The sequence below is a fragment of the Haemaphysalis longicornis genome, unplaced genomic scaffold (assembly GCF_048455015.1).
Source record: "Haemaphysalis longicornis isolate Haplotype H1 unplaced genomic scaffold, Haemaphysalis longicornis Haplotype H1 scaffold_10, whole genome shotgun sequence".
Lineage (NCBI taxonomy): Eukaryota > Metazoa > Arthropoda > Arachnida > Ixodida > Ixodidae > Haemaphysalis > Haemaphysalis longicornis.
The window spans coordinates 37,574,238-37,646,326 of record NW_027526204.1 but is presented as its reverse complement, the minus strand read 5'-3'; the positions used below and the strand labels follow the sequence as shown (position 1 = coordinate 37,646,326).

General features: G+C 47.2%; 1 protein-coding gene across 2 annotated transcripts; it reads right to left on the bottom strand.

Annotated features, from left to right (window-relative positions):
- Positions 1-38,241: 38,241 nt before the first annotated feature.
- Positions 38,242-44,893, bottom strand: LOC144158381 (zinc finger protein ZIPIC-like). 2 transcript variants are annotated; one of them, XM_077689247.1, is made up of 2 exons: positions 44,458-44,893; positions 38,242-38,980 (listed from the first exon to the last, which is right to left on the bottom strand). In XM_077689247.1, exon 2 carries the CDS (start codon positions 38,946-38,948, stop codon positions 38,658-38,660), a length of 291 nt encoding a protein of 96 aa, XP_077545373.1. In that variant the 5' UTR covers positions 38,949-38,980; positions 44,458-44,893; the 3' UTR covers positions 38,242-38,657. The 2 variants fall into 2 exon arrangements, with proteins under 2 accessions (XP_077545373.1, XP_077545374.1); XM_077689248.1 differs by having other exon boundaries at positions 44,632-44,893.
- Between the last annotated feature and the right edge of the window lie 27,196 nt (positions 44,894-72,089).

The following is a 72,089-nucleotide window of genomic DNA, read 5'->3' as shown; positions in this document are numbered from 1 at the left end:
CGTCTCCGCAAATCAGTTCTCTTCAAAACACACACATGTTTAGCATGTGTGTGTTTGTGTGTGTATAGCTATTGTATCTTTGTACAAGGTTTCTACCTACTGTATAATGATGATCTGATAATTATTTTACCTTTGCTATTGCATAAACTTTTCAATGCTGTTTCTTTAAAAGTCATGATTTGTAACTGCTCACCGAGGGTCCCGTGGCAGTCATGGGACTTTGGGACCCTCGTCTGTATATTTTAAGAATTGTACCTCTCTTGAACGGCAAATAAACTCTCTCTCTCTCTCTCTCTCAAAATACTAGGCATGATTTTCCAAGCAGATTGCGCAAACACCACGATGTTAAGGAATTTGGAAAGCAATAGTCGCGAGATTGCTCACACGTTTCGTCGGATCACGGTCAGAGGAAGAGGGATAAAGAAGACACACCTAGGATTATCCAGGCATTCGTCATGTAAAGGTTCTGCTATGTGACGCCCTATGCTTTACTAACTAAGACTGAGAAGAAGTTAATACGCTCTTGCCAAAGGTGTACAAAGAAGCGCTGGGTTTGCCATCCTACACCTCCAACGACTGTTTCGTCAAGCTTGGGCTTCACAACACTGGACGAGCTGATTGAGGGCCACCTTCTTAGTAAGCGCTGCGGACTATAAGGGATGGATGCGGACAGCGCCCTTCTACTGAAACTGGGCATGGACATGCATAATCGCCTTCTAGAATCCACAGAAAATATCCCCGGTGAACTACGCCGAAACATCATAGTGCCCCCTTGCCAAAAAAATGTGAGGCGCTAGTTCGAGCCCTGGATGAAAAAATATGGCTCCAACGAAAAAGTTTATTACACGACGCCGCAGATTATGCAAGACGAGGAGTAACAGTGGGGGCTGTATTGAAGATAGACAGCCACGTCACCAGCCTCACTCTCATGAAAGTACTGACTCCACAGGCCGAAGAGGTAGCTATAGCACTGGTGATAACGCAAACTCTTGCGGAAGTAATCATCGCGGATTCTCAGTCAGCGGGCAGGAGCTCTCTCTGAGGCTGCATCTCACACACCGCAATAAAAATCTTGTGCCAGAACCCTCCAAAGAAAAGGGTATCGGTTGTCTGGATACCGGCTCACACTTCTTTCTGTGGCAATGTCTTTGCCCATGAGACTGCTCGAAGTGTAACCACCCGAGCGCTGCGAGAGAGTTGGCTAGAAACGGCCATCCCCTTGACGTCATTCCAGCAGGTGACGCAACACTATAGGCTAGCCCGGCTTTCGTTTCCCCCTGCAAATGCCTCTCTCAGCAAGAAAGAGGAGCGCTACTGACGTATCCTCCAAACGAAATCATTTCAGCAAGCTGCACTTCATCTGGCCTACGCAAAGCGACCCATAGTGTCGATTCCTCAGAGCGCCCTGCACTCTATACCACATGGTGTCGGAGTGCAGCTCAACCCTTGACTTTCCGCGATTTCAAACTCCTCGATCAAAATGTGTGAGCTCGAGCGCCGAAACCAGCTCGAGCAGCTCGAGCGCCGCAGAACAGCTTCGGCAGATTCACCGGGCTCAGACCGCTGGACGCTACAACGGGGTCCTGGACTGAGGAAACCGACCACTTGGCTCTTTTGTCTTCAATAAACATTACTCTCTCATTCTATCTTTCAATTTCTCTCTCTCTGTCTCTCCATTCTTTGCCATTAAAGTTCCTTATTTCTTTCCTTTATCGAGTTGTTGGCCTTCCTCTCCCTCTAGACGCGTCTCTGGGGAACCATCCCGTTACCGTGGTAGTACAGCGGGTGTCAGGTCGTATCACAATAATTAATTGAGATTTTGAGCGCTGTCTTCTATGCTCCATGACGGTGTTGTTTAGTTGATTTTTAAAGCAAAGCTTTCTACTTCTACCCTCCAAGCGTTCTTTCGCGGCCGCTGGTATCAATAGAAAACTCCCGCGTACAAATATTAAACAAATTTACTGGCACCACCAGGAATCGAAGATGGAACTAATAGAGTAACAAAGCCAGAGCACGCTGTCTTACCGATTTAGCTACAAGCCCACACGGAGACGGGGAAGACAAGTGGTGCAGTCACCATGCACATCTGCGGGTTTAACCACTGCATTCTCGCTGAATGCCACGCGATATTAATTAAGGAACGCTCCCACCGACACATGGAATCTGACTTCTATTACGCCAATGTGCTAAAGCCTGTGACTTCCAGTGTCCATGTAAAAAACCTCAGCTCGTTGTCGTCCGCCCTCACGCCAAACGGCATCTTTAAGAGCACATTCAAATGCTCCTTGATGGTCAGGCCATCACTCCAAGCCCCAGCATGAAAATCCTGGGCCTACATCTTCACGCCAACACCAGGAGTGACGCGTCCATGCAGCGCCTTAAACACAGCATCAATAACATTATACACACGATTAGGCGAATTGTCACCAAGAAGCGAGGCCTCGAGGAAATCGATACCTTTCGATTAGTTCAAGCTTTTGTCCTCTCGAGAGACACTTACGTCCATCCCCTGTCTTCTCGGCAAGGACGACATAAAGATGCTTTATATAATGATTAGAAAGGCAGTTGAGCTAGCCATTGGTCTTCCAATGAATGCTTCCACAGAGAGGCTGCTCAGCACGGGGCTCTACAACACGGTGCAAGAGCTGATAGAGGGCCATCTTTCTATCCAGAAGCTCTGAATGAGCAGAACTGCGGCGGGTAGCCGCATCCTTAACCACATTGGCTGGGCAGCAGAGAATTTCACTCCGCTTGATTTACTTTTGTACTTTCGACAACAAGAATTAAAGATATTATCTTTGCTTAGAAATATGAACCCCTTCCACGACAATGTCACCAACAAACGCGGGCTCAAGCGCTCAACACCACCCTCGGTGAGGTTCATGCAGTTATCTACACAGACGCCTCCCAACATCGAGGGCAGCAGTACGCCATAATAGTGGCTATTTTCGGAACCAACCTCCTTCCCTGTGTCTCACTCAAGACTGAAATCATGACGGCAGCAGAAGAGGCAGCCATCGCCTTGGCTCTCACTCAATCAGGGGTTCGTAAGGTAGTCACCGATTCCCAAGAAGCCTACCAGAATTACCAGTGGGGTTTGGTGTCCCGACCGGCACTGCGTGTGCCAAAAAACTACTCCACAAATGGTTCCCTCCAGCTCATCTGGAAACCCGCACACGCTTCTATAGAGAGCAATGAATACGCCCACCAAGCCTGCACTTTTACCTCCCGTGCTATGGAGCTGCACCAGGACAGTCACCTGCTTTTCTCGTTCAGGGGCGCAACCCAGCATTATCGCCTTTTGAGACAGACCCTACCTTCGCCTTACCCTGAACTACCCATCGAACAACAAACTACTCTACCGCTCATACACTCCGGCTACTTCACACACCCGACGCGTCTTCACTTAAAGCACCCGCATCGCTACTACGCGGAATGTTAATTTGGCTTATAAGTAGGCACACTTTTCCACATAATCGGGGTGTGCGACTTTAGCCCTGAGCACCCTCCTCTCTCTCCGTCAACTACCGAACAAGAGCCATAGGAGATACTGGTGTTCAGCCTCTGTCTGCCTACCCAGCTTCAGCTGGTGGACAAAGAACAGGTGGCGCGGACTGAATATGGACTAGAGTGAAGAAGGAACCACTCCCCTGGGCCACACTCTGGGCCGTTCAGAAATCTGAATAGCGGTGTTTTCTCCTCATTCTCCATCTCCTCCTGCTTTTCCCACCGTCTCTGCAGCCGATTTCGTCGCCCCAGAACGCGACAGCAGAGACGAAGTGAGATCGCATAATACCGTGTTTGAGCTCTAGTTGTACGAAAAAAGAGTTTGCACTCATGTGCTACACCAACACAACTCAACCAACCACAGTTCATGCATCATGCATTAATTTACCCTTACCAAGAATATCTGTTTGAAGTATTAGAGGTTGTGGTTAAGTACATTTCGCTTCTCTCTGGTTTCACTATTTGTAGAGCGACGTGAGGGAATTTGTGACGTCGCATGGGCAATCGTTGCGGGTGCCGCTTACAGCTTTGCTTTCCCTCTGTATTCGCAGGGTGGATTGGCGCTAATTTTTTTAGTATATCTCGTGGCGTTATCCGTCATGTGCCCAACAGAGTTAGCGTAGGAGAGAAAAGCTCGGGAATTTTGCAACGTGTTTTGAAAATTCCTGGTATGAACATATACTCCGCTTTCTTTTATTTCATTTCTGCCGTTAGTCGGCCTTCCTTGGTTTTTAGGACACTGGCGCAAATTATTTGTCCCCTGTTTTAGTTAGCTGACCCTATGGCATCACTTCTGGTGGAAACCTTGCCGCGGTACCTGAATAAGTAAGGTGGTCATCTGCTGACCCAAGGACGCAGGTTCGATTTCCGGCCGCAGCGGCAGTTTTCATGACGACGAGGAAAGCAAAAGCACCCGTGTATCAAAATTACGACGCATGTTGAAGTTACCCAGGGGGTAGAAACAATCTGGACCGCTCCACTACTGCGCTCGTCATAGCCCATATGTGGTCCCGGCACGTAAATTACCGAGAATTTGAAATTTTAACTTCCGGTGCACGCGCGCTTTAGTATGGTAAAGACAGTTGCGGGAACGGCTGGTGAGCGTGTCTTCCGAACATAATAACACCGACAGAGTGTAGAACACGCTTCATTGCGGAGGTTCGGCCCCCGCTTAAAATGCTCGTCGTTTCTACGTCTCCGCTTTAGTATGATTGCCATGCTATGATCAGACTAACGATGTAACACCCATATTGCGAGCTAAGGACGTAAAAACACGGCGTGTCACGCAGTTCGGTTGCCTGGGACATGAACTGACGTCGTTCTCTAGAGATTACGACAGCTGCGGCAACAGTATGAACCCGGACTCATTCTGACCACACTTTAGTTACCGCGTCGCGTTATTCCAGATTCAGTCGACCCCTCACATCTGGCTGCCTCAGTTGTAGTTTCCGTGTTCAAGTGATGACGTGTTTGTGCGGACGCTTATTCAGCCCGGATTCGCCGAGGTGGCTCAGTGGCTATGGCGTTCTGCTGCTGAGCCCAAGGGACGCGGGTTAAATTCCCAGCCGCTTTTCCGGTGGAGGCGAAAAGCAAACATGCCCTTGTGTTCGAGATTTCGGTGGACGTTAAAGATCTCCAGGTGGTCAAAATTAATCCGGAGCCTTCACTACGGCGCGCCTCATCGCCTCATCGGGTTAAAACGCGCTTCTCAGCAGTACTTGTCCGCTTTAATTTGTACAAGTTGGTAATCAGGCACAATTTCCCTCTACTCACCTTTCACCGGGAGTCTGCCGCCACAAATACAGTGGAATCGCGATAATTGACACCCGTAGATTTTGTTTGAATTATCAGAAGCTGTCATTAATATATTGGGGGGAATATACCAACTTGTGTAGCAATGAAACAATCACATATATTTAATAATGCTACATCATTCACACCCGATAATGAAGTGCTATTCACACTTTAACGAACTAATCACCAATAGATGACTGCTTTGTTTTAGCGTGAGGCTTCAAAGCACAGTTTTCGATGCCGCCAAGGGGAGCCAGTTGCAGTGCGTGTGAGCAATTGGCTTTTTTGTGACTGTTGGCAATGTAAAGATTTAAAGGGGCAGCTAGTAGCGGCAAATGCGGCCGATACTTTCCCGCAGACTATCAAAAAGTAGGATTTAGGCGAATTTTCGCAATTTAGCAGTTTGAACTGAGCGGCTTTAAAAAAATTGAAAACACAGCGGGGCCAGCCAAATTTTTGAATTTTTTTAATTGCTCGAAAGTTTAAATTATCCCAGTTTCAATTATCGAGGATGTACTGTACAGGGACAGAAGAAACAGCGTGACTACACGTTTACTTATTTTTGCGTCAGACGCCCGAGTTCTAGAAGCGAGAAAAAGTTAGCATCCTGCAATATTGTCTCGTCCCAAACATAGTCACAGGTTAAAAGGTTTGTTTGGCTGTATACTAGGCGGCGCAAAACCATTTTTCGCAGACCAATCTGTCAAATAAGTTTGTTGCAGTGTGTTTCTTTTTATTTAAAATAACCTTCATCACGACTTGGTGAATTATCGTATTTAAAATTATGCTCTCGATTTCTGTCCATTTTTTGCTGTTTGTCAGTTGGGCGGTTTTTATTGCTTACAAAAAAATAACTGGCTTAGCTGAAGGAACAATTCACACCGAAAAGTTCTCACCGTCATTTGTAGGAAAATGTCCCACGTTTTTTAGGGTATTGGAGCATTCATTTATAAATTATGGGCGCGGGGGTATGGCTGAATACTAAGCCTCTTAAAATGCTCTGGGTGATCCGTTCATTCAATGGCTTTCACAGTCAATGCCTGCAGCTGCGGCACCACAGCCTATGAGCTTGCTGAACGGCAGAGGTACGAGGCTTCCGCCTCCGTCATGCAGCTATGAACTTCACGTAAAGTTACTCAGTAGTGGTGTCTTTCTTCCGTTCACTAGTGTGGTGTCTTTCTGAGTAGTGGTACATTTCTCAGCCGTTCTTCCTTCTGAACAGAGTGGATATATTCTTCCAGTCAGGAACCTTTTCCCCGCAATTTCAGATGCAGGAATCTCCCCCAAAGTGGAAGAAGGTAGCCACGATCTTTGTGCCAATCTGCGTACTGGCCGCGTGCCTGTACTACGCCTGTGGTGAATTGAGCCTCACTTCTCACGGAAGTCGGGTGGACCGAAGCAAAGCCTGGCCCCCGCCCAACAGGCCCAAGGTGGGAAGTTCAGGAAGACCAGATGGACCTAGAGTGCTCTTGTGGTACCTATCGTATGGCCAATTTGTCTTGGGGTTTTCAAAAAATGTAACAACACAGCGTCTGACTTGCCCTCAGCAGTGCTTTGTGAGCTACAATCGCAGCACGCTGATGTCAAGCGACGGGGTCGTCTTTCACGCCAGGGACATACGCTTTAACGATATGCCCAAGTGGAGAGCCTCGCGACAGAAGTGGGTTTTCTGGAACCGGGAGTCTCCGCCACACACCTATTCCCTCCAGAAGCTAAAGGGAATTTTCAACTGGACGATGACTTACCGGTGAGTGGGTATTGCTTTCGTAGGAACCCTCTGTCAGCAATGTCCGTATTACTCACTGGAGCACTTATACATTTAAACGAGAAAGGGCACAGGTTCCCTCATCAATAATAATGAGACTCATACGGCTGCTCTATTATCACAACAGCTGAACACAGCCGTGGAAGCAAAAAATGAAATCGCTGAATGCACATTGGCAATCGCGTCTGACCTGCCGCAAAGAGCTGGAAGTGAATAAAATGATCCCTTAGCTGCAGCCTCGAGGGGGCGGGTTACGTTGGACAAACATCGCCACGCACTCGACGCGGTGGCGGAGTGGCTCAGGCGTGGGGTTGCTGAGTCAAAGGACGCGGCTTGGATACCGGCCCCGCTGGCTGCTTTTTTGATGGAGATGAAAAGCGAATGCGCCGGCTGGTCAATATTTCGGATTAGTCCGGAGCCATTACCTACAGCGCCCTCACAGCCCAGGCGCACCTTTCACAAGTAAAGCTCAGCAATCTACCTGCCTGCCTGTCTGCCTGCCTACCTACCTACCTTAGTACCTGCCTTATTCAATGTATGCGTGAGTCGGTCAGTCAGCTAGCCAATCAATCAATCAATCAATCAATCAATCAATCAATCAATAAATAAATAAATAAATAAATAAACCAAGTCAATCAATCAGTAAATCTGGCAATCAATCAAGAAAGCAAACGAGCCAACTCAGCGAGGTGCTCGGCAATCCTCTCGCGGTGCTGGGTTATTTTTTTCACAACGTTTGTGCTCAATTCAACCCGCTTGCCTCAGTGAACCTACGTTTCAAGCTTAGCGAAAATTCAGTAGAGCGCATTTCCAAAATAAATGAGTACAATTTATGCTGTACCAACGCATTGTCGTTCACACGAACTTAGGGCTCATTTTCTTACCCCATGCGTGTCTATTATACCGATGGCCATTTCGCTAATTCCTGGCGGACCACATGTGCAAAAATTTCGTAGGACGCTTTGCCAAAGAAACTGAGCACACTTTACGCCCTACCAACGCATTTTCTTTCACCCAAACTTAGGGCTCGTTTTCTTAACGCATGCATGCCTATTTTCTGCATAGTCAGTTCGATAATTTCTGGCACACCACATTTCGGCGAGAGCAATCCCAATTTAGAGAAATTATTTCGTATTGCTTGCAATAACAGATCCCTTGCATTTAAGAAACCTTGGCAGAACTTCTGTAAAAAAGGCTATAATGGTTTCGCGGAATTTGGCAGTGCAGAAAACTTTATCTTGGTACAGGATTTCAATCCGGAACCATCGCCTGTCACTGGGACCACTGCCTTAGATAGGCATTGAACCCGGCTGGTTAACATCCTGGACCAGGACAAATTTTGTTCGCCAGCGAAAGTTTCGCGGAATCATTATAATTTTCGTTCGTAGCCGTACTGCTGAAATAAAGGTTGATGTTAAATATCACTGCGCAGTAACTCACTCAACCTTGGTGATTTCCTTAAATCTGACAGATTAGTGGCTATACTCGGGAACAAGTTAAGAACGACAATAGCTCATGCATGATAACACTCCGCCAAAGCAACGCACCCGGAAGTCAACAGGCGCACGTGTTTGAAAGGAGATTGCTATGAATGCGTGATGTCACCTGCCTTTGCTAACGTAGTTTACTTGTCGTCGCTGCAGCAGTTTATAAGAATATTAAGTCGACAAAATAGCGAAAACGGCTCATGCCATGTTCCAAATATTCCCAGTAACGCACTATTGGTGTAGCGCGGAGTAACATCCGGCTGCGGTGATGAGGCACAGCAAGGGCTTCCGTGGCCGTTTTTAAGTTGTAACCGAATATAAGACATGCAAATAATTCGGCACGCTGTCCGCCTGCAGTATTTATTTATTTAAAAATACCTTACAGGCCCTTGTTGCAGGGCATTGTGTAAGGGGGGTAACAAAGGGTGAGTGTCGTGACAGAACTGTAAGGGAACATCAAACTTTGAATGAACTTTGAAAGAACGGAACAGCAAATAACAGGATATATGTCACTAAAGAGAAAAAGAATCTACAAAAAAAAGTCACTTGAAGTGACACATACATGGGAACATTGCAGGTGGGAAGGAATGCAAATATCGCAATACAACTTAGTAAAAAACACCTACTACACACGTAGTTAAAAATATTCTATAACAACGCGCAGAAAGCAACTTGTTCTTGTTTCGAAAACACAGGATAACAGAGTTTTACTTGCGTGTATAAGGACATTATAAACCACAAAAATGTAGCGGTCACAAAGTGTGAAGCGGTAAGAAAAAAGAAAGAAAAAGAAGAGCGCGATGCTGTTTTACCGAACACAAGGCCTTAATCTGTAAGCGGGAGGAACCGGAGTAAAAACGAATGGATATAATTACACTGGAGCGAAACAGTAGTTCCGTAAGTGGCGAGTTCTGTGACAAAACATTACATGGTCATAGAACGACTTGTCCTAGAACAGCACTGATAACAGCTTGTGAACGTGTGAGACCCCATTTGCCAAATGTTGCAACAAAAAAAAAAACACCCAGGTGGCCGGTGCACTTTTCGTTGTTGATGTTAACCAGTGCGACTTGTGAAGAATAAAATGAGTGATTCAGTAGAAGAGTGTGATTTGCCAGGTTTTGGTCAAGTGACCTTGAAGGTAAAAAAGGAAGACGGAATGAACTCGAAGTGCCGTATTGTTAGGGGAAGGCAATGACAGAGCATTGGGGGTAACTATAAGGCATTTTTGTTTTGATCGCCATTTTTCCAACGCCACGCGCAAGTTCTGCACAAAACAAAGTACACCGAGCAACTGAGGGGATAAAACGTCTTAGGGCGACCTAATGTTGCTTGCATGGTTTGAAGGGAAAAAACTGGTGATAATTTGCCAGGATTCTTTAAGAGGATCCCCTCTATTCACCTCTCTCTCTTGTCTTTCTCTTCTTCATAATGTCGCCCGCATTCGGCAGTCGCCACATCACGCCACAGCTTTTCCGGGAGCTGTGCTCTCCACTGCTGGGGTTCGCCTCTTCTATTAAAGTGTCCGCGTGTTCATCTGTTACGCGATATTATGTAGGTGACTTACGCTCTACGGCGAGCCGTGTTCCGCAGCTGGCAACATTCCGAGCTAGAGCGGTAGTAGCACATTGTGACCCTACCTTACTCCGGAGACCAGGGTTCGGTTTCCATACAAACGAAAACGAGTCTTTTTATTTATTCCTTGCCACAGAGGCGAATTTCTGCACTGAACAGCTACATTGCCGGAACAGTAAAGACCTTAAGGCTTTCGGCTTTAAAAAGTTTGATATTGCTACGGTGTCTTAGCTGAATAGGCTAAGCAGAGGAAGAGTTTGTGCATAGCCTATGTACCACATTGGGGCATGTGCCGGGTACTATCCGAAAGAAGATGGCGGTAGCGCACTCGGACATGGAAAACAAGCTAGACGTAGAAGTGAAAGAGGATCTTGCGCCTTGCCTGCGCTGTGCCCTCGGAATTGCAAATACGCGGTGTGGATACCTTTTGTACCGCTTGGCTACACGTCTTCCTTCACGCCACCGTAACATCTTGGTGGAGGTTGCCAGACACCCCCCCCCCCTCTCGTCTCAGCTATCCGATCCTAAAGGCGTCGTGATCCTTCACCACGCATCTCCGGAGAGGGCTTCATATTCCTCCTGACACATAGCTCCGCCGAGCGAGTCGTCGCCTGTACTGGTCGTCGTTTCGCAGCCCCGAGTAGCCGGCTTCTTCAGTGGCACTGACGATGGTGACGTCGAAGATTGAATGAAGCGCTACGAGCGCGTCAGCTCCTACACCCGTTGGTACCCTACGTTCACGTTTGCCAATCTTCTTTTGTGCTTGAGAGGTGCGGCACTCACGTGTTATAAAACCAATGAAGCCAGGTTAACCATTTGGGGCTTCTGTAAAGCCGAACTTTTGAGAATATTCGGCAATCCCATCCAACGTCAGTTACGCGCAAAAATCGAACTTGCATCTTGTGCCCAGACATCGGCCGGACCGTACGTTTCATATATTCACGACGTCCTGGCTCTCTGCCCTAAAGTCGACAAGAAGATGACTGAGCAGGACAAAGTTGCGCATGTGCTTAAGGGAATAGCTGACGACGCTTTTCACTTGCTCATGTGTAAAGGCTGCACTACAGTCGATGGCATCTTAAACGAATGCCGACTGTTCGAGCAAGCGAAGAGCCGCCCCATCACGCAGCAAATGCAACGGTTGCCCAACACCGCGGCGACTTCTTCCTGCGAGCCACCATCCCCCCAGCCGTTATCGTCCGCATCTTCTCACCCCGACTCCCTTGAACACACTGTCCAAAGGATAGTGCGCCGCGAAATGGAAGCCACTGCTTCTCCGTTACTCTGCCCCATGCGGTTGACATCTCTGTTGCTGCCAGTTCGCTGATTAAAGCTGTCGTTCGAGCCGAAATTAGCAACATGGGTCTCCAGCAAGTATTCTCCTTGAGTACTCTTGCCGCCCGCCACAGTTATGCTCCCCCAGGACCTCGCAATGTGTCCGACCCTCCATGCTACCGAAATCTCGCTGACTGGAGAACCGCAGACGATTAGCCGATCTGTTTGACCTGTAGCCGTGTTCGCCATGTTGCTCGGTACTGTCAGAACAATTGGCGTCGAGTTTCCAGGAACAACGTCTCGGCAAACCGTTACTCGACTGACGTGCCCTGCCGTTTTCCGCGTCGCACGTGGCCAGAATCCGTCGCTAATGCCACTAGCTCTGCCTCCCGATTTTGACGCTCGCCCCCACGGCCACGCCACCAGTCACGTTCGCCGCAGCGCGGACACCTTTCACTGTCGGCACCTCCTTGCCGCTTCTCACCGAAAAACTGATGGATGCAGCGCGCAGAGATGACGCTACAGTCCGACCCCAGCCCGAAAATCCTCGTGTGAAGTTGCCGACTACAGGTAACTTAATCGACGTTGAAGTAGACAGCGTTTTGATCGCCGCTCTTATAGGCACTGGCGCACATATCTCGATAATGAGTGCTCTCCTTCACCTCAAAAGATAAACCAGTAAGCGTTTGCAAGCTGAAACTCCGGTTGGCATTCTTCCACCTCTCAAGCCCTTTTCATGTTCCGGCGAGGTATTCGCCAATAAACTGTATGCAAATGCACGCATACACCAAACATTGTGCATAAGTCGTCAGCCCCGGCAGGCTCTCAATTGCACCGATGCCCCCAGTGCAAAAGTGATGCCATACCAAATCTCTTTCTCTTAATTTGGCTCTGTCGTATCTTCGCCCGTAACCGCCTTCAACTGCTAACTGTAGGTCCTGCACGTACGAATGAACTGGAGCCCGTTAGTCGTGTCCGTGACCACGCTGCAACTCTTGAAATAGTTACCCAGAACGTGCTTGAAAACTGTCTGCACAAATTGGTTTAGCGGTCTTACAGAATGTTCCGGACTGGACATACCCATACACGACCAATGTCAACAGTGCAAACTGTGCATTTTGGTGCCACTGACAGAGAGAACTTTGCATCTTGTGAATAGGACCTGAAAACTAGAACTGTGTACAGTGTGAATTTTGATGAATTGTGACTCCTCCCTTTCTGCTCCCCCTCTGCCATCCTCACTTCTTGTTGTCGTTTGTGGTTATTAGAGAGGAAAGGGAGTGGGGAAAAACCCGGAAACTGTCTCTCAGAGAGGACACCTTAACTGGGTTTTGGTTAGGTGGGGGGAGGCGAGGGAGTGTAGGGGATGGAAGGAGGTATAGGGAGGGCTGGTAGGGTTGAGCATAGAGGATTTCAGAGAGGCCGGAGGCTTCGACGAATTTGACGATGAGGGATGCTACTTTGAGGCGGGTGGATTCCGGTCTATTTGGGAGGAGCACATCTGAAGTGTGGAGTGTGGTAGTCTGAGTCTTCTCAGTGCATTGATGATAGAGTTGCGAGGGGGTCAAGGTGAGGGCATTTGCAGAGGAGGTGTTGAATTGTCTCATTTGCGGCTCGGCATAGGTGGCACAAGGGGGAACCTGTCTTTTGTAGACAATGTCTGCGGTCGGCGGTCCAGAAGTAGCCTGTCTTCAGCCGGAGGAGAGAGCGGTCCTTTCGGGAGGGGCCGTGGGCTGGGAGGGGGCGCGGAGAACTTGTGTGGGAGAGTCGGGAGTCGGGGTGGGATGCACTTAGGTGTCGTTTAATAATGTTGCGGGCCTCGTCGATTTGGAAGACGTTGAAGGACTGTTGGTGAGAGTTGTAAGCAGCACGGGCCAGGGCCTGGGATACATTGGAAGTGGACCTTGCACCCTTCTTTCTTCTTCAAGTTGGTGAATCTTCCCAATTAGGCTGTGAATGCATGGGGCAGCACGGTTGGGGTAGAGGATTTTTTGCAATGCAGCCTTTGAGTCAGAGAAGGTGGTTATGGTGTCAAGTGGGAAGTGGTCTTTTGCCATGGTACAGGCCAGATGTAGGGCTGCGATTTCTGATGTCGTGGAGCTAACAGTAAAGTTCAGATGGCAGGTACGATTGTCGTCTAGGGATGAGAGAATACAAGCAGCTGCTCCTGTTCCGGTGCTTTGGAGGATGGATCCTTTCGTGTAAAGGTGTGTGCTGTTACCGAAGGTTTCGTGTATACGTGCCATTGCCTCTTGGTACAGGGCGCATGTGGGGGTGGTACGTTTTGACGTGGTGCCTGGTAAGGTGGTGCTGATGCGCAGTGGTGGTCTTTTAATATGGGGAAGGACAGGTTTTCAGGTTTAGTGGTGTTTATGTTTGGAGGGGAAGATTGTTTGGTATAATTTCGCCAGTGCTCTCATGTGTGAGTGAGGTCTTAACTGGAGGCGGTTCAAGAGTGCCATTCCGTGTTGTGTTTTACGCAGTCGGGGGATGTGTTGGAGACCTCTTTGTTTGGCTTGCAAGGAGAAGGGCCGTGACTGAGTTCAAAGGGTGTCTTCGCTACTTGAGAGCTCCGCGGAAGTCCTAGACATTAACGAATTGTTGTGCGTTGGTGGGCATCGAGGCGCTGTCATTGAATGGCAGTGAGGTTGATGAGGGGTAGTGCATAGAGGATCCGGGAACCTGTAAGGGTTTCGTAGATGCGGAGTGCCAAGGTCTGTGAACAGCACGTGCTGTGGGCAAGAGTTTGCGAACGATTTTTTTGGCAGCGTTAGCGTGTTTTTTGAGGGCATTGAGGGCAGGTCTCCAGATGAGTTTGGGGTCGACGAGAAGTCCTAAGTATCATAGCATTGGTGCCCATTGTAATTTTTGGCTTCTTTCAATTGTGAGGTGTCGTGGTTTCTTGGCTCCTCGGGGACAGAGGAACAGGGCTTCTGTTTTATTTGGCGAGGCTTGGAGGCCGAGGATTGAAAGCGTGTTGATAACACTGTCCCCAAGTTTTCTTGGGGACAAGTTCGGATGAGATTTGTGTCAGTTCGAGGTCCGCGGACAAAGAGGGCACTTCTTAACAGGGCTTCATGGCCTCTCGTCCTTAATAAAGTGTTTCACTCACTCCCCCTATAAATTGCAAAAATTTGTATACTTGGGGTTTTTCATGGCGGAGCATCAACTGGGCGACACAGATAATATCGCTGTATACCATAGAACAAAAACTAACAAAACATATAAAGCAAAACAGAGGCTTGTGCACCAAAAAGTAAGATGTCACAAGAAACGTTCGACGTGTTAGTCACACTGGCGAACACCTGGTCAATCGCCTATCCAGTCTGTCGGGGACAGCGATGAGTAGGGAAGTTAGTAGCTTAGAAGACACATGTCGTGCCCATCTTCACTGAAGGTTGGTAACCACCGATTGGCTGTTTTTTCTTCTCTTCCTTCGGTATATTTCGCAGCCCACGGAATAAACTCCCTCTTGCTAGTGAGCGCCCTTTGTTGTCGTTTGGGGTCCAGTTAGGATATTACACAGGGTTGACGTCAGTGTGATCGACCAGATGTTATCGAACTAGCTACATAAGGTTTCCCAGGTTTTGGTATAGGTGCAACTTCCGTGTGCTTCAGTGTGAGAAGAATGACACCTCAGACCAAAGCAGCGTCCCTTCAATTACTAACTACTGTATACTGAGACCTTCGATGTTATTCAACAGCTCGTAGGTTATGAAACGCGGGCCTGTTGCTGTGGCCGATTTCGCCTTGTCAATGGCTGCAAGAAGCTTAATCATGGTGCATAGCGCCTATATCCTCCAAGGTCTTCCTGGCTGTGAGGCGAGCCATTCTCGCGTAGAAGAGTGGTTAGGCAGGCAAATAGTGGAGCAGCCTGGTCGCAGTTTGGTGATAACTCTTTATCCCTTCTAGAAGAAAGCTGCCCAGGGCGCGTTCCTAGGTGATGCACGCAGTGGCTACCAGGTTTTGGGGGGCATCTACGCAACCCACATCTGCAGAAATTACGCGAGATAGAACGGCTGGTAGATGGCCCTGGTGAGTAATACCGCTGCAGCCACCATTGTCGAGGTGGGTATTTCTCATGGCAGCGTGGTGCACCAGTGAGACGGTTAACCGGCCTAATTCTTGAAGTGCGGTCTCCGCGCTGGCCGCCAGTTCTGCTCGAAAGTGAGCTTCCCACAGATTTATAAAATGTAGGTCGGGTGCTGGCTCGTTTTCCGCGGCCCAAGAAGTCAGCGTGGCACTCCCAAAGGTGGGACGTAACACACGAAGGGCATCGGAGGTACCTCCAGAGGCTGAGGTCTTCAGGCGTCTCCGAAAATGTCGGAGTCTGGGACTAGGCACAGGTGTCGGTGCGGACTTCTCACAAACGCAGCGAAGCCGAGGCGGATAGGAATAATGGTTACTGGCCCAACTATCCGCACCCGCGTCCGAAGACACAGGCCGCGTTGCAAGACACCACGAAAGGTCTGGAGAGTATGTTGGGCTGCGGGCATGGTTTTCTTGCTGGGTTGCAGTGTCCATTGAATTAAGGAGCTCAAAGTGCGTGTCAGTGCATCCGTCCTGCACCATCCCTCCTGTTGCGCTCGTGTGTCGGTACTCCGCGTCGGATGCGGTGCGTTAAGGGTGACTCACCTGATCACATTTCTGTGGGACTTCCTAATTCATGATCCACGGGCATAAAAAGCACCACAATAGGAAAAGTTTTACAAATGCATAGAAATTCCCCCAATGGCCTAGTTTGCCTCTTTTGGAAACATTGCAGAGCTTTACTAAAATAATAAGTAAACAAGAAAAGTATTTGAGTTTAGTTTTCATTCGATGGCGCCAGCGGTCTACAATACGAGAGTTTTATTTTTCATCTCACTGCAGAAGTGACATATATCTCACATAAGCAAACTAGGCTACCCGCACATTTATTATGATTTGGAAATCTTTTGGTGTTAGTGTACGGTGGTTTTTGAGCCCGTAGGTAATGGAAAAGTAAGTCCCGTATTATGTTAACAGCTAAGTCTCCCTTGAAATCTCCGCCGACAGCACTGCCCACACCAGGTGCGTCATTCGTAGACGAAGACTGACGTCAGACGTTTTCCTGAAACGTAGTTTTTCGTGCTCTCCACTGACATCCAGTGTTGAGTCGTTGTAGTGATCAAGCCGATTATGGCGTACCTTACCACGTTTGACTACATCATTATACGTAGGAGGGTTCTCGGTCTCAACATGCAGGCTTAATGGACGAAACGCCGTTTTCAAGGTTTGTCAAGAGTGCGTAAAGGTTAGAAACCTGAACCCTACAAGACAACAGTCTTACGCTGGCGCGTTGTGGTCACAAGTAATCTTGTGACAAGTTTCATTAGCCTTGTGCTTAGCGGGGCAGTACTTGGACATGACGTCGTGGTCGCCGCTTCTAGAAATCCTACACCTATAAATTTCCTTATATATTTAGAATTTTCTGGAGACGTCTCTTGTACTGTTCAGGCTTCGCGCATGACACACGCACAGTGCCAAGCCGAAAATATATATCAATATACCATGCCCTAATCCTACGGGCGGAATTGCCGCATGCAGCCAAGATATGTGATGCACTGGATGAAATGGCAGGCCCTGAACAGACTGCAGATCTTATTGGCCTGCCCCATAGTACCGGGCATAAAAAAACCTTGTGCGTAGTGGTTTTTAGCGTAGGCGCGAGCATCTGTGGGAACTCGGCTCGGTGGCCCCCCGATACTACATTCCTAGGGTAATTTGACCCCGAACTGCTTGAACAGGCGGTGCAGGACGATCATGAGAAGAATTTCCTTCAGACCACGAGGAAAGAGATAGAGTGTTTGCCCAGGATGGATTCAGGGGTTGAATATTCGTGGAATCCCTTCCCTTTCTCTTCAGCCATCGTCCAAGAGCCCATATCCTCGGTGCCGGCCTCGGGCATTCGGACAGCCCAAGCCAGACTCGTCGTGCGAGCTGAGCACTACCTTCTCCCACTGCGGCCGCGTAGCTATCATTTTTCTTGCTTTATCGGTGGTAGTGATAGCAGAGCATGTGTTTCAAGTGGGTGATTCCTCTTCACAGTTTTTACATATTTTGCTGCGCAGTTCTGGACAGTGGTGACCGTCTACTATCTTAGTTGGGCTTCATCTCTGTCTGTAGTAGTCTACCTGCAATAGTTGTTTTTGTGTTATGTTTTGTGTACCTCTGGGTATTGTAGCCGGCCCAATCGACAATGACCTAGTGCCTCTGTAAGTGACCATACGTTCACAGCGGGTTCGTCTGGGCGAGGGCTGTTCTGTGGCGCTTCTTACGACAGCCCTGTCGGCTAGTCCTCTAGCTCAGTTGTCAGCTTCCCTTTTTTCTGTAGGGCTGTGTGGGTGGGCGCCCATATTATTTGTACTGTTCTAGACCTTGCTCCGCTTTACCCATTCATAATTTTCAGCGCTTCTGCTATATGCGTTCTCTCACGATCTTTCTAACTGGCGTCTTAGAGTCACTTTTATATATTTTCCTGCCTGGGCTGATACTGACGTAATGGCAATGGCAGCTTATTTCACTGTCTGATGTCTGCTTGAGTGATAAGAGCCTGAAGTATAAGGTGGCCGTGCTGGTCAACCGCAGTTATTGCCAGGGCGGTGCGGTCCATGTAGTCAGCAGCGTCGACGTATATCGCATCATTGGTCTTTTCAAAGCGTTTGTAGCAGCTTTGGCTCTTTCTTGTCTGCGCTCTTGATAGCGCACTGAATGCATGTTCCTAGGTAAAGGAGGATGGTATGTACAATGTGCTCGTGCATTGGGGGGTAATGTGAACTTCATTCGCATGTTGCAAATCATAATCATTGCTTAGGGATCTTAGCACGTATCTCCAAGTCGCTCCTTGTGAGTCGCTCCGATTGGGAGACTCGCTGGGCTTCGATTAGCTCCTTGAGTGAGTTGCGGGCCCTTGGCTGTGTATGGGACTTTTTGTGTACTATTAGAAGCATACTGCTGATTTTTTTCTTTCGTGTATTTTAGGTAAAAGCAATGGTGCTGCGTAAACCACCCTTCTCACACAAGGGGCTGTATCATTCTGATTAGGTTGGCTCGTTTGACTCCAAAGTGTCTATTGGCTACTTTGGATGGCAATCTGATCTTTTAATGTACGCTTTTTGCAGTAAGCTGATGGCTTCGGCGTCACACCCATTCGCTTGAGTCCGTAGCGCCAGAACATTGATGATTGGCAAAATTGTTATGAGGTCGACTTTTGCCTGGAGGTTTATTCGTAGATAATTTTGGGGAGTCCGCTCCTCCTCTTGTTTGCTCGATGTAGTAGTCATTGCTATTGTTCTGGCGATCACATAAGGCTCCTTGGACCTCCGTAGGTCTCTATTAATTTATTGATTCTTTAGGTATTTTGCATTGTGCAATCACTTCCATCGGCTACCCAGAGCGTGAAGTCACCAGCGTAGATGCTATGATGTAGGAATTCAATTTTCGTCAATTCCGCCGGAAGGCGAGAATTGCTATATTGCGCACGCAGAGGGAGATGACAGAACGCCGCGGTGTGGCCTTCCCTTAGAGTTAAAGGTCTTCCGATTCCAGGGTGCCAATTCAGAGTTTTGCCGTCCTTTCCAAGAAAAAATCCCTCACCTAGTAGTACGTCACCTAGTAGTACGTCGGAACTTTGCTGCATGGCGTCGTGGCGCACGTTATCGGCTTTTTTAGGACAAGGCCTACGATGGCTTTTATGTCTCTCCATCATGTACATTTCTGTCTACTGTGTCATATTTTAGTTTTAACAGTACGTCTTTAGTTTATAACGTTGTTCTAAATCTGATCATGGTGTGAAAGTTTAAATCTGCCTTCCTTTTATTTTTTTAAGTCTTCTGTGTACCACGTGCTCGATTAGCTTTCCCATGAAACGATCAACAACAGTGAGGGAACGACCCCATTTGGGAGGCAAGAACACTGGATGTCTTTTATTGCTACGTTGGGCAGAGTATTTACGTTTTAGAACTCCTGTGGTTTTATCGCAACTTTGGATAGCGGCGATATCCCGGGAAATACCCTATTGACTGCACATGCAGAGCCACGTTAATGAACAGGTATGTCATAATGAACGAGAGGCGAGTTGGGTGGTTGATCACATGCTAGCTTCGTAAGGTCGGTCGAACAAACCTTAGTTGTTGCAGCAGTTGGATGTGACTCCGTTGTACCCGGAGCAGAAGAAGCTGCTTTTGTCCATTCTGTCGCGTTGCAGCATTTAATCCTTGCGCAGTGGGCGTAGCGTTGTTAGGAAAACACCGTATGGAAACACCATATGAAGTGGTATGGAAGTGCCATTGGTATCTGTGTGCCAGGTAGGCGCACACCGCGCCTACGTAACGACGATGAAGAGGCGCTAGCCGGAAGGCAGCAGCAACGTCATAGGTGTCGTCACTGAGTGGTCGGTGAGGTTCCAGCGGTTACTGGAGAAGATGACAGCACTGTTGGCAACAGTATACGTGTAAAAACACCTGTGTTCATCTGCGGTGAACGGGCGTTGAAAATCACCCTTTGCTATACATGCCGATTAGAAACGCGTACTATGAAAGACCTCACACTTCAAAGACACATGTGTCTTCTGGAATCATTGGTTTGCCCATTTTATTAGTGCAAAAGGAACGGACGTGGTACTAGTAGTAAAACGTACTGATTTGGAGACCAATTGTCTAGACAGGCACAGGGCCAGAAAGGGTCAAGGGCTAGGGGTGACGAGACAGTTCTTCAATTTTACTGAGTCACTTCTACTCCGCGCGTACGATGGTTCAGTACTTTTATTGCCCATTCTTGGCATGAGTACATGAGAACAGCCCGGCCAGGCAAAATATTCCATCGCGAGTGTCTAGAAACTCTGAGGTCTGCTATACGCTAGGCATGATAGGCCACTATGAACTAAATAAAGTGCTATTTCGTGGAGTAATGTCCGTTAAAATTATTGTGGGCTAGGTTGCAGTTGTGTTTGTCGAAACTCGGACGTCGCGGTACCAGATGACTCAGGTTCGCTGGTGTACTTGCGGAAATATGGGTGCCATGAGGTAGAATGTCGACTGCGACTTTTGATGTATTTCAGTGTTCTAAGTGAAATTAGGTGGCGAAGGCATTACTGAAGCATGGGAGCGGTGGTAAAGTGCTGTTGTTTGCTGCTGGAGTTTTGTCCATCAACCACTCTCTCGGTTCCTTTTATGGGGGTATAGCCGCCTCACTGGCTGAAGGGTAGGCGGCCGTGTCGACTAATTATCATGTGAAAAAAATGTGTGCTCTCGAGTACGACCTCGTCGGTTGCCTGGTTGCCCGAAGAGGGTTCAGGGCCGTGTACCCAAGCAATGCGGACTTCGATTTTTTTCAACTGTGGGTTTTTAGCTTGCTATACTCACCGAAATGCCACAATAATCGTGAAAAACATACCGCTACGCGCCATTTTAGACGTGCAGGAAAAATAAGAAAAAAAAGCGCCATTTTTCATCACACTTCTTATTCCCAAAACCTCACTTATCGCCTGTGCTCCTGTTCTAAACACTGTTGTGCAGTGCTATAATGTATTGACGGAGGCTGTAATCAATGATATATTTACGTATATTGCTTCATTCCTGACTACTGTCAGACTGCCGCACGAATATTCTCTGTACAATGCTGATCGTGTAAATTTTAACGCTTGATCATCTTTGTTTTTATGCTAAATTATTCATAAAGAGGTGATAAATGCATCAAGATATGATTAGGTGTAAAAATGGTAGATAATCTAATGTTGTACTAGACCTACCCTTCTTACAATAATTATAGTCTGCAAACGTTTGGCTTTAGTTTCACTAATATTTGTTCTTTTTTTGAAGGTCAGACTCGGACATTGTGCACCCATACGGCACTATTGCAGAACCCAACGTAACTGTGAACTTCGAATATGAGAAGACCCGGGACATCTGGCGACGCAAGTCACGGATGGCTGTTTGTGCGGTTAGCCATTGCGGAGCAGTGAGCGGTAGGGATGACTATGTGAAACAGCTTCGGAAGTACGTCAATGTCGACGTGTACGGCAGTTGCGGAGACCAAAAGTGCCCGAAAGAAAATGCAACCAGATGCTACGAACTGTTCGCGAAGAAATACTTCTTCTATCTTTCCTTTGAGAACTCCATATGCAGAGACTACGTCACCGAGAAATTCTTTAATGTCCTGAAACACGACATAATTCCGGTGGTTCTCGGGGGAGCCAACTACACTGACATTGCCCCGCCGGATTCGTTCATTGATGCGCTAAGCTTTAGGTCACCGAAACACCTTGCCAAATACTTAAAAAGAGTAGCCGGTGACTTTGAGCTGTATGCGAAGTATCTGCGCTGGAAACATAGGCGACGCGTCGACCGGGATCGAGGCCCACCCTCGTTCTGCGACCTCTGCAACAAGCTGCGCAGCCCATCTTTCCGGCAGACGACGGTAGTGGCAGACTTGTTCCACTGGTTTAACACAATGTCCCATTGTTGGTCTTGGAATTTTACCAAATAAAATAAAGCCTATGTGCTCTCATCGTAAAAGAAACTTACAGTTGCATCTTCATTCTATTTTCTTGTGTCCAAAACTTTCCTCACATATATATGCTACGCATAAACGTGTGTAAGAAGAGCCGTGTGGTAAAACTAATAATTCCGCTGTCACGACATATCGGTAAAATGGGCGAGTAGGATACTTTTGTGGGTGCTATCGGCACATTTAGAGAGAGGAGGGAGATTTAAAGGGTGAGGTTCTGTGATTTGTTGAGTGCTGGCAACCATCGGTTCGTGTGCATTTTTCAGCGTGCAATTTTAGGGCGCAGCCCTTTGGCGGCCTTCTCTTGGCTGATCCGGTTGTCGCCGTAACTGAAGGAACGATGGCCTGCACAGACGAGTGAAGGAAAAAGCGAACGATGAAAGAATGCGAAGGAGGAGAGTGCTGGGAAATTGGGAGGGGAGGCGGTTCACCATGGTAGCGCGAGCCAGCGCTATTAAGTGCGAATGCACTTCTTCAGCGACCCTGAACCTGCGTCCACCGGCGATGTCCGCATAGCATACCCACGTGGGGGATTGGCCAGGAATCTCCTCGTCTTCCTTGGCAACGGGGGGAGATGGGCCTGCGCTGCCTGGCCGCTGACATGGCACATACCCACGTGGGGGATTGGCCAGGAATCGGGCGTGAGAAGGGCTAATGCACCCGCCTAAAGGAGTACTGACACGAAATTTCAAAGCTGAGATCCGCTCTAGCAATCAAGTACAACGACAACACAAATAGTTCTCTGTGAATAAATGCATCTTTCTTTCTTTGTAGTTGTGTGTGTGTGTGTGTGATCTCTCTTTCGCGAACATTACCGAACCGCGCAAATTCAACTGGTGCATTCGCACTTTCACATTCTTCCCCTCGGGGAAATGCGGGGAATTTCATGCATTGGTAATTTCAGTCTGCGTAAAAGTGACGTAATGCTACGTAACAGCTTGAAAATGGCTGATGTTTTTGTAAGTATGCGGTGGGAGAGTGGACGAGGCAGCATGCTGTGCCTGCACGAGGCGCTCGACAGCGCGACGCTCGAGAGAAAACGGGGGAAGGGCGTGCGCGTGACTATGATGTGCGTTCGGTTAAGACTCAGTCCGCGGACCCTTCCTTAGACGCACTTTGCGCCGCCCCCGCAGAGGCTCACCATATATCTGCTGTCGTTAGAACCCACGAGTGAGTGCTGCCTCATCGCACTGCTGCTGCGGAAAAATTTCGCATTAGAAAGCATAGCGATCTCGAGTTCCTTTCCCTAAGGCACAGCTATGAGTGAATAAATAGGTAGGTGCTAAAATATAGGTACGAAGACCCGTGTCATTGTACCTAATTCACGAAAAGGGCTCTAGGAATCATAGAATTGAATCGCTATGGAAGATGCTCTTGCTTATACTATCCTTTGAGCGCTGTAGTCGTAGTAGGAAATCGTCAATTGGATAATACAGCCACCATCAATAAGAAACTTTCGTGATATTCCCAGCTGTTTCCCAGACCAAAAAATTTCTGTATAATAATCGTGTACTCTTGATCAAGTACAAACCTATCTCCAATGTCATGAGTTCACATCCCAACTCGCGACACGCACCCACGAAATGTCTTCGGAATGGCGGCAGACTTCTCACGAAGCGGAAAATTATCAACTAAGCTTCACAATTCTTTTCGAATTACTGCACAAAGGGGCTAAGCGGTAAATTAGTCCTCGAAAGGATACAAAGCATTTTACAAAAAGATATATTAGAACTAAGAAATATTTTGAGCGTGGACACACTGTGGCGACTGGCGCGACTGTAGCGACTCCCCCGCGCAGAAGACGACGACGACAAAGGGTGGGAGCTCCTCACGTGGCGTGAGCCCACGTGCACGCCTCGACGTCACCAGGTGCTCCTGGCAAGCCGCAAGCTCACGTGCGCTCACACGGCCGAATAATCGCCAGGTGTAAATCATCTGTTGTTTTAAGTGGCCGCGCTTGCCTTCCTCACGCCGGATTCCTGGCCAATCCTCCCCGTGGGTATGTGCCATTTCACGAGGAACAACAAAAAAGTGACTCCAATTCCTGTTGCAACTGAATGTCTCTGGGCCGGTCGGGACATTAACTGGCGATGTGGATGGATCTTGTCCCTTCTAGCCAGGCCAGTTCCAAGCTTTCGCTTGCAACAAATTATCCTCCATAAGGAGAGCAGTAAAATACCTATAAGGAAGGGCGTCAGACAAGGAAACACAATTTGTCCAATGTTATTTACAGCATGTTAAGAAGAAGTATTCAGAACCCTGGATTGGGAACAGGTGGGAGTAAGGGTTAATGGAGAACACCTCAGTAACCTCAGATTTGCTGATGACGTTGCCTTGCTAAGTAACTCGGGGGACTAATTGCAAGACATGCTTTCCGCACTGCACGAAGAGAGTAGAACCGTAGGCCTGACAATTACTACGCAGAAAACCAAAGTAACGGTCAATAACATCGGGACAGCACAGCAGTTTGGGATAGGGGGTGAGATAGTTGAAGTGGTAAGCGAATATATCTACTTAGGCCAAATTGTGACCCCGGATCCCAACCATGACGCAGATATAATTAGAAGGATCAGAAAGGGGTGGAGTGCATACGGTAGACATTCTGAAATAATGAATAGCAGCCTACCATTGTCGCTGAAGAAGAAAGTGTATGACGGCTCCGGTACTCACCTACGGGGCAGAAGCTTGAAGACTCACTAAGAGGGTTCAACTTAAATTGGGAACGACTCAGCGGGTAATGGAGCGGAAAATGATAGGTGTAACGTTAAGGGACAAGAAGAGAGCGGAGTGGGTCAGAGAACAAACGCGTGCTAAGGACATATTAGTAGAAATTATGAAGAAAAAATGGACGTGGGCAGGGCATGTAATACAAAGGCAAGATAGTCATCGGTCATTAAAGGTAATAGAGTGGATCCCTAGAGGCGGCAAGCGTTGCTGGGGGCGGCAGAAAGTTAGATGGGCAGATGAAATCAAGAAGTTTGGGGGGATGAATTGGTCACAGTTGGCACAGGACCAGGGTAACTGGAGAAAAATGGCAGAGGCCTTTGCCCTGCAGTGGGTGTAGATAGGCTGGTGATGATGATTATGAAATATGCGGGCAAGCTACAGGGTGTTGGTGACCGCGAAGCAGCTTCGTCCACCAGCGCTACCGCCTTGGTCGTGCGCATCATTTCGCTACCCCTGTACTGGACTTGTAATTCATAGGAATGGTTCCCGCAAGCCGAGGCACGCTTTCCGCTCCACTGGATCACTTCGGATCACGGGAGATGAAATAACACATTGTCGTGACCTCTTTGCTAATAAGCATCACGGACAAGCTTGCTTGCCGACGTCCGCGTTACCCCGCTCCCGGTAGTACCGTACGAGAACCTCAAGGCTGTGATTAGTCAGCGCAAGTCCTAGTCGGTGCGGAGCAGGCTGCAGCAGCTTCTGAAAACCGAGGAGCTTGGAAACAGACTATCCTATCTAATTTCCAAACGTCCTCTCTGTTCTCGCGATGTTCTCAGGACATACTCAGTACATCACTGCTCTTGATATCCTAGAAACATTTATTTCAGGACTTTCTCAGGATGTGCTCATGCTGATCGCTAGAAGACAATGGGAACGCTCGCTGTTATAGTTTTCACGCGCAGATATAGATACAGATAGTGATTACTGTTTTTGTCCACGTTGTTCGTACTTCAGGTAACAAATTACCGGTTCTACTTTACTGGCTGGCTACATGTTCAGTATTCAGAAGAGTACAAACATCTTCAGCAAATTTTAAAAGTAGAAATAAGGCAATAGAGAGAATGTTTAGTATGTGCACTTTGTGCGAAACAGTTTTTAAGCACTTGTGTTTTGCTGCTGGCCACCAAGCGCAAGTACTTATTTTAGTCAAGCCAAGTTGAAAGTTGAATGAGGATGGCCATGTAGCCAGTCGGGATTGAGAGAGATGGTAGCCACGCTCTGAGGCAAGGCACCTGTCGGGGGGGGGGGGCAGATAACAAAAGGCTAGTGCTCTGAGTAATTTTACTGGATTAGAAATGTCCGAAAGCAGCGAACAGCAGTTCAAGCGGAAACGGAAGTGCCCCATCGATGCATTTTTCGTGTTTGTTTCCAGCGCGCAAATAGAATTTGTGCCGGAGCCGTCCACATCGCAACAACGTAGAATTTGCTTAGAAGCAACTTAATTAGATGCTAGTGCACGCTCGCGTTGTAGGTATAATCCAAGTCCTAGCAACCTCCAGCAGCATATGGTTCGCATTACGACGTGGAGGACTTTTTTGTGTAACATACTGCCGTGTATGTAATGGACCATTTTCAAGTAGAGATCTGCACATGCGTTGGCGGCCGGCTCGCCATTCTTGGCAGTTCGCTCGGGCGAAATAAACAAAGGGGTGCCCCTTCAGCTTGCTCCTTGGGGAGCGGCTATGCTTCCTAGGGAGCATGGTTTTATTTCCTCTTTTCGAGCAGTTCGCACTGAGTGCGTGCGTGCACACAAAAAAGGCTTTCGAAGGAAACGGGCTAAAATTTTCGATGCTGAACATGCTACTAGCACTTGGCTACCAATAGGGAAGCAAAGAAAATGAAAAAAAATTCACCATCTTCCCGTAGGGGAACCCTGAGTGCTATGCGAAGCAGCCATGGGTCTACTCAATTTCCCATTAGTTGTCAGTTCGTTCGCGATGTTGCGGAGGAGAATGAAGGGAGGGGAGAGCGCGCGCGCGTCATTTAAACTGCGGAGCTACAGTGGCGCCCCCAGCGGAGTATGCAGCAGCTATCGTCGCGTCTCTAACCCTAAGCTGCTTCGCATTATTACGCGCGGAGCAGCAGGTGTTGCCATTTGTTGCGCAAGCCCGGAGAAGAGAGGAGCTGTGGAGAGCAGAGGAGGAATGACTCGCATACTACTCAGGGTTTTCCTATGGGAAGATGACGACGGTGGTTTTACGCGAAGCTATCTCATAATGAATTTTTTGGTTGGCCAATTCCTAGGGGCATCCTGCCACAATACACATCAGCGCGAATTACTCAGGATTCCCTTACGGGAAGATGACGGCGGTGGTTGAACGCGAAGCTACCTCGATATGAATTCTTTGATTGGCCAATCCCTAGGGGCATCCTGCCACGATCATCATCAGCGGGAAGCCTGAGTACTATGCGTAGCAGGCATGGGGTCGACTCAAGTTCCCATTAGTTTTCAGTTAGATCGCGGTGTTGAAAGAATGAGGGGAGCGAAGCGCGCGCGCGATTCATTTATACCAGTGGCGCCCCAGCGGAGTATGCAGCGTCTAACGTCGCGTATCTAACCCTAAGCTGCTTCGCAATATTGCGCGGAGCCGCAGGTGTTGCTATTGGTGGCGCAATCCTGGAAAGCAGAGGAGGAATTCCGGAGAGCAGAGGAGCTTCGGAGAGGATGGGAGCAATGCCTTATATACTACTCACGGTTCCCCTACCGGAAGATAACGATGGTGGTTGAACGCGAAGCTATCTCGTGATGGATTCTTTTGTTGGCCAATCCCTTGGGGCATCTTGCAACAATTCTTTTCAGCGGTGCCTGGCCAGGCATGCGCAGTGGGGGGTGCAGACGCCACACAACGGCACCCACACAACAGCGGAGGAAACAGGCTCGACCATAGGCTCTTTCGCATCTAAAAAAGTAAAGAAAAAGGGGTGCTTCAGCCACTGCTGATTAGTCACCCGAGCGTGCGCCTCCTACACTGACATTCATGGGAAAGGCACGGGTGATGGGTGGGTGCGGGAGGGAAGGCAAGGACGGAACGTTTCGTGCACGAGTTCCCCGAAAACAAAACATTTTTGTGGGATGCCTTACTGCTATTTTATGTTCGCCGTGGCGGCCGCTAGGACGACGGGTACTGGGGAAAGGTCTATACATCGTCTCCACAGCGAGTCACGCTTTGTGGCCCCTGTCCAGCGGAGATCACTAGTTGTCAGATGACAGTTCTGTTAACGAAGACGATGAAGACACCACGTTGGTGTTTCGGCAGAAGCTGCAGGAGTGGGCGGTCAACTCTAAATCTACCCCTGCCGGGGTTACATCACTGATTGGTGTGTTGCGCAGCCACCCGTGTTTTTCTTCCCTGCCGTCGTCTGCAAGAACTCTGATGCACACACCACGGTCCAGTGGTACTTCGCAACGTTCTGGGGGAGGTAGCGCCACTTCTGTGTAGAAGCAGGACTGCGGAAAATGCTTCACGATTGTCCAGAGATCCCTGAAGAATAGCCTGACCTTCAACTTAGACGGCGTGGAAATATGTAAAAGCAAGAGTACTAAGTTTTCGCTCATTCTTAGCCGTGTGAAGATTGTTGAGAATGAGCCATTTGTTGTGAGTGTTTTCTTCGCCCATAGCAAGCCCACTGACCCGAAGGATTTGCTGTCAGGTTTTCTTGATGAGACAAAAGTGTAGTTAGATGATGACATAACTGTTAGATCACAAACCGTTCCTGTGATTCTGCATGCATTAGTATTTGATGCTCCCAAACAGGGTTTTTTTTGTACACAAAAGGCCACCCTGGCTTCTCCAGCTGCTTAAAGTGCATTGTGAAAGGCAAACATGAGAAGAACCAGGTGTGTTTCCCAGATATCAGACAGGAATTACGCGCAGATCAGAGCTTTCGTGACAAAACAAAGGAAGAACACCCTTCTGGTACAAGTATTTTGCAGAAACTTCCCATAGACGTTAATGCGAATGTTTTCTTTGATTACATGCACCTTATTTGCCTTAGTGGTATGCGCAAACTACTTGTTCTGCTGTTTCGGAAGCCACGGCAAAACCACCGGACTCTTGTCCCCAACCATGTTTCAGAATGAAGCTTGGTATTAGCCGATTTTGTTCCTATACTCAGTTACAACTCAAGAACGGCACCACCTCATGTAGTGTATCACTCCGCTAAAGCGCCGGAGCCGTGACGTCAGTGCGCGCGCGTTTTGGAAGGGGTTTGCTATGAATGCGTGATATCGTCTGCCTTGTCTCACGCAGTTTGTTCGGCGTCACTGGAGTCGTTTATAAAGATATTAAGTCCAAAAATCACGGGAACAGCCCACGCCATGTTCAAAATATCCCCTTAACCAACTGTCTTACATGTGCCAAGTTTAACAAGTGAAACAAGGTAAAATATTAATACCAGCCATCTTAACGTTCGCATACATGCCATCTTAACATCGTTAAGAAACGAAACTCCCCTCCTCTTACACATTTTGTCACTCTTAGGGCACCACAAAAATGTCAACGACGTAAAGCACCATTCCAGGTCCTTGGATAAGCCCGCGTCGGCATGCCACAAGTACGTCAATGCCAAAATACGCAACTGGACAGTTACGTACTGGCATTGTCACCGACCTCAAAACGGAGTCCAACCGTGAAAAACTGAGTACCCGCAGCATTGTTTACACTTCACTGTCTCAAGGAAACAGCTGACTGCAGCTGCCATCTTTGCACGTTCCTCCCCTTACGGTGAAAACTTTCAACGTCGTAACAAAAAAAAAATTCATCGCGTTTAGTTTTCCAAAATGCGTTCAAATAAATACATAAAAGATACTCTGATACGGTTTTAGTTCTTTAACAGTTACGGTATTTGAATCAAAGGTCCTTCCACCTTTTCTTTCCTCCATGGGCCGACTGCTTAACTTGAAGTATGTCACGATGACAGCGACACAAAAGGGACGTTTTCAAAAGGGACAGTTACGGGAATACCACCCCAGGGAACACACCCTCTGGATGGGGGTGTTCGGATGTGCTGTAGAGCGTAAAAAGTTTAATGGAGCCGTGAAGACAAACTACAACTTGGGTTTATTAGAAATACTGCTTAGTCCCGATAACAATGGTACCAATATTATCGCAATCTTCGAACAAATAACGGAAATGTTAAAGAAAACGTGTTGAGCCGTGGCGACCCCCTAGCCAATATGCCGCAACTTTTCTACGACGTCATGGAACCTTGTTTGTGCGATTGGCGGCCGCCTAACTGACCTGTCACGACGACACATGACTGGAAGTCTGTAAGGGGGCCTCTAGTTCCATTTGACCGCATCACTTGAATGCTAGCGTGCAGTTAAATCACTCAAAATTGTGTTTTATTGTTGGCCCGTTTTACGTCATTCTTGCTCATAACACGTCACTGTGGCGCAAAATTTGAAAGTTTTTAAATACTTATAGCTTTTTTTTTGTTAAAAAAACATCTTTTGGGGCTGTAATGGAACTGAGTAAGATACTGAATCCTAGTTCTTTCAAATTACACGAAGTTGTATTTTCTCTTCGTGGCTCCTTTAAGCGGTGTGTGTGGGGTGACACTGGTACTAAATAAAGAACTGTAGGGTATGCACGTAGAGTGGAGTCAAGGTAGGCAAGCCTACGGCCCAACCCCATCGTGATATGGTGGAAAAGAGGTTTGTTTTGTGGCATCCATGTAGACGCATGCAATGAAACGTGTCTTTCGATGCCTCTGCTGCAGAAAAGAGAGATAAGAAGAGATAAGAGACTCTGTTGGTAGTGGTCGCTTGGTACGCTGCGCAAATGCAGTGCTCTTGGAGGTGACTACACTGTTAGGACATGCCTGGGGTTCCGCTTTACCACAATGCACCGGAACCACCAGTCGGTGTGATTGTGCGAATGCTATACAGTTTTACTTTCGAAGCGAGTGCAAAGCGAATAATTATTTTGTGCGAACAGTTGTGAGTCGGAGCGTATATTTATCCTTTTTCAGCGAGGAAAGTGAAACATGAATTTCTCCAGCATGCTTCAGTAGCTAGCGTGGGGAAAAATAAAACGCTGTTTAATAGACTCTTGTGAAATTTTCTCGCGGCATAAAACAAACACAAACAAGCTATCCTGCTGCTTTTAGCGTTACTGATGATATTGAAATTACACATTCATGGCATGTGGCGACCACAATTGTTTTTAGCGTTAGTGTAAAGAGGGTATAACTATCTTCTGAATTTTTTGTGTTTAGTGTGAGTGTAATGAGGGTATACCCATATTGTGATTCTATTCTAGATATGTAAGGTAGAACTGTATATTCTGAAATTATTAACACACTTCCCTCGTGAAAGAGGAATGTAAATGGCAATGTTATGCTGGCCTTCCATTTCAGCTGCAGGAAAAAAAACTGCCTGCAAGGCAACGCAAGACATGAAAAATTATTTTGATTTTTAAACCCCCCCCCCCCTTTATACCCTCATGGAATCGTTATTTCCAAACCGTCTGCTTGCAGGTACTTTTCTCTGTACTAACTAGCAGTGCATTAATTCAACCTTCAAAATACATTTGTGCCGGATGAGCAGCACAATCCTAAATAAGGTTCTTTGAAAGGCATTTTATGCATATATTATAAGCGTGTAAACAGAGTTAAGACCAAAACTGATGCTCTTTGCCAGTGAGCAGTGTTGATTCCTTTTCGCTGAAAATTGCTGTATACTGGCGTCTCTAGAAGCGGGAAGCCAGACAACATGTTTCCGATGTCATGTTAAAAAAAGGACATTGCAGGCAAATGAAGAGACCAACTTTGTGTATCATTTGATTAGAAAAACCTGTCGGTGCGCGGCTGGGCTTTCTTATCTAGAGAGTGTTTGCAGCAAAGTTGGATCACGACCACGTTATCAGGATGCGGAAAGATAAGCACGAGGGCGGAGTTGTCCCAATGCCAAGGAGATGAGAGGTAATGTAGAAAACCGGGCTAGTTGGTACTCATCTTCACAGCGCAAAAAGACTGAGACAAAGGCGGGAGGAAAAGAAGAGACAAGCGCTGAACTTGCGCTCTAATTTTTTTCTTTTTTTCATGTCTGATAAGGAAAGGACAAGTCAGCGCTTCTCCTACGTCTTCCTCCTGCCTTTGTCCCGCTCTTTTTGTGCTGGGAAGAGATAAGAGGTGCTCCCCAAAAGCGGCTGCCCCTTAGCCACGCAGCATCGGTGCACTGTGGGAAAGCGCCCTAAAATTGGGCGATGTAAGCGCCCTAGAGTGCTTACATCACTTTGGTGCGAAAGGTTGGCGTTTGCCAATCGCATAAACAATAGCGTCGACTCTCAATAGTTTGAAATTGCAATGCTTAATTGGAATTTTTCGTTCAATTGGAAGTGATGTCCTGGTCCCAGTAATTTTACATGCAATCCAATGGAAGTAATTGTTCGATGATTCGAAGCTAAAATCCGCACATCGGTTAACTGCAAGTTATTTTGAATAACAAGCATCGAGGGGACCGTCCTTTCTTGATGAAATTCAAAATTTTTAAACTGCGAAAACAGCGCCACATACAGTTGATAAGGTGGAAGACCAGTTGAGATTCATGGCAGCGTATGCATGTCGCTCTTTTAAAGTCCTCAACTTTTTTGTCGTTGCGCAGAGCGCCGTGTGAGCTGCACTTTGTGCTAGGGAGGCTTCAGGCTTCGATTTTAGGGATAAGCCTCAACTATATCCTGGCAGTCCTTGAACGCTCGACTTGGGAATGGAAGTCGATATTCTGAACGGAATCAAAGAGGGAGGCGGGTTGCGGACTAGTACCGATACTATTCATGCGCTCCTTGTTTAAGTGGAAGTTGGAAGTGGGACCAAATGAAACCAGTAGGGCATTTTGACCTGAGGGGCGACTGTAAGCTCCCCTGGTCTTCAAGGCTTGGGCCGGTCAGCAAGATTTCCCACTGCTCCGGGCTTGGCACCCTATGCATTATGGTATAGGGCGCAAGAGGTGCGACGACAGAAACGGCAGCCTCTGAGGTATTGATTGCGATAGAAGTTATGAAGCAGCGTACGATGGGGGGGAGCAGTGCTTTGTAGGTGACGCCAGGTTCCTTCTAGGCGCTACACAAAAGCGCCCCCTTACTGCCGTTTGGCCGCACGTCACCGGAGCTGTGCGGGAAAGCCCATCGCCACGCGTGGAGATGGTTGGTGCAGGTTTTAAAACTTCAAAATGCTTCGAAAAATGTATTTGAAATTTTTAAATAGTGCCACTCAATCTGCAGCCAAATGGAATTTCGTGTTGTTTGATTCTATGTTTGAAAGTTTCGAACTTTGCCATTCTAATGCACATTATGTGTGTATGTGAATGTTCATAATATAGTATCTCTTTGCAGCATCAAATCTCTGTGATGTGATCTGTCAGGCAGTCGCTGCTAACACCAGCTACAACCGGAGTTGTGTTGCAGTCTTGGGAGTGTCACATCATTCATTGTTTCTTTCAGAGGAAAAGCAGGAGCGGACGTCTAGGCGGCTGAGGTACTTCCTGTTAGCTTGCACACTCTCCAGCAAACACAGATACACATCGAGCAACATTTTGTTTTCTTCCTCACTGCTTTTCATAGCTTTAGCAAAAAAAAACTTATGTTGCAAGTGTTTCATTTCTCGAATATCCAGTTTACCTTCCAGAGGGATCAACAGAAGTACGTAGGTAACTGACCTGGGTTTCTTGCTCAGCTCCGCATTATTTTTCTTCAAGAAAGCGAGGTGGTTTTTTTTTGTTTGTTTGCTTTCCTTTTGAAATAAAGGTCCTTGAAGACATACACTCACTTTCAAATGTGGAAACTTTTGTTGACAAAGAAGGAATGTCAACAAAAAGCCAGAAAGGTACAGAACACTTCATTTTCTGCTCTATTTCTACATCAAACGCTTACAATAATTGCTATACCTAAGCCTTACTAAGCTCTGCCGATGTCGATGGTTTGAAATCTGGCAGTTATCAACCCGGCAACCTCGCCACCTTAGTCTTCCCGTGCACGGTCTTGCCAGAAAAGGGAATCTCACGTCTGGCAAGATCGCAGGTCAGCATTCTTGAGACTTGTGTGGTGTTCTACCCAAACTGAAGATCTTGGTTTGTTCACAAAACGTGTAGCACTTCACTCACTGTTCCTGCTCAGCTAAAAAATAGGGCTCCACAAAAATAAAAAACGCCAGCTCTGCACTTTGAAACTACTACAGAAGCAGCTCGTTGTTGGGGTGGTTGTTAAAGCATCACATGGTATTTTTAAAAGGAGGGCAGCGAGGAAGTACGCTTCAACCTTTTAAAGCGATAGCTTACTTATAGGGACCGATGGTATTCTGTCAAAAAACTTGTACATTTCCTCATAGACCGGTTGGTAGACCGGAAAGTTCTGATAAGATGTCTGGACACAAACAAGTGCGTGAAACCGGGTTTCCACTGTGTCAGAACAGTTACTTGAAAAATCACAAAAAAAGGAAGGCTTCCAGATAAGACAATACACGCATTGATCGCAAAGAAGTTGTAGAATAGTATACTTCTATCTCATAAACCACATATCACTATACATTTGGATCGCTCGCAGACGCGCTTCCTTAGTGCGCGAGAAATCATTGCATGCGTTTGTTCTTTGTTTGCGATTTGGCTCGTTGAAGGCTTGGAAATCGATGGGACGCCCTTTTATCTTTCACGCTCCTCTTAACCTTCTTTTGAAGGGGTGGTAAAATTTTTGTTGCTCTTTAAACGCCCCGATGTTGACTGAAAATCACTCCTTGCTTCCCCACACAGACGAGACACCGGAGTATGTGAAAATATTTATTTTCTGCACATCACAGTGGAATGTCAGCTCATCTCGAACCAGTGCAAGCACAGCGACAGTCCTGGACAGTGACGTTACTCAACCGTTTTGTTTCACTCCCTCGGTATTCCGCTATCCGAGCGCTCTTTCCATGAGATGCCATGCTGCTGTCGCTTGCACAACCTTCCTGCAACTCAGCACCTACAACATCGCAGCACAGGAGGCACTAGAGACATTTTTTTCACCTGCACTGGGCTGCTCTGGTGCAAGCAGTACAGCAGGCGTTCGGTTTTTACTAAATCATAGCCTCTGCTCTGGTCTGCACCACACTGCACCAGTTCAGGTAAAAAAAATAACGCAACTTTCTCACACGCACACAACCTACATCACTTGTCGAATTTAAAGGTGCCATGGAGACAAAATACAGGTTTGGTTCATTTAATTGAAATACTGCTTTGTCAAAATGACGACAACAACAATTTCATCGCCAACTTCAAACGAATAATTGAGATAATTAGAAAAAAAATACAACAAATCAAGAAGCAGTGACTACCGTCCACTTTCCACCAATTTCTCGATGTCGTCACGGAATCCCGTTTGTGCGCTTGCCCATATTATGTCACTCCTGAACATACTATGTGACTGTGGCGGGAAATTTGAAAGCTTTTTCAATATTTCTTACGTTTTTCTCTGTTCGAAAATTTTTTTCGTGGCTGGCATGGGATGGCTGGTTTTTTTTAAATGAAACAAAGCCATATTTCGTCTTCATGGCCACTTTAAGGGGGGACATGGCTCTTAATTTTTAAGCGAACTCTGTGAAACTTACCAGTCTTGCTGCCTTCTTCCCACTCATTTCAGATCCGTCATTATTTTTTTATTTGGTCAATTAGTTCCGGATATAACTAGAGGTGATTAGCCATTTTTGGTCGAACAACAGACAAGACATTGTTAGCCATAAAACTGTAATCTTTATATTTTCCAGTACTATGAACCCTGGTGAATGGAGTTATTCAAAGCAGTTTTTTTGGTGCACCGCTTGGAACTAATTTTACAGCTCATTTAACTTTGGTGTTTGAAATGAGCACTCAAAATGGTTCCTTGCCACTGGTGCCACCAAAGTTCAATGAGCTGTAAAATTATTTCCAAGCGGAGCACCAAAAAACTGCTTTGAATACCGTACTGCATTCACCAGGGTTCATAGTATTGGAAAATATAAAAAGTTACAGCTTTACGACTAACACTGTTCTGTCTACTGTTCCCCCCAAAATGACTAATTATCACTAATTATCTTGAGAACTAATTGACTCAAAAAATAGTCGCATATTTGAAATCAGTGGGGAAAAAGCAGCAAAACTACTGGCAAGCTTCACAGAGTTTACTTAAAAATGAAAGGGGGCTTTTCTAAGTGCAGTGTCCCCCACTTAAGTGCCTACATTGTACTCGGTGAACGAGAGAGTTTTTCAATATACACCAGTTGTGAAACTCCATTTCAGAATCCCGGCAGCGGGAGCCCCCCTGCTTCTCAGAAGCCGAGAGGCAAGTGTACTGTCGCTGCATCTAGGAAAGGGGGGTGGGGGTGAGCAGAAACTGGACTTTGGGAAACACCGACTTAAAGGGACCCTGCAACACTCTTCGTGCAGTGCAAGTAAACCTGAGCGGCGTTTAGATTAGACTTCCAGGAACACCCGAGCCAAATATTACACGTGCACGTGAAGCGGTAAGCGCGCAAATCGTCGTGAAAGAAGCGGAAAAACCAACCGCGCTCTCTTCAATTCTGCTCATTATGCACCCGTGGCATGGCCTCTGCGACGTCAATCGGGCCATGGCTGTCCTATTGGCTGTCGCTGGTCAACTTGGCTAAATTCCGGCATTTCCTGTGACGATCAGCCGTCGTCGGCGCTGTGTATGAACCTCTTCTATGTCTGAACCTGTCCGCATGCTTTTGGTGTTCCTTTTATTTTGAGTGCGCACGGAGTTTGAGTGACAAACTAAGTATTCCACTTTCAACGAGCCCACTCGACAACAAACGTTTATTGCTCCAAAAACGCCCTACCAGCCTGAGCACTTGCTTGCGAGCAGGCCACATGCCTGCTTTTTTGTGGCACCAGACCGGAAATAGACCCGTCCATGTTGCGGGGAAAAGGACGGAACTCCCCGGCCTGTGACATATCGAATGCCACTGAACACAACGCCGTGCGCCGCCCCCCTCTCCGGGGTAAGAGCGCGCAGCTTTCGCCGCGTTGTCCGCGGTTGACTTGAGAGGCAACATTTATGCGCGATTTTTCATCGCACGTAGTTTCGGTGATAGTGAACGGATTTTTAATAATTCTTGCCGGAGGAGATTGCTGGGACAATAGACTTTACACCAAAATACATTCTGAGCAGTCGATGGTAAGTGTTGCAGGGTCCCTTTAAGAGCCATGAAGACAAAATACAAGTTTGTGTTATTCTAAAGATTTCCTGTTTTATAGTGCCCCCGGAGCTTGTCCGAATGCAAACAATGCTTTATTCACTGAAAAATTAATTATTGAGGCTAAAATTTTGATTTTCCCGCTAAATCGTGCATTTTCGTGGTCTGCAATGACATAACAGGAAGCCTTGTTTGCCGTTAGTGAACCTAGATGGCGCCACCATACCATGGCAAGCCATTTTCTGCTTTTGGTTTGTTTGTTCAGGGAGAAAATAATCGTTTCATGAAACAGTGCTCGCTCGACAAATATGTTCACGTAAGACACCATTGCTTGTGTCAATTAGCCAGTGTCGTGTGAAACAACACCCAAAGCCCCACAGTTCCGTGCAGCTAAACCAAGCATAGTGCGCGCAGTACCAACAGCAGTACGCATCGGTAATTCTAAGCATACTGTGCTTTCGTAACTTCCACTGTTTGTCCCACCATTCTTACTGCTATTAAAGGATTGTGCTCTAAATTTAAGCGCAAATAGCTCGTTCGGCAAGCCTGCAAGCTCTGCCTAATTTGCGTTTGCTTTTACCGCCCTCCGCCAATCGCAGAGCTGGCTGGTATGACATCCTAGGCTCTGTTGCGGAATATCAGCTGGTGGGTCGCATGGCCATTCCCTTTTTCCTAATTGCATTGCTTATTTGAGCTAAGTTTACGTTAAAACTGGTGTCAGTATGATTGTAACGAGGCAATCTTTCGAATGAACCAAACTTGAGTTTTCTCTTCATGGCCCCTTTAATAACACAGCCTAATAAACTAAAGCTTGCTCTTCAAATTGGAAAACACTAAATTAGCTAATGTTTCCTCATGCTTCCACAATTTTTCTTTTATGACTTACAGCAGCAACCGCGTGCGCTTGAGCATAACTTGAGTGTTCTGCCGACAGATGGCAGCATAGTCAGCTATGCCCCGTTTCTGTCCCTGCTTGCCCACAGCGCAGGGGGTTAACTGTGAACCGCTTTTCGATACATGGGGCCAATGTGGACAGTGACTAGAAAAGAGACAACACAAGAGCGCTCTTTAGTTGTGTCTTTTCCAGTCCCTGTCTTTTTTTTTTTTTTTTTGCGCAGAACAGTACATAACGTAATGGGGCGAGTCCATGCCAAAGGAGGCCCGGCAATTTTTCAATCTTCCGGATATGCTTTGAAAATTTATTTTAGCAATTTTGAGTCAAGAAGTGACACTCAGTAAAAAAACATTTCTGGCGAAATAATTTCTTATGGCCTTACAGTGGCGTTCAAAGATCTGCAAAAGCTGTAAAAAGTAATGCCTTTTAAAAATGTTTCCCAAGGAGCCATTACAAGTTGCGATCGCTTGTAATCGCTCCTTGGCAAAAAATTTTTTAAAGCGCATCACCTTTCATGTCTTTTGAAGATCTTCGAAGGCCACTGTAAGGCCAAAAAAAAATTGTTTCGCCAAAAATATTTTACCGAGTTTCACTTTGAATATTGCATTCACCATGGTTCATAGTATTTGAAAATATAAAGATTACAGCTTTATGACCAACGCTGTTCTGTCTACTGTTCCCCCCAAAATGACCTATTATCTCTAATTATCTTGGGAACTAACTCAGCTCAAAAGTGCTAAAATAAATTTTGGAAGCATATGCGGAAGATTAAAATTTGCCAAGTCTCGTTTGGCATGGAGTCACCCAATACTAACAGGCCTTACTAAATCATCTGCCAGTGGGCAGTTTCACAGCGGCTGCATATTGAGTAACTCTGGGTGAACCGCACATCCCAGCCGCGTTCAGCTTCAGATGAGGCCACGGAGATGTCCGGTCCGTGTCAAACGTCGTCGTCGTCGAAGGGCTGCAGCTCCAGCTCCAAAAAGTCCGCCAGCGGCGCTGGCGGCAGTTGCCGCTGTTCCCGTCGCGGGTGGGCGCGCTTCCGGTGCCTGTCGAGGTGGTGCTTGTGCACGAAACAGCGGTCGCAGTGGGCGCACGCAAACGGCCGCTCGCCCGTGTGGCCGCGCAGATGCCGGACTATGTGCGCCCGCCGCTCGGTGTGGTAGGTGCACAGGTTGCACTGGTAGGTGCGCGTGTCGCCGCGGCTGCCGCTGCGCGATGAGGACTCCATGTAGCCCACCTCGCCGCTGACGCCACCTTCTCCTGCGAGCAGAAAATGGTCGGCGGCGGATCGAGGGGGGTGCAATCGCTTTCTGGAACAGCCACCGATAATGCGTGCAATCTGACATCACCTCCCAATCATCCCTCTAAAATCCTGCGTGGAATGATCGAGCCCCGACAGAATTTTGATTTTGAGCCTGCAGTGCAGAGACCCAGGTGGAGGCTTTTTTTAGAGAGGGCTGTTACCGGCTACTGGTCACTAAGCACTGCTGAATGCGTCGCCAACTGCCAGAAAGAGGCAACAAGACCTGAATAAATAGGGTGAAAACAAAATCGCTGGAAGTGATGGGACATTACAAAACAACGATGAAGTTGAATTATGAATCTCCTAGGATTATTCCATCAACTTGGGGTCCAGGACAAGCAGGACACGTTCTTAGTTTCGTTCCTCAATTTCCACACAGTGACACCCCTGCATTTTTCTTTTTCTTTTTTGCACAAAAAGTGCATTCAAGCCCCCGCCGATTTTGTGACGGCAAATGTGATGGCACAGCCTCAAGTCTACTAGGCAGTATGTACTTAACTGCAGGCATGTTTAACGTATGTAGCCGCACGTGAACACAAAAAGACACTAATCATAAACTGGGCGGAAATTAACAATTTTTCGTAAGGTGGCCACAAACGGTGCGTGCAGTTATACGCCAGTTGTACAGCTGAACTAAGTATCTTTAATTTCACTAAACAAAAAAACTTTAAAAGTTGTGCAGGTTTAATTATACAATTCAGTCACGAACAAAGAGTGAAAAATTAGTTTCATTCTCTCTTCAACGGAGTATCATTCGAAACTATATATTTGCAAAACAGGCTGTAACTACAAACCCTTCTCAATACTCATCACACACGAGAAAACTTCAGTAACAATTTCCAATGGAGCACAAACATGCCGCAATATAGTGAACCATTTTCTCGTTACAACATGAATACGTGCTTTAGTGGAAGCCGGGAATTTGCGGAACATTTTCGTCCTAAATTTCCAAAACTTGATAAACAAAATAGGAAAAACCACAATCAGAGCAGCAGCAATATTCAGTCAGTCATCACTGATAACACGACACTCTTTGTAACAAACTAACACTTCAAAGAAGGTGGACTGGTGTCAATATAACAAACAGACATTTTTTTAAAAAGTGCACCAGGCTATACCAAGTTTTTACACCAAGTGTGGGCTCTTTTTAATTACCCATGCTTCTGGCATACACCTTGGTTAGCAGTCTCTTTGCGTCCCCTTCAATATTACACAGTTGTAGCTACAATGCGGGTAAAGCAGTGCGAGAAAGCAAAAACGAGGCAAAAAAAAAGACAAGCTTCGCAGAAATCTCACACAGAAGGCCACTGTTTTCATTCTTGAAATCCCAAGGCTGGAAAAATGAAAAAAAACGCAGTAAGTCCTTTTTAAATACACTTAAAGCCGTACAGTATGCATCAAACCACTTCTAGCAGACATCTCAGAGCACAGTGCAAGTAACTCGGAAGGGTACAAAACAGATAATCTAAAAGTGATGAAAAAAAGGCGCACTGCAAATTTTTAGAGTCACTGGCAACTTTACATTATCTCTAGTCAATGCAACCCGAGTGACGGAGACTGATGTCTGAGCGTCGACCAATGATTACGTGCTCAGAGGTGTGAGTAATCTGTCCCAATTATTGGCCACTAGTGAATGAAAGAACAGTTTACTGCATGAATGAATGAGACATTTTTTCCCTCTTTCATAGACGCATGGAAAGACTAACGCAAACAGAGGTAAGCATACCAAACTCCCCTAAGGTAGGTGTAAACACTATCAGCAAATTCTTGACATCTTACGCAATGTGCGCAACTATTAAAACTATCATGGAGGAAACCAATAACAGTTTTTCATTATGGGGGCACACTATACTACAGGAGAAACGCACATTGTGGCATGACGTACTCACACACAAAGAAAAAAAATTTTGGAAGTATAACCTACTAGCGTATTTCGTGTCTCTGGCTTTCCCGCAAAGCTGCAGTGTTCCGCGGGAAAGCGGACTTGCAGGCTCCGCACAGCGTTCCTGCAGGACTGACTCTCTCTAGGACCGACTGACTCACTCTAGTACTCTTTGTACCTTTTTTTTCTCTCTCTCTCTCTCTTTACCTTATCTCGTCGCTCCCCCTCTACTTCCCTTCCCCTGCAATGGGTTGTTTATTATGAGCATGCTTTCATTCAGTTTCGGATTGAGTCCTTAAAGCAAAGCAAAAAAAAACCAATTGGCTTGTTGTTTGTTAATTCTAAACTGCTGAGTTTGCTGGATGCAATAGTGTTCAGTAAAGATTCGCAGACCTATGTTTCGGTATATTATATTTTTCGGCTACACTGTGCGTGCGACATTTAAAAGTACGTTCCACTATTTTTTTATGAAGTTGGGAATCGTGGAAGCGATGCAAACATAAAAATGAAGGCCGCGGTATCCAAAGGAGCCATAAGCACAAATTAAAAGCTTTTTTCGTTAAAAAGATTGTCTTGCCCTGATAGCAATCATAGCAATGTTATCGCAAACTTCAAATAATAGAGATATTGGAAAAATGAAATTAGAAGTGCGACTCCTGAGCCACTTCTTTGCACCTTCTCTCTGACGTCGCGGAATGTTGTTTGTGCGATTGGTGACCCCCACCGAAAAACATCACTAGGTGACTGTAGTGGGGCCTCTAGTGCCACCTGATTGCTAACGTACACTTAACAGACAGATAACTGTTTTTTTTATTGTCGCACCACATTACGTCACTGAAGCACAAAATGTGAAGTTTCTCAATATTTCTCGCATTTTTTTACCTAAAGAACCTTCTGCTGCCACAATAAAGCTGAGTGAATCAGCAGAGACCAGTTCATTGAACTTGAACAAAGAAGTGTCTGCGTGGCTTTTTTAATTGATGACGTGAAATGAGATGTGCTAAAGACATCTCAGTCATCCTGTTTCTTTACTCCCTAAGATAAGAATCCTATGGCTGCTTCTAAATGGCACGGTGGCTGTATCTAACCCCAGTACCACCCTCTATGAAATCGCTATGTGCTTGCTACAGCAGTCTTGTTTAAAATGAAAGGGCCTTGAAGTGAAAGCAAAGTGAAGCGTGTGTGGAGTTGGGAGTTGCAGCAGCACATTCAAAAAAATTCTTTCAAAACTCCCTGAAGTAGACAGCAACACACACACAAAAAAAAATAGAAGGCTCGAAGCCTAATGTTCTAGAAATAAATGCTAGAGTGATGAATACTAGTAGGAAACAAAATGCAAGCGCCGGAAACACTTCATTTAGGGCGAAAAACCTGAAGTTTTAGCCACTGTGCGTAAGACAAGGATTGTTGGGCCTGTTGTCCGGCACAGAAAAAAAATTAAGGAAGCTCATACTAACGCGCAAGACATGAAGGTAGTGAAGCTGTACGCAACCTTCACAACCATAACAAAGGTTTAAGTCCACTATTGCAGCCGATTTGCTCCTTTGTTGCCGCAACGACCTTCGGTCCATAATTGTCGCTATAAGTGTGAGCGTCTTTCATTTTTTCGGAAGTGATAATCATTGGACACCACCTTCAAGGGCATACAATATGGCTCGTCTAGAGGCAAGTAAGACACAGTTGACAAGCAAAGCTGGTAACATAAGTCGGGGGCATAACATTTCTGCTCCAACTTGCATGTCTACATTGACATACAGACACAAAAGATTCTGACATAACACTCACAGCACCAGTGGAGAAGATTAATGTTCTGCAGCGCTACCGTCCAGATGGTAAAGAATCTACTCCAGTTGCTTCCTGATGACTGACACACAGCATTGAAACTTTTTTTTAAAACTTTCCTCGTCGGCACTGTCTTCTACCCGCCATCTCACTCATGGAAATTCCACGGCAAAGAATGAATCCACACTTGCCATCTTCATCTTGAAGTTATCTTCATTCTGTAATGGGCTTTGCACTTCAAGTTAGTTCTGACACCTTTTTTTGACAGCAGTAGCGTTTGTGGCACTTCATTTTCCATAGAACTCTCTGAATATTCACGTATCTTATTGTACGGTACACGTTTTGGACAGACCAACACAGACCTAACCCTCAAACATGGTCAAGAAATAAAAGAGGAAACCAACAATCGTTTGAACAATTTTCAGCCGTAGCTAGTTCTCGTAAAGCATTGAAAAAAGACCACAACAGCCTATCTCCAAGGTTGGAATATGCACAGCATTCCCTTGTAACTATTATTGAAGGTACAAGTGTGTTAGAACTAAACTAAGCCAACACAAGAACGCGCTGAATCCTGCTTAGCTAAAACGAAAATTTCTCAAATTTTACAGATCAACGCGCCGAAGATACACCAGGCTATGACGCATGTTGTAGTGGAGGGCTCTGGATTAATTTTGACCACCTGGGTATCTTTAAAATGCTGTGAAATCTCAACGCACAGGCGTTTGCACTTTTCGCCCCCATCAGAGAAGCAGCTACGGCAGCGGTGATCAAAGCCGCATCCTTGGGTCCAGTAGCACAATGCCTTAGCCACTGAACCACCGCAGCAGGTATCAGCTGACATGGCTAACCTCTATAGCGGTTTACCATGCATGAATTTCTACCATCAATGTCTTCTAAAACTACTTCAACTTGAGCATGGTTTGCATGCGTGCACCCTTTCAACGTTTAACAAAATTTAAAAGCAGAATAAAAAGATACAATTCTGCTTCATTTGAAAGGCTGACACATCACATAGTGGTGTAAAGTTCAGACAATTAAGCCAGATTATACAACAACCACCCTGCCTGAGTGACTGGCCGCCGTTGTCGACAAAGGATGCTGTCAATAATCAAGACTGCCCAATAGTTGTGGGCTTCTATTTTTTTCTTTTTTTTTCACACCTCTTCAAGGCGTGACGGAGGTTGCACACTGATAATTCTTTTTGGCACCTTCGTACAGGCACCACTGCTGATGTCTAACAACAAAAAAGAAAGTTTACCGATGCAGTGATTTCTTTTATGAGCAAAAAAAGTTTATACAAGGCCAGGGTTGAGTGGGTTACCAAAGGGAGTCATCTACTACTTGTTTAAAGTAGAAAACGGGCATACGGTGTCCTGATGGTCACTTCACAACTCTACCCACCGCAATGGCACTTCAGCAAAGGCCCAATGCTAAATGCAAGGTTGCGGGTTCGATGTCTTGGCGCAGTTCCGATACAGCTGAAACCAGAGTACACCCTCATATTCTCTATTTTTTCCCCTTTTCTCCTTTCTCATTCTCCTTTCTTACTTACACAGTCGGGCCTGCGAGGCAGAGCGGACAAAAACGAATCTTCCACGGAGCTGCCGTGTGCAAGGTTACATCACCTCTTACTAGAGACTGCCACGTATCAACAGTCTTTAAAAGTTTAGAGGTTAAAAACAAGCCACACGGCCCCGTCGCTCCCGCTTTGAAGCGCCAGACCGTCACTTTCGGGCAAGCGGGATTCAAAATCTGAACACCACACGTTACCAGGCAGGAATTTTCTCCAGGAACACCGCTCGATTCCTGCGTAATGCCTGTCATCACCGAAGCGCTGTTTCCAACTTCTAAGCACAGAAGACAGGCAGAAACACACCCGCCACCCACACAAACGTCGCCTCTCGCTTGTAGACACACCGACACAGCTGTCCGCACTTGGCGCACCTGGTTTGATGCCAACCGAACCTGGCAGTGCCACGCCAAACTATGAAGATGGTAAACCGCACCGAGAAGTTCAAGGGTGGTTAGTGAAAAGTGCGAGTGCGTTGCGACGAAAACCGCCGGAAACGGCGCAAACGGAGCGCACGCAGGGCTGCAACACGACCGCCACAGAGCGCGGACGTGGAGGCGGCCATTTTGCTGCTCGCGATGACGCTGGGACTTGGTGACGAAGCGACAAGTGGCCGCTTTTATTTGGTTTCCTGTCAAGGGCGGTCCTTGGGCATCTCCGGGGCATTCCGAAACTGCTCTAATGATAAGTTACGGAGAGTAGAACCATGGAGTTTCATATTGTATGAAACTCTACGAGTAGAACAGAGAGAAAAAGTAAAATCGGGTGAAACCAATCCCACAATCCCCCGCCGTGGACATTTAGAAACGAGGCGGAGGAGGTAGCTTTTATTGTGGCAGGAAGACTCTACGTGAAGTGGGGGAAGGGGAAGTAGACGTAATTAAAATCGGGTGAAAACAATCCCAAAATGCCTCGTGGCGGACGTTTTGAAAGTTGCTTCGTGAATTTTAGAGTTCGGGTGTGTTCTATTCTGGGTTGGCCGTTTGCCATTGTCGGTTTGCTTTGCCTAAGAACCATATGCCCTCACTCTTTATTGAGAGCCAATGGCTCTAAATTGGAGGCGGAGCTGTTTATCTTTGTGGGTGAGCCAGCTGCATTTCTTGTGCACCTGCAGCGGCCGGGATCGACCCTATGCAAAATGCGCCCCGCCATCTCACGTCGACTCCGGTAACTAGGTCCGCCATTTTGGAACGGTCGTTTGAAACCGAAACCAAGTAGCAAAACATAGAAGGCGGGCATTGACCGCTCTTGGTGATGGACTACAATGCCGGAGCATTGCTTCGTGCCGCAGTGCACGCAATGCGGAAATACCGATCCAAATTGAGAAAAGGTAATTGAAGTTCCACGCTTTTGAACGAACTTTCTGACGCGAACTATGCCGGCGCGAGCAACCTTTGTGACATGCTGGGCGCGGTGCGCTGGGAGCGAATATTTGTCGTTGGTTCGCTAAGCGCGGGATTCCGTAGTCGCTGTCCGGACGAAAAATACAGCTGCGTTGGAGTTCTGTGGTCCAGCCTTTGTATTCTAAATGAAGCCTGAGCGTGCGCCACCTATTCATGCGACTGACAGCGGCGCTCGACCGGGAAAACAGTACCACACGTTGCCAAAATTAGGCCGTTTCTTTACTCGTCCCTGTGGCTCTGCGCCCGCTTCATTTCATTGTTAAATGGTACCGCTTAGCCCCTACACGAGCCGTTTCTTACCTAGGGCTGTAAACAAACTTTTCTTGCCGCACTACGCCGTCACGGCGCGGTTGAAAATTTCCTCTGTGGCGGGCGCGCACGGTATCGGAGTGTGTTGTTGGTTTCTTTTACGTTGCATTTAGCCGCTTGTCGTTGCAGAAGTGGCGTACACTGTTGTATGATGATCTAACGGTGGAAAATTCGAGCTTTTGCACTTAATTCCCGATTTGCCGGGCTGAAAGATTTGTCGTTACGTCAAGTTAACTTGGTGCCCATTGTCATTTCAGCCACGATGCATATTTACTATCGAATATTTTGCGACTAAAATACACACTCACTCCTCTAGTTTGTCACATGCTGCATGCATGCCTCCGACGTAATGATAGTGGCCATTGATGTAGGTATCTGAGACAATTTTCAAGTTTTATTCAAAAAAAAAAATAAAGAAAATGGCCAGAGTTGCATCAGGCTGCCGCGCATCAGCTTGAGTGCTTTTGCATTTTTTGTGTCCACAGTGAAAATCCCAGTAAATTAAACTACTTCACTCATTTATTGCGCGTACAGTATAGCAAACTGTGGATATAAATGGAACAAAGGGAAGCATTCGCGCACCTTGCATGCCGCGGTCTAGTAAACATGACGTTGCCCAGCCTCTGCGTGCTCGCGAGATGACCACAGCGAAATGTGGCATGAATGCTTGCTGGTAGCTCATAGGTGACCCTTCAGGTGCCATGCCAGTCCTTGTTTCTGTCACTGGGGGAGGGGGGGGGTGACGCCAGCACAACTGGGGCAAAAAACCCATTCCCAAGGCTACCAAGTTTTCTCCCAAGCGCCTGCACGGCGCTTTGTTGCTGCTCGCATTGCTCCTGTACTCGACGTGCATTGAACAGACGCATTGGCAAGGGAAGGGAGGGGCCATTTTCTCGCGGGCTTCTCCAGTCAATGTCTCGGACACTCGCTGGCTTGATGCCCTGCTGTCTCGGACGTCCCCACTGTTGTGGCAGCTCAGTGCACGCAAGCACCGATGGCGCCTCTTAAAACCTTCGGCTTGCAAGAGGGCGAGTAGGTGCACAGCAGCCAGGATGTGACTCCATGCTCCACTGCAACTCGCCGGGCAATCGCACGCTGCCTCACAATCGCCCCACTGTCCGTCTCAAAGGGGAGGCACACAACATAGGGACGGCACTTTACTTCTGGGAGCGAAATCAGCTGCTGACCACATGGATGAGGCCCAACCTGCAAAAACAGAGCGAGCAACAGTAAATATCACTCAGGGAAGAACAGGACTAGTCCGCTACAGTTTATGGTAAAGGGACCGAGAAAAAAACAGTGGCCGCAAGGAACAGCCCCAAAATGACCAGATTTTGTGTCTTGCTTAATACTGCTGCAAGGGCAATAATCTATACCACAAACAGCAGTGATGTCAAAATTGTTTGTCAAGTTCGAGCGTGCAAGTATCTCTCCATGCTTTGTTAATGCATTTACAAGAGAAGGAAGTTTTACATTTAAAAAACCTCACAGTGGGTAATGATACCAGTACCCGCATAATTGTGTTCGTCATAACTTACGCAAGCAATAATATGATTATCTTGAACTCACTTCCAGAACCTTTCGAGATAAACAGGTAAACATTCTGGCTATACCGATGACCCATCGAATTAAAAAAAATCTTCTAGTTCAGTGAGTTCGAGTTAACGAGGTTTTGCTGTATTATCTATTCGTGCACACCAAAAACACGTGCTTTAGAAACAAACACAACCACCCCATCGCCAAAAAAGGAGAAGAAAGACACACAAACAGATTTTTTCCGACAGAACATGCGCAATAAATAATGAAAACACAAACACACAAAAAAAGAAAATTCAAGTCGTATGTGCGCGCTTTTGTAGTTGACTTCGCCGCAAAGCGCGATTGCTTTGCGGCAAACGCGCGGGCGGACGACCGTCACGGAAAACCGCCGCAACCTTTCCGTAAACATCTTCGCCAAAAATCATTCCGTAAATTCGATGTACAGCATTTGAAAATACCTAATCCACCCACTAGCGGTACGGTCTGGCGATTGTCGCTTTCCTCTTTCAGGGTTACTGCAACAAGGTCGCCGCTACGCATTTGCATGGTAAACAACGGTGAACAAAGTGCTATACACATGCTCATACCGGTTAACTCGCGTTAAGTAAAAAACAAAAAAGGATTTACTTACTGCGAGTCGCACGTGTTTGTCCGCACCGATGAAGTCGAGCAATGCGCCTCGGTGGCTAGGCGGCATGCCCTGCTCCGCTGCCGCTCGGATGGGTCTTTGGCGCGGCACTCCGAGTGGTACGACTCTTCAGGCACAGTCGGCAGCGCAGACAAGTCCTTCGTCCACAAGCCGCGGTTGGGAGCCGGAAAATGCCGTCCAGTTTGAGCCATACAGCGTTGCCATCACCTACTCTTCCACAGTAAACAATACGAGACTTCCCGATCGGCGCCCGTACCAATATGGCCGACGGTCTCGTTTACATCCGTGTTGCTAGATCACCAAGCAATTTCGCATAAGGTCTATTGTCCCCTAAACACACTAGTACAAAGCTTGCTCTCTTCATTGTGTGTTGTGATAAATAGGGTGATTCTATCCCTTGACATGGGTAATGCACTAATGCTAAGCTTCCGGAACATATATGCTCTGGAAGTTTAGCATCATTAGCATTTCGCTACATGCGGGGACACTTTGAACGATGCAGGAGACTCACTAGTAAGGATATCAGCCTTTGCGCCACTTATAAACGACGTTTCTTTAATAACTACTGCAATGTATCGTAGATTGATGAAGTTTCAAGGGCATCAAGCATAAATTTTATTGCCTTCGAAGGATTTCTGCCATCTACACTTCTCGTGAAAACCTTCCTGGTGCCCTTTACGATGACCTAGAGTAGGTTATTATAGGTCTTCGTTGTCGTGTACCCCATTAGAATAAATTTCTACACAGGTTTCATCTGGTGTAAACATCGCTGTGCAGTTACTGCAATGAAGACGAGTCTTCCTATACTCTATTTTTACGTGTCGACAATTTTTAATCCTCAGGCGCGTTACCTCCTTTAGCTGCAATTTCGTAGACTGGGGATAGCCTTATCAATGCCGGGTCTTTTATATCTCGGGAGTTCAGCCGCGGCTTTCTGCCGCCGGGATGTTTGCTGTGCTCTTCCGTTGCTGCATTAAAATTTTTATGGATTTACAAAACATTTCGATTCCTTCAATTTCTTCGACAGTATACATATCTGCAGCTTTTTATTTCATTGTATTTGATCATTAATGTGCTCTTTTATCGCATCCTTCCCGGAGTATCGTGATTAGGTAAGAATTAGGTAAGCAGCAGCTAGTGCCGCAGTCGGCTCAGATGTTATGACAGGGTTGTTAATGCCGCTCGTCTCTTCTTCAGTTGCGAAGAGAAGCCCGCCCACATAAATTCGAGCAAAAAGTGATGGCTGCCACCTTGAAGGAGAAAAAAGGCAGGATTCCATCACTTTATTTTTTCAAGCATCATTTGTCGACATTTACAACTGCTTCCCAATAGCTGCGTATTGTTCTTACTCTTCTTTCGTCGTTTCGAACTTCCATTATAATTCGAACAGAGATGACATCCTCTTGCGGTTAGAATTAACGAGCTTCTTTTGTATATCTAAAAAGACACTAAGGTAAGCAAAAAGGCTACGATGTCACTGCGCAATTATACAAATACACAGACCGTCTTGGTTCCGATATGACAGGCTGCGCTCTTGCTTACCGCACAGTCACGTAGTGTACCTTTCTCTTTACGGCAGTGTTTTATTATACAGACGTATTTCTTGATAATAAAATTCAGTTCGATGCAGCGCCTGTCCTCGTCATTCACGGTCTCCGTCTAGTTTTTGCTGTGCTGAACGGTGGTTTAGCGTGGAGCACTAACTCGTACCCATACATTGTCAAGTGGTAAGTGGTGTTTCAAGAATTAGAAAAGTGTCCGATTCTTTGATGGCGTATCTCCGTTGAGATACACGCCGTACTGGATGAGTGACTGGTGTTACTTCGCCATATAGCTGTCGAATTATCATTCATCCGTGCGGTCCTTTGGTTTGTGGAATTCCAGGATGCAGCTAGATGATCGTGACCAGTTTGCTTTGGATACATACCTGAGGGTTAGTGTTAGTACACTGATTTTTGTGATTCCGGAAAGTGGTTTGGGATATCAGAAAATTTATTACACGGGCTTTAGCAGTCCAGCGAGGGTTAGAAAATGAAACGGCAGTGTCAAGACGATTATGTAAAATTGTCCGTCGTTCCCAGCGGTGATATTTTGTATCCACCAAAGCGGCTTCTTTAAAGGCCGTGTCTAAAGTGCCGTCAGACGGTATGATAAACAGTCCACTATATCGACGTCCACGGCCGTTCAGTAACAAAATTGGCGTGTCTGACGCTACATTCCTCTAGATAACGTGAACCTAGGCAGCCTAACCTAAACATAACAACATGACGTAAGGCACACAAGAAATCATTTATAACCAAATATAGTTCAATTTAAAGATGAAAAAAAAAAACGAGGCAAGAACCGGTCTCGAACCACCGTCTTACAACGGCCGACTCTTTGGCCGATGCAAGCCTAGTCTTAAATATTCGAATGTCGTCGGTCGGAACCATGGAGGAAAGAAAAGCTTAGGAGAGGCCCTGACGTCACACCCAGCGCAGCCGGAAACGCCATTTCTGTAAGTCGAATGGCGGACCATTGGCCCTCCATGCCATTGGCGGACTCTTTTTGCCTCTCTCTCTCGGTGCACCTTCTCCGCCTCCTCCGTCCTGTATTGCCTCTCTTGTCGTCTGCATCTGCCAGCGCCGAGCCGGCGGAAATCAGCTGATAGGCAGGTAGAAGGCCGTTTTGCAGCGCGTGACCGTGAACCTAAACGCGCGGTTACACTGTTACACGTCTTCAGTGTGGCCGCAGCAGGTTTGCGAAGCGGCTCGCTCTAACAATGCCGCAATGCTCGGTGCCAGGCTGCAAGTCGCGATCGGTACCCAATTATTGGGCGTCACTTTCCACCGGTTAGTGCATCATTCCGCTGACAAGTATTGCTGTACATTGGTGTGCATTCATCCTTTGTTTGCAATCGCCGCCGTTTATAGGTTCCCAAGCGATGGAGAACGCCGCAAACAGTGGGCGAACGCCGTGCGGCTACCGGACTGGAAAGTGCCCAAGTTTGCGTTGCAGTTTCACTGGCAATCCAAGAGATGACTAGTCAATTAAACGGCCGTTCTATATATATAGGTAAGCAGTACTTCATGCAGATTTCACGCTAAAAAATTGTGGAATGTTTTTACCGTTGTTTGCGTGCCTTCGATAGAATTTTTTGCGAAGGAGGAGGAGGAGGAGCAGGAGGAGGAGGCAAAACGTTTTATTGAGTAAAAAAAAATGAGAGGGTGGGTGGCGTCAATAAACTTTTTTTCGCCAAGTTTCAACTTGTCTCAGTGTCAATAAATTCAAGGTGATATCAGTTGAAAACGTTCATACACTAACCTCGCAGTATGAAGCGTTGAAAAGCGAAATCCAGAGCGAGACCACAAAAAGATCCAGATTCCAGATCCAGCACTCTTCCAGTCAACAGACGGACACCTACTAAGGTAATAGGACGATGGAATTATATCAACTGGGAATCTACCTTGTAACAGTTGCAAAAGCACTGCCGCGCATTGCCGGCCTAGCAAACTATATATTGCAGCGGCGATAACCAAAAAATTGAGTTGCGAATCGTTCGGTTGCAAGTCGCCTACGTACTGCACACCGTGTATCACTTCCCGAAAATCTACCAGACGCGTGTGTCCGCGCGTACGACGGGACGGCGCGTTCACGATATCTGCACTTCAATAGGCGCGTCGTGATCGCGACCGGAGCAATAGCTTGACGCGGTACAAGGTGCACTTGAAAGTAGAAATTAAATGACATATTCACATCGGCGCAGCTGTCGCAACTCGCAGCATCCTTTTCGAGTTCCGCAAGACCACAGCGCAGCAAAGCGAAGCAGCAATCTTCGCAATCGGACGACAAGGCAGGCGCTGCCTTTCCTCCATGACTGGCGAACGGCGGGCGGGCTGTTGCTAGGACGCCGTTGCTAACGCGACTTCCAATGTCCGCCGAAAACACGTGACTTCCTCCACACTTTTGCCAATGCGCGGGGATAGCTGGGGGCCTCTCCTAAGCTTTTTTTTCCTCCATGGTCGGAACAAAAGCCATGCCTGCAGCGATCAGCTAGAGCGCCGCGCTTGGTATTCTAGACGCTGTGTTCCCTAAATTAGCTCCCACAGCAGTGTTTAATTAGTATCTACGTTAGGTCTCCAATTGCCCTGTAATCGTGAAAAGTTTAAGCGCTGAAAAAATTCACATGAACAAGCATGTGCCAACACTGAGGAAGGGTACCAGCATTCACGGGCCTCTCTCCCTTCCTCTCCCCTTTTCCTACTGTTAGACGTGTAGAAGTACGGATGTCCGAGCGGTAGGAAGTGACTACCGGGAACAGTAGGCCATCAGTCCCGCGAAAGATATGAGAACATGCCGAGCCGTTTGCCCAGAACGAACGAACTGCCTTTATTTTTTCAAACTGGCAACTCGCCGCTGTGCCAGGCTTGCACGGCTGAACATAAAACTATCAGCGCCGCGTGGGGGCGCTGCACATGAGATAACATTGTAACACCTACAAATGGGAGCCTTCCTTTTAAATGTAAGTACTCCTCCTCAACCACGTTGCCGATACACATTGAACTCTGACAGCGGAATTGTTAGTTTTGCCGCATGCGTGTTCTGACACACGTTTATTTATTTATTTATTTATTTATTTATTTATTTATTTATTTATATATTTATTTATTTATTTATGATACCTTACAAGCACGATGAGAGCATTGAGTAAGGGGGGTACGAACTTCAAAGAGTAATAGGGCGGTCATCAATAACATGGAATACACAGAAACACAACTTCGTACAATGCATGTCTAGTCACTGACACTCAAACAAATGTAATAACGCGAAGGTTTGCCGATATGCAGTAAGCTTGGATAACAAGAAATTCAGGGTACAAGAAAGAAACACAGTAAAAACATTCGGAAGGCCAAGGTATAGAATTCAAGTAAGCAGCAACGGCAGTGCGACTGAGCGACAAAAACTGGGAGAACAATAACTTAGATACATCAGAGGTAAGCACAGTAAAAAAAAGAAAAAAAATCATAAGGCCCAGGTGTACAACATACACACGCATTTTCCAAACACGCATACTGCCAGCCGATGAGCATATATACGGGGAGGGTTCTAGCCACCAGAAAACAGAATAAGGATGGAGCTGTGAAGTTTCTTTGACCGATGAGAATACATACACTTTATTTCAGTTGGTAAAATTCCAAGACCAACAATGCGACATTGTGTTCCACCAGTGAAACATGTCCGCCACTACCGTCGTCTGTCGGAAAGATGGGCTGTGCAGCTTTTTGCAGACACGGCAGGGGGCATCGAATCTAGGAAAATTTGCCAGAGTGTGCGTTTCTTTCCAGCGCAGATATTTCGCATACAGCTGAAAGTCACCGGCTACTCTTTTTAAGTATTCGGCAAGGTGTTTCGGAGACCTAAAGCTAAGCGCGTCAATGAACGAATCCGGAGGGGCAATGGCAGTGTAGTTGGCTCCACCGAGGACCACGGGAACGATGTCGTATTCTAGGACATTGAAGAATTTCTCGGTGACGTAGTCTCTGCAGATGGAGTTCTCAAAGGAAAGATAGAAGAAGTATTTCTCCTCGAACATTTCGTAACACCTGGTACTATTTTCTCTAGGGCACTTTAGTTGTCCGCACTTGCCGTACACGTTGACACGGACGTACTTCCGCAGCTGTTTCACATAGTCCTCCCTACGGCTGCGTGCTTCGCAACGGCTAACAGCCCAAGCGGCCATCCTTGACTTGCGTCGCCATATCTTCCAGGTCTGTTGATATTGGTAGCTTTGCTTTGTCTTGCGTTCTGCAATAATACCATATGGGTTCCAGATGTCCGAGTCCGACCTTCGAAAGAAAAAAGCAAATATTAGTGATACTGAGGCGGAAAATTTGTAGACAGTATTCATTCGGAGGAGCTTATTTCTAGCGTAACGTTAAAGTACGTGCCGTTTTCACCCACAGCATACCTTCAAACATTATTCAGTTGTTTAAAATTGACATACCACATCTAAATTCCCACCTTTTGGAATCGCGTGAAGAAGGGAGCGCGTCACCGTAAAGTGTTGCGACGATAAGACTTCGACTGATTGTGGGGTTTAACGTGCTCTAGCCCCGCGTGGTCTATGAGGGGCGCACTACTGGAGGGCTCCTCAGTTATTTTGACAACCTGGGGATCTTTATCGTGTGCAGAAACCCCTACACACGGGCGGTTGAGCTTTAGCCTCCATCAAGAAAGCAGGCAATGCGGCCGGGATCTAACCCTCGTCCTCGGGCTCACCAGCCGAACGCCTTGGCCACTGAGCCACCGCAGCGGGCTGCAACAAACAGGTCCTTTTATTCAATAAAGGTCCATAAAGATTGTAAAGTTTTATTTTTAACAGCTCTCTCCTTTTTTCACAGCGGAGCTGTTTAAGCTTGAGCAAAACTAGCAAAAAAAAAAAAAAACCCTCTGGAGCACGCTGTTCAGCACGAAGGCCTCGCCGAAGCTGACCTAACTTCGCGCAGGTGCGTGGTTGGAGCCAAGCCTAGTCTAGCTATGACGACGCTGCGGCGACACGGCAGGCGGCGCCTCGTCACTCCGCGCTCAGCGCAACATTTCGACTGCCGCAAAACATCGATCGGCCGAGGAAATATGTAACATAGTTTTTTACAATATACACTCGAGAGGAATGTGGCGCTAGCGTCTCTGCGGCTCACATCAAGGCCGTCTGTGTAGTCATGGACCGCCATTACATCATGCGCTCGCCTTAGTTTCATCATTGATTTCGATTGAAACGCTTTAGTTGGAACACAGTGCCGCGCGATGGCACGAGCATCCGGGGACTTTTCCAGACCAGAGTGCAGTCTCAGCCCACGCCTAACCGACACCCAGCGAGACATTATGGAAGTCGTGGAAGTGTAGGGTGAGCCAATCTCACCCGAAGACTACGAAAACGACGCGGGCTGGATTACCAGCCACCAGCAACGAAGCAGCCGACCTAAGGTTAGGCTCGCTGATCGAGACTCCCGAAACCAAGATGGCGCCCGCCGAGAGCAGGCTCACAAGGTCCAAAACCAGCTGGGCGTGCGCAGGCCGCGTCTGCCGCTGCTTCCAAGAGAAGATATCAAGGTAGTTGGTTATTCGACCGCGCGATGGTTTGAAAACGTCGCGTGTGAGTTATGCACAGCTCCATGACGGTGTGTTACGCGCCGCCGCAGTGTCGACGGAGAGGGCGAGTGACGATGTCTTTCGCCTCCACCCCGGACAGAACATCATGGTCGTGAGTGCTCCAACGATGAAAAATGCCAAGAAATATTGTAGCATCAATTCAAGTCGGGAACCAGACCTACGCTACGACGACGTATGTGACGCCACACGACGACACATGGAAAGGCGTGATTCGCAACATCCCCACCTATGACACGCAAGAAGACATCACAGAGAGCCTGGTCAACTGGAAGCACACCGCGATTCTCCAGTCGAGACGAATGGGCAAGACGAGCTCGGTTATTATCGTCTTCGAAGGTACCAAAGTTCTGCACTACGTGTCCTACCCCGGTGCGGAATATCGATGCTTCTTGCACAAGAACAAAGTGGAAGTCTGTAACACCTGCGGCCGTCTCGGGCATCGGGCATCGTTCCCCCTATACCGAGGAATATGCATCCCGAACACAACCAGGAAAGAAGACGAGAAACAGCGAACGCCATACAAAAGAGATTCAAAAACACCGAGAACGTGGTCTACGTGGACACCGCGGAATACGCGGCCCGCGATGCCATGACCGTGTAAGCTATTGACCGCAACGGCAATTCCGTAACTAGCGCCGCGATGCTGACGTCGTCGCCGGAAACGGCAGAAGAGGCGGCCATTTCTATGGCGATGGCTTCCGCGAAAGCTAAATTTATTGTCAGCGACTCTAAAACCGCAATTCGGAATTTTATAAAGGCACGGATCTCGCCCGAGGCACTGAGAATTGTGGTCGGCTTCAAAGACCGGAGGAAGGTCCAAATCGTATGCACGCCGGCACACTCTTCTCTTCCAGGTGACCAGAACGCTCACGACGCGGGTCGACGTTTGGCTAACCGAGCCGATCACGTCGAGGAAACATCTGAGCACTTCTCGCGCGCTGGGATGGGGAGGAACCGCATGGTCTCGTACAGAGACATAATTAATCAATACAAATTGGAACGGGTTAAGTATCCTCCCCCTCACTGTACTTTTAACAAATTACAGTCTGTAACCTGGCGCTTCTTACAAACAGATGCATTCCCCAATGCGGAAATGCACAGTCATTGTTACCCGGGGCTCTACACGAGCGAATGTAAGCTATGTACGGGCAGGGCGGACCTACGCCACATTATTTGGGTATGTCCCCAGAAGCAGAATCCGTTAGGTACTTCGTTATTAATTAAGACGGAGAAGCAGTGGGAGACCGTTCTGCGCATCTTCGACCCGGACGTAGAGATCCGGGTTGTCCAAATGGCGGAAGACGCCGCCGGAGCCCAAGGACTTCTGGCCGCCGTCTGAGGAGGGCGAAGAGGCTCCGTCTTCTTCGCTTCAAAACCATGTTGAGCAAATAAATGTTGTTTCTCTCTCTCTAGAACACAGTGCCACAACAAGCGCAAAGAATGGTGTGTTATTATAAAAGTGTAAAATAAAACAGGCTGTTAAAAACAACAGGAATTAAAAAGCAGTATTTTCGCAGGGGCGGTTCTGCCTACTATTCTGCAGGCCAAGCTGGTAGTCAACAAGAATGTCAATGTTTTGGGGGAAACTCATTAGAGGCTGTTATTTTATTAATGTTACCATTATTTCAGATAATAAGTTTTTGAAGGGTTTGGAAAGCTTTTTGAGCGTGCCTCTGAAAAAGTAGTCTTCGTCGTGAACCGGTTCACCGACCATGAGCTACAGTTTAACAAAACTTGTTGCTCAACGAGTTGTTTCATACTTGAAGAAAAACGAAAACGCGGCGTTAAACAGTCGCAGACGAAGACAAGATAAGACAGATACAGGCACACGTGTCTGTCTTACCTTGTCTTTGTCGAAGTACGTTTTGTTTCTTTTTTTCGTCAGGTACAACGTTCACGGCGGCGTATTATCGCGCTCAGTCATACGTCCTTCGACTGCGGCTAGACCAATGCCAGGTACGATCACGCAATGCGTGCCTTTTCACCAAACACGGCTACCACCGAACAGGGAGGATTTCTACTTCCTCGTAGCTCGTAGATGGGTTAATGCATAGTGAAGAAAGCAAATTCCAAAATCCGCTAAGAATCCAATTATCATGCCAAGCCCATGCCAATAGGGGGGCCTTCATATAAACCCCTTCGATTACATTGATTACCAGGTGCAGTTTCCTCTCTAGTATATTTAATAAGGAACTCTATGAGTATGTAACTCCGGAGGAAGAAGAAGCGGAGCATGAACACCACCGTGTCGCTGCCCGAGAACTTACGAGACGACCACGAACCAACCCCGAGTATTGCGGCAGAGCCGCCCCAACTAACCGGCAGCGAATAGCCAAACATCTAGGCTAGACCTGCCGGCGGAGTTGGCGCCTACGCGAAACTTGAAGCCGAGATGCCCGTTTCCCAGATCGAACTTTAAAAGGCCAGATGATCCGGAAACGACGAGGCGTTGGCTGTGCGCCTGTACGAATCTCTAACGCTGTTCGTGCTGTACATCGCTACGCTGTTTCTCCAACTTGGCACCACTAGCGCAAACTGCGCCAATTTTTTTTGTTCCTGGGCTCTGTCCATCTGTCCAGTACACAGAATATCGCTGTTCAGAATAGGAATTTTTTGAATAGTATTGATGAGAGAACCTCTGTTCTTTATTTCATCCGAATATGTACTCCAAGGAGAAGCCTTGCACCATGCTGATGCAGCCCTTTTTCACAAGCATCACCTACTCACCGGTAAGTCATCGTCCAGTTGAAAACTCCCTTCAGTGAGCCCACGGGGGGCGGGGGCTCTTGGCTCCAGAAAACCCACTTCTGGTGCGCGGCTCTCCACTTGGGGCTATCGTAGAATCTCACTTCGGGACCGTGGAAGACCACTGCGTCGCTTGACATCAGCATGGTGCGATCGTAGCTTACGATGCACTGCTGAGGGCATGTCACCAGCCGTGTTGAAACATTTTCCGAAAGACCGTCAGGAAATCTGCCAAATGGGATGTCCCACAAGAGAACTCTGGGCGGATCGGTTTTTTCTACATGTCCGCTGTTGCGCCTGTAGAACGGGGCCCAGTCTTTGCTAAGGTCCACCCGACTTCCGTATGAAGTGAGACTGAATTCATCAGCGTAGTATAGGCACGTGGCGAGTGCGTAGATTGGTACGAAGATCGCGGCTGTCTTCCTCCAATTTCGTTGGAATCGCTGCATCTGCAAGAGAAAAAGGATTGTCAATAGAAGGATTCATATAATCAACGTGCGACGCTATTGAAAAAGAAGATCGGCTGAGTTTCAATGTCTGCCGCTACTGAGTAACTGCATGCGAGGTTCACAGCTGAATCACGGGGCGGAGACACTCATTCCTTCCCAGCCTGCGGAGTCTAGGAGCATGTGCTGCGGCAGCTGCGGTCGTGGTCCGGAAAATTCTTCAGCTGTAGAAGTAACCCAGAAAGTTTGATGTAATTGAGAACTGATCCCTTTCACTGTGCCCACAGCTGACATCTAAAGGCGCGACTACAAGGAACCATGGCGCAGTGTGTCCCGCAAAGATCGGTGTGAACTGTTCCTTCAGATCAGCCAGTTATTCATTTGTTTATTTGCAAATACGAAAAGTACACCAATTGACAAACAGTAGAGATATGCATACAATTCGAGAGCATAGTTTCGGATACAATTACGCAACAAGCCGTCATAAATTGTGTTGCATAAAGAGAAAATCTCTGGCAAGTAACTTAGTTCAGATATTGTGGGGGAAACAGGCATTCGCACCCGCTTACCAAGACAAACAAACGTTTTAAACTGTCAGAAGATCTAGCGCGATACTAATGCTTTTCCATCGCTAGAGCTTAGGCATCGAAAGTGCAAGTGGCAGAAAACGTATCCGCGGGATTTTTTTTGTTGTTGTGGTTATGTGTTTGGCTTCAACCGGTACATTTGCGTTGATTAGGGTGCGCCAGGGGAAGTTCTTTTGTTTTTTGTCGAGGTTCTCTGAGTTCACCCTGTCGAGTTAGTGGGCTAATATACATCCACATCTCCACTGTATCCTTTTGTGAGTTAGGTGCGGGCAAGTTCCTGTATGCTTCAATTACCTTCATGGGTGCCTGAGTTGCTGTGGGCCCACTCGGAGCCTGCTGGAGAGATAGCCGGCCTTTTGCCCCCCAAAACTACGCACTGAGGTGGGGTCCTGAGGGTACTTGGGTGCCCTGTCTGGATCCCAGGGACCATAAGAACACTCTTCAATGCATAAGACACAGAGGAGTTAGCTACTGAAGGAATGTTCCACTCTCCGAGCTGTCTAGCCAAGCTCACTTTCTTTTTTACGGGGCGGTCTTGTGCGACTATAACAAGCATAGTATTTAAGATATGATCTTCACCGCTATACGACGAGGAAAGGCGACCGTTCCTGCAATATACCATATTTTCTATGTGAACACGGTCACTGCCAGTTACCACTTGACTGGATTTGGGAAGTCGTTCGCTAAAGCTCCTTCAACATTTTTGTGAGTTGCTTAAGCGCCTCATGCCAGGTTTGAAGCAATCTTCCGTTTGATTTGTCGTTAATGCCAAGGATTTCTACGTGGGTGGCTACTGGAATACAATATATGTTTTGCTTTCTTGATGGGCCTAGACTTAAAAATTTACTTTTTGCACGGTTTTATTTTGCGCCGGCTAGCTCAGAAAACTGTTCGAAACATTTGGGTACATGCACTACGCTGTTTTCTTCCCTTAGGTACAATGTGGTATCGTCTGCGTACGCCGTTACTTTGACTGTTTGGCTTCCTGGTAGCTGTGGACCTAAAGTGTTCGTGTTGGCCTCGACGTTTTTCAAGAACGACTCTATTTCTGAGACAAAGAGTAGTGGGGAAAATGGATACCCTACCGTACACCTCTGGGTTACTATTTGTTTGTGGAAGACTAAGTCGCTCTTCATGTCTCCTTGAAGGATTGCCAAGACATTAATTTACTGTTACGGGTAACCAAAAGCTGTTAATGTTGCAAATATGTATTTGTACTATACTCTATAAAACGCATGTGCTTTTTCTAAGGAAACAACCCAGCCTTTAGTCTGTCTGCTTTTCGTGTATTCTTTTATGTCTCTATTTACCATGTTCAAGGTTTTGCAGTCTCTGTTGTTGAGCCACGAGTTCCGAAAAGCGAAACTCAAGGCGTAAGCAAACTGTTTATTGGCTATGCTGCCAGTTTCCGAAGCGTTCCCTGCCAGATTCGATGCACGAGCTCCCGTCCCTTTTTACTACTGCCTCGTCGTCTTCGTGGTCGGATGAGGCAGCGGGTCGAGGGATTGAACATACTCCGGGCCCCGGCAAATGTGTTAAGTAGCGGCAAGTTCAAATGGGCAGAGCCTCTGGATGGCTCTGGTGGTGACAAGACCATCCTGCACCTTAATTTTGCACGAGCGGATACGGCCGTCCACGCTTCTGTAGACTTCTAGTATCCGAGCCAGCTTCCACATTTGACGAGGCGTTTTCTCAGCATGGACGAGCACGATGTCCCCCACGTTAAATTCTGTTGCCGTCCTTCGGGGTGTAAAATGGGCTGATCGCAACTGAAGGAGGTACTCCTTCTGCCATCTTGTCCAGAAGTTTTCCGTGAGTCGCTTTCTATACTGTTGCCTTCGGAGAGCGTCTGTTCGCGTTGAAATGGTGGCGACATTCGATACCCCATGCGGTAGAGTCGTAAACCTTCGTCCGATCAGGAGGTCGGCGGGCGTTAACGCACACGGTTCACTTATGTCCGACTCGATGAATGTTAATGGTCCAGAATTGATCACAGCTTCGACTTCGGTAAGAACTGTTGCTAGTTCTTCGAAGGTGAGAAGAGCTTAACCAAGAAGTTTTCGCAGTGTCGTCTTAACAGTTATCACAAGACGCTCCCACCACCCGCCCCACCAAGGGGCGTCAGGCGCGATGAACCTCCAAGCAACTTCGGCGCTGCTGATGTGCCCAGCGACGCCGTCTTGTAGGAACATCCTGTGCAGTCGCTTGACGTCAGATGATGTTTTCCTGAATGTCTTGGCATTATCTGAATAAATGACTCGAGGTAGGCCCCTCCGTGACACGAAACGCCGGAAACACATCAGGAATGCTTCTGAAGTCATCGAACTGACCAGTTCCAGATGCACTGCTCGTGATGTAGCACATGTAAAAAGAGCTATGTAGCTCTTGGGGTTGTTAGAGGACCGTATGTAGAGTGGCCCTGCGAAGTCTATCTCCACAGCTTCGAAAGGATTAGTCGAAGCTGTGACCAGGAAGAGGGGCAGCGGGAGCACTGCCTGGACGTGTTCGGAACCGCTTGCACAGGTAGCAGCCATGGATGACTCGCTTGACTAGGGATCGAGCTCTGTGAATCCAGTAACGTTCTCTCAGTTGAGTTAACGTGTCCCTCACACCACCGTGCATAACTTGAAGGTGGGCTCTTACTACAATCAGTTCCGACAAACGGTGGTAGAATGATTGGGTGTTTCACTTCTTCTGCAACAGGTAGTCGCGACAGACGACCTCCAACTCGAAGTAGACCATCAGAATCCAGAAAAGGATTGAGTTCAGTGATTGGTGATGAGCCCTCTAAAGCGGTGTCATTTGAAAGGCACTCGATCTCAGTTTTATATGCTTGACATTGAACCAGCTTGACCAAGTACTTTTCGGCCGTATCGTTTCTTCAGCTGTCACTGGGCCGGAGGTTATTTCAAGGCGTCGGCAGTGGTTTAGGAAGCAGAAAACCCTCGCCGTGACTTTAAGCAGCAAAGGAAGCTTGCTGTATCGAGCAATATCAAGAAGTGGTTCCAGTGCTTCAGATTCAGCAACGGGTGCGATTTGGACGGTTACCGCTTCTGCCTCCAAGGGTTCCCATTCAGTGGTACAGTCGACAGCTTGCGATGGCCAACTATCTTTATCCGTCAACCATGCAGGGCCATGCCACCAAGCTTGGGTTGATATTATTTTTTCAATGGGTGCACCACGAGTTAACAGGTCTGCCGGATTGTATTTTCCAGGACAATACCTCCACTTGGTTGAATCTGTCTTTTCGTTGATTTCTCTGACCCTGTTCGCGACTCTTTATCCAAGTCAATGTGATCGTAGAGTCTGTCCAGAACCTATAGTCCATTTTGAATCTCGCAAGAGCCTTGGCCACGTATGTAAGAAGTCTTGCCCCAACCAATGCTGCTAAAAGCTCTAGTCTAGGGAGGGTTACTTTCTTGATCGGAGCTACGCGTGATTTTGAAATTAGCAAATGTCCTTGTCTTGGGCGATTTGTGACGATGTAGACAACAGCTCCGTATGCTAATGGGCTTGCGTCGCAAAAAACATGTGTCTCTAATTCTTCTGGTAGGGCGAAGGTTCCACCAACACACCTAGGAACGGTGACAATGTTGATTTTAAGTAATTGTCGCACCCATTCGTCCCATTCACATCGCAGATCTTGCGGTAACTCTTCGTCCCACGCGATGCCGCGTGACCAAAGCTTCTGAAAGAGTATCCTTGCCGCTATGGTGAAAGGGCCAACAAATCCGAGTGGGTCAAAAACACGTGAAGCCGTCTGCAAGACAAAACGTTTTGTGTTTGCTCTTGATTTCAAAAAGTCTATCAGGTTAGTCAGAACAAAACTGAACGTATCCTTCGCGGGATCCCAAGTGATTCCTAGGACCTTTACCGTGGATTCTTGAATGACAACCATTTCCTTGCTCGCCGCCCTTTGCTCTTGCTGCAGAAACTCCCTGACTTGGTCCGAGTTTGTCGTCCACTTCCTCAGTGTCATTCCTGCCGCCTCCATAATTTCTTGCGCTTCACTGCATACCTTGATGACCTCCTGTACTGTGGCGGCACCAGTGACCAGGTCATCGACGTAGAATGACTCGCTGAGCAATTTGGCTGTTTCAGCTTTTTCTCTAACTGCAGTCTTTAAGTGGTGAAGGATTGTTGCGGTAAGCAGGAATGGGCTCCATGTTGCTCCGAACGGAACTCTCGTCATTCGCCATTCCTGGAGCTCATCCGCAACGTACTGTAAGCTACTTCCTTCTTTAAACCAGAGGAATCGAAATGCATCCCTGTCATCTTCTTTGATAGATATCTGAAGGAAGGCTTTTTCTATGTCACCCATGATGGCGATGGGGTGAGTCCGGAACCGGAGGAAAATTTTTCCCATTTCTTGGTACAAGTTATCACCTTTCTCAAGGCATTCATTGAGGGACTTACACCCTCTGGCGTGTGACGACGCGTCAAACACGATCCTCACTTTTGTGGTAAGGGCCTGCTCTCTAATCACTTCTCTGTAAGGCATGTAGTAGAGTTTCTCTGGGTTTGACGGAGGGGTTTCTACTACTTCGGCGTGTCCTGATTCGAGGTACTCTCTGATCGCCTTGTCATAAATCTTCAACAGTCCCTTATTCTTGGACAGCCTGAATAAGAGTCGTTGCAGTCTCGTGGTAGCAACCTGCTTGTTGTTAGACAGCTGGAAGCCGTCCTTCCAGGGTAGAGCAACCTCGTACCGCCCATCTAGGAAACGAATAGTCTTTTCGAAGCGCTGAATGGTTGTGTTTTGCTGGGAACATTCGTCGATCGATTCCGATATACCCATGCTCTCAAGCTCCAAAATGAGCGGACAATCTCGTCTGACTCGACTGCATGTCTTCTTAGGACGTAAACCATCATGCGCGAGGTTTTGCTGGCTGTTGCTGAAGCGGTTGTGGTACCCTGGAAGGTCCATCCGAACTTGGAATTCATTCCCATTAGGCTTTCGTTTTCTTCAAATCTCGAGACTTCTCCGGTTAGCACTGTCCACATCTGGTCTGAACCTATTAGCACGCGTATGCCACCTGTAGTTGCGACAGTCGGCTGCATCAGTTGATCGGCGATGTTTTTCCCGGACTTTTTAAAGGTCGCCACAAAGGATGACTTCATGCAAGTCGCCTCAATGTCGTGGCAGATGTGGGGTATCAGAATTGCCCGCAACAGAACTTCACTGTCCGTGAACTGGCTACGTAGCCGGATTTCTACGACGTCGACGAAGTCATCGACGAAAACGATGATTTCTTTACACCCAGAGTCTCGATGCCTATTATATTGACGAGCACATAATCGTAGAGCTTGCGAAGCCCCACTGTGTCACTGGATGTCTTGACGGGGTTCAGCATGCGCAGTCTGGCGAAGTACTCTTGCTCAAGACGCGTCTTGTCACCAAAGCGTTTTGTTAGTATTCCGATAGCATCCTTGTAGCAAGCTTCTGTCGTTGGTAAACCGCTGACAGCTGAGGCAGCCTCTCCCTTCAAAAAGAGTCGAAGATAAGTGAATTTCTCGGAGACAGTAAGACCGCTGTCTTGGTTGATCATCTGATCAAACTGCTCCCAGAATTCTTTCCACATGCACAAATCCCCGTAGAAGGAGCGATGGTCAGTTTCGGAAGGCTTGCTCCTTTTCTCTGTGTAGCGACGACTTGAGGATTCGCATTCTCGGCGGCCGTTGTAATGACTGTCGCAGACTGTGACAAACGAGCGCTCCTGCTTTTCAGTTCGGTAAGGATGCGTGCCGCGTGGTCTTGATACTCAATCACGCTGTTGTACTCAGCCTGGAACGCGCCGTCCTCGATATAGCTTTCGAGCTCAGTGTTGATCTTGTTAAGTTCGTCGTTGTTCGTTTTGAGCCTTTCGTATAACGACGTCAGTTGGTCTACCGAAGCGCAACTGTCCATCAGAATGGCACTTGCCTCGTTGATGAGCTTGGTATTCTGCGCCCGCCTCGATGCTCGCTTGAACTTGAGTTTCTCCATGTTGCTCGGTCTCTTTGAAGCACTCAGCAGGTCCCGGCCATAGTCCCGGGTTTCGGCGCCAAAAATGTTGAGCCACGAGTGCCGAAAAGCGAAACTCAAGGCGTAAGCAAACTGTTTATTGGCTATGCTGCCAGTTTCCGAACCGTTCCCTGCCAGATTCGATGCACGAGCTGTCGTCCTTTTTTACTATTGCCTCGTCGTCTTCGTGGTAGGAGGAGGCAGCGGGTCGAGGGATTGAACACTGTCTTTCATGGAGCACACGTTGCCATGACGTTATTACTCCAGGTAACGCGAGTTTTGGGCACTTTGTCAGCGCTGACGGAAGATGTATGTAGTCCACCCCTAGCAGAGTACTGGGGCGCCAACTCGTGGGTTCGTTCAATTCCTGGCATTTTTCGGTATTAATTCTACTTCGTTTAAAACAGCTTTGGTCTGTGTGAGTTGCAAGTATATTGTAAAACGACCAAGGAGGTCCCAAAATGTACCACAGAACTCAACTGGCAGTCTATATATTCCTGAAACTTTACCTCCGTGAAGTTTCTTCGTTGACCCTGTTCCCTCTTTTAGTGTAATTGGTGCTACTAAGTGCAAAAAGTCTTGTTCTGGCAGTTGTGGCAGACTAGCGAGGAGAGGGCTGGAAGTGATGCCGTTAATGTCGTTGGGTTTGTCTATTTATTTATTTATTTATTTGAGTACCCTAAGGCAGGCATACTATTAATACAAGATACACGTCAATACGTGTAAAAACACCACACGTAGCGATATGACACAACTAGGTAAACGATAGATGTTGGAAGAAAGAGAAGAAACAACGGGGTGATAATACACGGCGCATTTCACATTTGCAGTACATGTAAATTCCGAGAAGCACACATGGCAGTTGATCTTCAAAGTCGCACTTGTAAACAAGATATAACACAGGGCTCACAATAAGTATCAGTTGAAATTTTACACATTTTACACAAATTTTACGCATTAAGAAATGTGCGCATGGCCTATTCTAACGCAGACGGGTCATTTATTGTTACAATCTCGCGGGGTAGCTCGTTCCACCCGTTTACCGATAGCACAAAAGGGGAAGTTCGATACTCCATAGTCCTTGCGAATATGGGCGAAACTTTACGTTAGTGGTCAGTACGATTGATCACATAATGGGCTGGAAAAATATGAGCACACGAAAAAGATGTAACACCATAATAAAAAGAGTGAAAAAAAAAGACCAAACGGATGCATTTACGACGACGGCTATAGGGTCTGGAAGATAGAGAATCTGTTTATTGCAGATACACTTTGGTATGGCGAGTACGAGTGCAGAATGAAGCCTCAATTTGAATGGATTCGATACAGTCGGACAGAATGGCTGTGTGAGGGTTCCAAATATTTGAAGTATAATCGACGGTTGCACAGATCAGGGAAATGTATGCGCGAAGTCTAGTTTCATGGCTCGCAAGATATAAACGGAGCTTTAGCAAGACAAGTTTTTTTAGTGCCTTGTTTGTTATGTGTTCAATACGCATGGCCCGGTTTAAATCAGGAGTATATATCACACCTAGAGACTTAAAAGAATAGCTTCCTTCGATTGTCGAACTGCATAGCGTGTATTGAATAAATGGAGTAGTTAGCTTCAAAGAAAATGTCACGACCTTGGTTTTCTCTGTATTGATTTCCACTTTCCAAACAAGGCACCAATCCACGACGGTATTTAAATCGCTTTGCAAAATAGCTACGTCATTGGTGGTAGTGATCTGCCTTATAAATTATACAGTCATCGCCAAAAAGTCGTATAGTAGAAGTTATATTGTTCGCAATGTCATTAATATTTGTTAGAAATAATCAAGGCCTGGTCGAAATGAATGTCGTTTCTGAAAAGTGGGAAATATTGTCGATATCTCTTGGTGTGAAGTTTGCTTGGTTAGACCTGTTAGTCTCCATTTTCAGCTGTCTATTGAGGTACTACCTCGGGATTTCGCACTGGAAGATTGTCTAGCTCTGCGTGTTTGGAGGGGTGGAGAAGAGCCTGCTTAACCTGGCGTGTCTTTGCTTCAAGTCTTGGTGGTACGTTTTCATTACAAAGGTTTGGGGATTACCTCGTGCTACTATTGGTATGCATTTCAGGATATTGGTTAGCATATCTTACGGTCTGTGTAATTTTTTTACCTTAATCAATACAAGGTTTCTGGTTCACTTTTAAAGAGTTCCAGTCGCTGACTTGCTTCTCATCTGGGGAGGCTGCCATTCCATTTCTTAAGCTGACTTGCGCGTTCTGCCATGTAATACGCGCGTCTCCAATCGCCAAACCTGGTTATCGTTTGGGTTTCCTTTGCTGGCGTTTTTAATTCCAACTGGACTGTGATTTAAAATTTGTGTGGGCAACAAAACTCTCATTTTCCTCAGCCTCAACCACAGAGATGTATGGATTGATTGATTGCAGAGTTTAACGCGCCAATGTAATGCAGGCGATGAGGCGCGCTGTGGTGGAGGACTCCGGATTAATTTTCACCACATGGGGATCTTTAACGTGCGCCGAACGCTCGTACATACAAGCGTTTTTGCTTTTCGCCTCCATCAGAAAAGTGGCCGCCGCGGCCGGGAATCGAACCCGAGACCTCGCGCTCATCAGTCCAACACCTTAACCACTGAACCACAGAGACGTAATTCTGTTCCTGCGTTTAATGACACACATATCAGAGTTTTATATCTAATAAATCTGGAAAGATGCGTCATTTTTTCATCAGTGTTACAAAGATATTAGGCTGGTTTGCGGACGAACGTCAATACTTAAATGAAGTCTGCCGTGTCCGTTTCATTAACAATAGATGTGTGCTTGATAATTGCGTGTACGATTTAAAAAAAACGCGTTGGAAACATTCATTTAACCACAAATACACGAAGGGTGGCACCCGAGCCACGCTTTTGTGGCTCGAGCTATGAGTCCAAACAGTCTCAATACCTGGCGCGCCAGCACTGCCAAAGCGGGAATATTGAACTCCGCAAACGTCCAGGCTGGTGGACCAAGACAGGAGGGGAAGTGCGTGAGAGGGGGGTAGATGAAACAAAACAGGTCACTACCTTAGAGGGGCTACAGGGGGCTGCAATCTTTTGACTGTATTTGAGGCGACGCAAGCATATTCGCGGCTGATTTTTCATGCCAGCTTTACTCTTGCACGCAAATGCACTGCTAACGCGTACTGGCACGCTCTGTTTTTGTAGTTTTCTGTTTAGTTTTCAGCGCTGCTGTTGATTACGACGCTACCCGCCGCGGTGGCTCAGTGGCTGAGGCGTTATGCAGCTGAGCAGGGAGTCGCGAGTTGGATTCCCGGCCGCGGCGGCCGCTTTTCTGACGGAGGCGAAAAGCAAAAACACCCGTGTGTACGAGATTTCAACGCACGGCAAAGATCCCCAGGTGGTCAGAATTAATCCGGAGCCCTCCACTACGGCGCGCCTGATCACTGGTGTTGCGTCGGCGCGTTAAACCCTACAATCAATCAACTAGATTACGATGCTAGAAAGTATCTGCATTAACACTATTTCTATGGCACATGTGACAGCTTCTTCAATGAAGCACGTAATAATGCAAATTTGCGGCGTCACGCCATATCCCAGTAAAAGCTTATAAAGCTGGAGAACTCGCCACGAATTACAACGCATTACTATCACGTTAGATCGGGAAATGATGCAACCGAAGGCGCAACGAATGCGCGAGGCGCACCCCACATTTATGGAACGATTTGTACGTGGATACGTGAATGATATCCTCGTCACACGGTGGTGAGCTCACCTTTGTTGTAAGAAGCTCTTCATTTTGCCATTCTCCCTGCTCCATGTGCTGGGAATACAAATGCGCACGGCCGTATAGAAAGAGGTTGGTTATTTTCTTGCCCCCAAACTTGAGAATGGTCTTGGTGCCAGGTAATAGTGCTACTTCTTCTTCTCCTTCTTCTTCTTCTTAGTCTTCTGCTTGTAGACCAGTAACACCCTTTGATCATTGATTGTACTCAGCGCTTTTGAAATCTATAAATTTCGTTCAAACTACTGCAGAAAGGTCCAAAGTGGTAAGTTAGTCAAAAAAAGATACGAAGCGTTTTAGAGAAGGAAATATTAGTACTAAGAAATATTGTGCGGGTTGAGACACGGTAGCGATTGGCGCGCCCACGGTCCGCCGCGCAGAAGACGATGACTTCAAAGGCGGGAGCTTCTCACGTGGCGTGTGCCAAACACTTCCTGGGGCTACATCTCATGTTCGGGCAGTTTGTTCTTTTTTTCTGATGCAGAGCATCTGATTCACTCGCCTTGTACCTCCGGCGTCGTCGCCGTCGTCGTCGTCGGCTTACCTCCTCTCTTCTCCGATAGCGAACACTCTCTCGCGAGGGGCATTGGATTGGATTCGATTGGATTGGCTTGGATTGGATGGGCTTGGCTTGGCTTGGATTGGATTGGATTGGATTTGGATTGGACTGGATTAAAGTTGATTGTGTTGGATTGTGTTGCGTCATAGCCGCGGGAGACGCGCTGGGGCCGGCGCATGTGCAGTACTCTCTCTTCCGCTGTTTCCCCTTGTTCGGGCGCGCTGCGCCTATAACCGGTGTGCCGTTCTCCGGCGAAGCAACATCCACGCTTGGCTCAAACACCTAGAGTCCACGCCGCTTTACAAGTACGCCAACGTCGTCATCGACTGGGACCGGCTTACGCAGTCCCCTCAACGTTATGCGCGCTATAAAACGCGGTCTCTTCGCCGCTCCGCCTATGCGTCGCATCTACACCGGGGTTCCCGCGAGGGGAGGTGGGAGTTTTTTCTGCTTATATTTCCCCCTAAACGCCTATTTTAAGTGCATTCATGATATCTATTTTTTTAATTACTGAGTATATATTTTCTCTCGGTGAGCGCCCCTGTTCTAGCCAATCGCCCTGAGTGGGTAAGCCACATCTTCTGGCACCATTGCCACCACGACGTGCACGCCTGTACAACCCCGGATACTCCTCAGAAAGCGCAAGCTCACGTGTGCCCACGGAGCCGAATTGTTGTTTTTGTATTCCTTTATTAATCGAGGGAAGGCCATGAGGCCAAAATAGGGGTAAGGAAAGAAGGGTAAGGGAGGAGTAGCCCAGTTAAAGAGATGATGCGTCCATGAAGACCGCGCATGAGTTTCCTTCAGACTGCGGAGGTCAGGCTGAGGTGAAGGTCTATTATTAGAAAATTTTTACGACCGGAGTAGACCCCAGTCTACACTACTCTTGACAGACCGCTCTCTACGCCGAACAGCCAAAGGGCTTTAAGAAAATTAGGATCTTCAAATGGAGAGTGATCTTGTGACGTACCGAGAGGCACAGCATTGGTGATGGTAGGCCCCAGCAGCTCCAGATTACGTGATGAAATGTGGCGAATTCGGTCATCCGGCAATGGGGAAAGTAAGGAGGGGGTGAATCCATTTTCTAGTGATGTGGGGTGTGAGAGCTACGTTGGCCCTAGCTTTCTTGACGGATGCTTCCGCAGAGAAAGGCAGCCGGGAAGGGTAACAGAAGAAAGACAGCACCTCCGTGCCTGGCGACTTTGTGGAAGTTACCCTCGCGCGCGTTTATGGCGCGATGACAAAAATGCCCGCCTCGGTGCCTTCATCGGGTGGCATTACGACTGAAGAGTTAAAACTACTATTCGATCGGGCGCCGAATGATTTGATGCATATGATCAATTATTCTCTCAAGATCGTATGAATACCCGATGTGTGTCGTGTGGCCAGAATACATCCTATGCCTAAGAATGGTCATCATGGCCTCGCGGTTGATAACATGAGGCATATATCTGTGATACCGAATGCATTAAAATTAATTTAGCGGATTTTGCGTCAGCGCATTACACAATGTTTCTGCCGACATAATATCCTCAGCCCAACTCAAAGTGGCTTTCGCCCGGGCGGTTCTATTTGGAGTGCCCACATCGACTTAAAGGGGCACTGACACAAAATTTTGAAGGCGAGATAACTTCGGAGATAGATTGGTGGGAACACATATACATCATCTGCAAAATATCAATGGGGCGAATACAACCTTGAACATATTCAAAATAAATTTTAAAGTGTGCGAAACGCAACCGAGCAGCCAGCAGAGGACCACGCGCAATCGAAATCCCGTGGTTATTGTGTAAATAAACAACATTCAAACACGTCACGAGTTTGTACATGAGAACTATACAAACGCTACAGCAGCGTGTCGTGATCACTTCAAAATCACTAGTGATGGGAGAATACTCATCTATTAGGTGACATTTTAACCCAGCTTTGGCGTAAACGGAAACACCACCACCTCGATTTTTAACTCTAAACAACCCGACATGGGAACAGCCATCAAACAAATACACATCGCTGGAATCTGCGTAACAGGTTTCCGTAAAGCACAAAAAATCAAATTTTGGAGATAGTTGCTCAAAATAAACATCAAGTTGTTCACCTTTGTTACTGAGGCTTCTAGCAGTTAAGTGAAATAACGACGCAGACTTGCGTGACCATTTATTGTTAGCTGTTAATTTATTGAAGCTATCGAAATCAAACCTGGTACTACCCATGAACTCGCTGCAAACTGTGCTAGAAAAAATAATAAAGTTTCAAGGTGAACACTTTAACTGAATACATGAGAGGTTGACGTGCTCGGCGCTATCATTCTGATAAAGATGCCGCAGGCGATTGCGCATTCATGCGTTCGACATCGGACATCGTGGAAATGCGGAGAATGGACGTCGACTCGCCTCGGCGTGCCAAAACGTTTCCATTGCTGGTCCAGACATACTTCCAGGCAACTGATTTATTTTTGCGATAGCCGCCCCGAGCAATCGCTTATTCTTCTGGGTCAGGTGTTCATTCAGGAACACCGGCTTACTCGCTCCTTCAAAGCCAAGAGCTTCGGTAGTTAGGCGCATTTTAATTGCGAATGCACTTTATAAGCGACCCCAAACCTTCCACCGCCGGAGGCGGCGGCGGCGGCGTCTGCAGTCCTCCTCTCTCTCTATATATAAAAAAAAACAATCCGGC

Bases quoted from the DNA above. Each gene is read 5' to 3' on its own strand.
- LOC144158381 (XM_077689247.1), bottom strand. From the start codon at position 38,948: ATGGAGTCCTCATCGCGCAGCGGCAGCCGCGGCGACACGCGCACCTAC.